General features: G+C 45.0%; 1 protein-coding gene across 4 annotated transcripts; it reads right to left on the bottom strand.

The window, feature by feature from the left end:
* Positions 1 to 13,801: 13,801 nt before the first annotated feature.
* Positions 13,802 to 64,109, bottom strand: LOC128841130 (monocarboxylate transporter 2-like). 4 transcript variants are annotated; one of them, XM_054035866.1, is made up of 5 exons: positions 63,915 to 64,109; positions 61,152 to 61,411; positions 30,840 to 30,983; positions 20,626 to 21,501; positions 13,802 to 16,153 (listed from the first exon to the last, which is right to left on the bottom strand). In XM_054035866.1, the coding sequence occupies exons 2-5, from the start codon at positions 61,366 to 61,368 to the stop codon at positions 15,852 to 15,854; spliced, it is 1,539 nt and encodes a 512-aa protein (XP_053891841.1). In that variant the 5' UTR covers positions 61,369 to 61,411; positions 63,915 to 64,109; the 3' UTR covers positions 13,802 to 15,851. The 4 variants fall into 4 exon arrangements, with proteins under 4 accessions (XP_053891841.1, XP_053891840.1, XP_053891844.1 ...); XM_054035865.1 differs by lacking the exon at positions 63,915 to 64,109 and adding an exon at positions 63,585 to 63,671; XM_054035869.1 differs by lacking the exon at positions 61,152 to 61,411 and having other exon boundaries at positions 63,915 to 63,998.
* Positions 64,110 to 72,089: the final 7,980 nt, after the last annotated feature.

The raw sequence follows: 72,089 nt of genomic DNA, 5'->3' as shown, positions 1-72,089 counted from the left end.
TTCTGCACTCACACTGAACTTCTGCTCACACTCTGCCACACTGAATTGTCAGAGCAAATCCAATAACTTATGCCCCCTGCTACCCGATCTGGGCTTGCAAATTGTGCCTGCAAAGAGGGAGGTTCTGGCCCAGTTTATAGTCACTGGCATTTCTGAGAGGCAGGTTCTTTTGCTGAATGAACCCTCACCCATTTCTTCAAATGGTGCTTATAATGCCTACATGCTTGGGAGTAAAGCAAAACAGTTGGCTTTAACTTTTCTGTCTTTATAAGATCAATTTCACAAACTTTTCTAGGTAGGCTGATTGCCAGCAGCGGGAAGAGTGTAGTAAATTAATTATAGATGTATGTTAAATTACTTTCATTACCACCTTCCATTCTGGGATGGGCTCCCGCAAGCAGGAAGACTGATGAAACAGCATTTTTATAGAGCCCCCTGGTACTGGATATTTTTACTCGACTGGCACTGTCGTTTCTGAATTCACAAAAGCTGGAATTGTGTTTCAGGAAGCCCCTGGCCAATCTAACATAAATCCCAACCATTGTAAGCGGATTGTGGCTAAAACATACACACTAGAATTTGAGCTAGCCATCTTGATTCTAATATGGCACCACTTAATGGAGTATATGGCTACAAACCCCTAAACTTATACATCAGATACAAAATATTAGACTGTAAATAGTGTTTACAAGTTGACTAGAATATTTAGACATCATTCAACAGGGCCGCCCGGGTGGGGGAGGGCAAGTGGAGCAATTTGCCCCGGACCCCACAGGGGTCCCCATGAGAATATAGTATTCTATAGTATTGCAACTTTTTTTATGGAAGGGGCCCCCAAAATTGCTTTGCCCCAGGCACCCTGAATCCTCTGGGCGGCCATGTCATTGAAGAAACCTGGTTAGCTAACTGGGCATTATATCTATAGACATGCGCAAGACATAGCAGCTGAAACTGAATCAGCTATGAAGGAAATCCATGTACATTTTTCCTTTGTTCCCCTTTATATCAAACTTGGCAAAGGGTATTTTCTAGGGAGCCATGACCAGATGGAGTTAAGAACCCTCAGCTGAACTTCAGGCTATCAGCTCTTCACGGCAGTCATTAATCCCCAGGAACTATCCTCTTCCATGATTTGTTATTAAAATCAGTACATTACATTATCACCAACCCTAATTACTAGCTTTAGCTACACTTCACAAGGCAAGTAAATTAACTACAGTGTAGTTAGGTTGCAATTACAATCCAGTTACAGTACTGTCCTAATCCTTGTTACATGTGATTACCACTGACTCCTATAACTGGAAGCGGTATTTAATGGCTGAATTACTTAGTATTATCTCTCCAGTCGCATACCCTAATGTAGCTATACTGTACTCAATGTACCTGCATTTAGTTTATCCAAACTTGTAAATGACTGAGCTAATTTTACATTGAGCAAATTACTTAAATAGTCAAGTATTATAATTGATTATTTATAAATGTTTTAAAATAAACCGAATAGAAATATTTTACTTGCAGAAAAGTTAATATGTTATGAAGAATTTAGGACAAGAGTGGAGGACATCATAGAAAAATGTGAGAGATGGGGCTACCTAGCAGTGTCGACATTGAGCACTGCATGGTGTCTTCCTCAGAAGACGTAGATGTTTAAACGAAGATTAAATGGTAAGTCAGCTGCGTAATGAACACCTAACAAAGATTAGGCAAATCAGTCTTGCCACATTCAGTGCATATTTCAAGATCCTCCTCTTCAGTAATCCATCCTTATGTGTATATACATCTCTACCTTGATATTACGTTGTCCTCAGGCGCCAAAAAATCTTACCGCGTTATAGGTGAAACCGCATTATATCGAACTTGCTTTGATCCACCGGAGTGCGCAGCCCCGCCCCCCCGAAGCGCTGCTTTACCGTGTTATATCCGAATTCGTGTTATATCGGGTCGCATTATATCGGAGTAGAGGTGTACTACTAATCTAAGTCATGATACATTAATAGTAAATATTGGCTAAGAGTCTAGCAAAGAGCTAGTGAGTTATAACACTGCACACCTCTTGTATGGCTAAACACTAGTGGCCAGATTGACCCAGATAGATGTGATGTAGACCCAGAAATAAGGGTACCCAGAATTAGAGGCCACTTTAGCAAAAGTGTGGCTCAGTGAACAAGAGCATGCACCCTGTGAAAAAAAGGCTCCTAAAGATAGTCCATGTTGGGTACCATAAATGGAGGTACCCCAAATCACGCTAGGTAAGTGGCATTATAACTCACTAGGTCGTGGAATACGCCACTGTTTGACGATGGTAAAATGGATAACTTGTTTGCACGTCATTCAGAAGCCCCACAAAGCTTTATCCCACTCACAACACAACAGGGAGGTCTCGCTCCTGGTCTTCATTTATCACCACAAGTAATTAAGAGAAAATGTATCTTCTTTATTAGCTTCTTGAATGAAACGCAAAGACTCATTCATCTTAAACGTATCAACTTGCTAACACTATTGCCAGATAGAATAATGACACACATTGTGGAGAACACAATCTGTCAGGAAGGAATATATTTTCTCCTAAGTCATTCTGCATCAATATACACCCCCCTTTACTCTTACCAGACTGGCTTGTGAGAATAATGCTGGGGGAGCTACAAAAACTCAGTCACAGAGCAGAAGAAGACTGTGCCATCCTAAATCTCATCCCTCAGAAACGAGGGATTGATATTAAAAAGCTCAGCTCATGATCTGGAAACAAACCCTACATTTTTGAGGGGGGCCACAGCCATAGGGCAGTCCCTTCAGTCCCCTACTGCTCTATGCTCGTGAGAATAAATACTCAGAGGTGTTCCCCACTCTCCTTGGAGTGCAGTCATTGTTTGGATTTCTCTGTACCCCAAGATGCTGTCAGAATCCACATCAGTGGGATGTAGCTATCCACCTGAAGGACATGTATGGGCCTCTGACCATAGTATCTGAGCACCTCACAGTTTTTCATACATTTATCCTGACATTCCTGTGAGGTAGGGTTGCCAACTTAAGAACCGGACACTCCAGCAGGAGAGCCAGAAGCACCCTGCCTCACCTCTTCCCAGTGAGGCCCCACCCTGCCCCGCCTCTTTCCCCAAGACCCCACCTCTTGCCCCATGGCCCCATTCACTCCTCTTCGTCCTACCTCCCTGTCACTTGCTGCTTTTTCCCTCCTCTCCCCACTCCCCTACTAGGGTCAGAAACCGGGCTGGGAGATGCAGCTGCCTGTTGCAGGTAGGAGGTGGCCCTGGCTGACTAGGAGCTGGCACAGGTCGTGACCCAGCACGTGACCCAGCACCTCCCCACCTCCTCCACCTGCAGTAACCGGACTTTGGGTGTCCGGTTTATATACTGACCGGACACTGTCAGGTCCCCTTTTTGACCGAAATTTCCATTCAAAAACTGGCCACCTGGCCACCCTCCTGTTGGCAGGGCAGTGCTGTTGTCCCCATTTTATAGATGGGGAGCTGAGGCACAGAGAGGCTTAAGGTCACGCAGGACGTCTGAGGTACAACTCTGGTCTCTCAAGTCCCAGGCTAGCTTTCTAGCTTCTGGACCATCTTTCAGGAGACAAGGACAAGGGGTTCCTTCAGGGATGGCCATCAGCTGCGAAAGCTCTGTCAGCATGGCTCCTTCAGAGATGCATTCCTGTAGGAAGGGGTGCCAGTGGAAACCAAGAGTTGGCTCAGAGATGGGGCTTCGGCACGTGTGGATCTAACCACCTGCTGTTCCTCCATGATCCACTGGGGATTGGGTGAGGGGGAGGAGTCAGCCAACCACCCCTGATGAAATAATGGGGAGAATTTTGCAAATTTCTTCCTCCGTCACTCCTCTTCCGTGATTGGGCCTTCAATAGTTCCCTCCAGAGCTGTAGAACGTGCAGAAAAGTTTTCCAAGCGCTGATTACACATGCTGGGTTGTAAGGAGGATGTGGGGAAGGCCATCGTGGACAGTCTGAGAACCTTTGGAGTTGTGTTGATACAAAGGATGGTCGGCATTGATTATCAGCCTTGATACTGAGTTACACACAGATTAAAAATGTGAGAGGGTCATCTGTTCGGAAAGAGAATGCAAGCCCTGCCACGACTAGTAGGAAAATTCCCCCCCCTCACTTTTTCATTTCAGCTGTTGCAGCACATCCACCCCCTGATAGCAGCTACTAGCTATCATTTCGCATTGCATGAGAAAGAGAAGGCAATATATAATACAGCTTTAATATGTGCCAGTTTTAATCAGAATTAGATCCAGAAGATAAAGCTCACTGATGCGTGCATGATTGTCTTTTCTCATAAATATACGGAATGTGATGATAAAAGAATGAAAAGTATGTTAATTGTGGGTGAATAGCCTATCAAAAAGAGCGATACTCCCCTATCTTCTGGTAGAGAGACAAACGTTTCCGTAGCAGAATGTTTTGGCTTGAAGTCTTTGTGCTGACCACCTGCAAGTGCAAAAAGTAGGGCTGTCGATTAATCGCAGTTAGCTCACACAATTAACTCAAAAAAATTAATAAAACTAATCGTTCAGGCGTTCACATGGCACTATTGTAGCCGGCATTGCTAGGTATTTATGTGCCAGATATGCTAACCATTTGTATGCGCCTTCATGCTTTGGCCACCATTCCAGAAGACATGCTTCCATGCTGATGACACTCGTTAAAAAACTAATGTGTTAATTACATTTGGGACTGAACTCCTTGGGGGAGAATTGTATGTGTCCTGCTCTGTTTTATCTGCATTCTCCCTATATTTCGTGTTACGGCAGTCTCGAATGACGACCTAGCACATGTTGTTTAAGAACACTTTCACTGCGGATTTGACAAAATGCAAAAAAGATAGATATCAATGTGAGATTTCTAAAGATATCTACAGCACTTGACCCAAGGTTTAGAATCTGCAGTGCCTTCCAAAATCTGAAAGACAAGGTGTGGAGCATGTTTTCAGAAGTCTTAAAAGAGCAAGACTCCAATACGGAAACTACAGAACCTGAGCCACCAAAAAAGAAAATCAACCTTTTGTTGGTGGCATCTGACTCAGATGATGAAAATGAACATGCATTGGTCTGCACTGTTTTGGATTGTTATTTTGCAGAACCCTTCATCAGCATGGAAGCATGTATTCTGGCATGGTGGGTGAAGCATGAATCTTTACTCAATCTGCATGTAAATATCTTGCGACGCAGTGCCATGCAAATGCCTGTACTCTCTTTCAGATAACATTGTAAATAAGAAGTGGGCAGCATTATCTCCAGCAAATGTAAACAAACTTGTTTGTCTGAGCGATTGGCTGAACAAGAAGTAGGCCTGAATGGACTTGTAGGCTCTAAAGTTTTACATTGTTTTATTTTTGAATGCAGGGTTTTTTTTACATAATTCTACATTTTTAAGTTCAACTTTCATGATAAAGAGAGTGCACTACAGGGTTAGCGCCATCAGTACTAATAGCAACTTTGTGAGGTTTTTTAACCAGTGAAATTACACTGAGGCATATAACAAAGGCCATATATACTCTACAGGGACTATAGTAGCATACCTAGGGCATCTTAGCAATGCCAGCACAGTCTCATAGTGTAGATGCAGCCTTCAGTGACAGGAGGGGTTTATCCGTTGCTGTAGGAAACCGCCTCCCTGAGAGATGGTAGCTAGGTCTTCTTCCATCAACAAGGTCCGATAGTTACAGTGCTCAAAGCGGTTGGTTTTTCACACACTGAGCACCATAGCTATGCCAACCTAAATTTTAAGGGTAGGCCAGGCCAAAACCAAATTCCCAGGGTAGAAAAGGGCCTTAGTCTTGGCACAGGGGCCTGATTCTCCATTGCACAATGGGAGTGCAAAGGGGGAGTGGATCTGCCACTATCTATCCTCTCTGACTTACAAGGGGATTCTGTCCTGTTCTAGCAAATGATGCCCGTGCCTCAATCATTCACACCTGCATCACCTCGTGGCTGGACTACAGCAAAGCGATGTATCTGGGCATGAAGCCTTCACGTGGAGGAAACTCCAACTGGTACAGAACACTGCAGTGTGTCTCCTCAGCATATAGGCTACTGCAAATGCATCAGACCCGTACTCTCTATACTGGCTTCCTATAGAATATCAAATCACATTCAAGGCCTCACTCCTTATCTTCAAAGTGCTCAAAGACCAGGATATCTCATAGAGCCCAAAGCTCCAGGCTGGGGACCGTGGTCACCAGCTTCACTACTTTGGCACAAAAGGAATTGCTACAATTAGGATAAAGGTAGTAGACTACGTTTTCTCAGGGGGCCAATTTGACATTGTGGAATGAACTCCCACAGGAACGAGGGACCATCACAAACCTCACCACTTTCCACTTCAAGTGCAAGGTGCATTTCTTTGACCTGCCTTCACTAACAAGGGTGTGTGTGTGTTTAAAAAAAACTTACCAAAACACAACACTCCACACTTCCTCCCCCCTGGGAGATGATGAAAAAACAAACTATGTGACAGTCATAGCACTTAATGCATGACTGAAACACCCTTAGGTCAGGGGTGGGCAAACTTTTTGGCCTGAGGACCACATCTGGGTATGGAAATTGTATGGCAGACCATGACTGCTCATGAAATTGGGGACTGGGGTGTGGGAGGGGGTGAGGGCTCCGGCTGGGGGTGACGGGTTTGGGGTGCAGGAGGGTGCTCCGGGCTGGGACAAAGGGGTTTGGAGCGCGGGAGGGGGATCGGGGCTGGGGCAGGGGGTTGGGGCACAGGAGGCGGTCAGGGGTGCAGGCTCCAGATGGCGCTTACCTCAAGCAGCTCCCAGAAGCAGCGGCACGTCCCCCTCTGGCTCCTACATGGAGCCACAGCCAGGCGGCTCTGCCCACTGCCGTCTGGAGGTGCCGTCCCTGCAGCTCCCATTGTCTGTGGTTCCCGGCCAATGGGAGCTGCAGAGCTGGCGCTTGGGGTGGGGGCAGCATGCGGCATCCCCTGGCTGCCCCTATATGTAGGAGCCGGAGGGGGGACATACTGCTGCTTCCGGGAGACACGCAGAGCCATGGCACACATGGAGCAGCCCAAGCCCCCAACCCCACTCCCCGGTGGGAGCTCGAGGGCCGGATTAAAAGGTCTGATGGGCCATACGTGGTCCGAATTTTCCCACCCCCGTCTTAGATCTATGGTGATGAGCATGGTATATGAAGCTATATAGAATAGAATATGTAAAGGCAAGACAGCAGGGCATCAGGAACAGGGCTGGCTTGGAAAAGCATTAATCTGAACTTCACTTAAAACGGCATGTGGAAAAATGTGTCATCATCCCATTGCTCATAAATGTAACATAAAATGTTGACACCTGCCAATAATGTGATATCACACGACATGCCAAGTATGATTTTGGTGTCATTTGTATCCACTTTGATGCCATAAAATATAAATAGTAATTAAATTATACCCATTATAAATGCCAAGGCAGATAGATAGGTAGCAGTATATGGCAAATATGGCCTTTATTCCTGAGATATACTGCCATTACGGAAGGCTATGTTGACATTGATGTATACTATACATTTAAACACTCACACTGGTTTCTGTGTGTCTAACTCTGCCTGCTCATATTTTATAATCAATGTTAATGTCACTGCTGCGTGGCATGACAGTCCTATCTTAGCTAATTCTTGTAAACCTGCATTTTCTGAATGCAGCCAAAGAAATCGGTGTCAACTGCCAAAAAATGGCCTTGTTGGACAGTTTCTCGTACAACGGCTACATAGTACTATGCAAAATGACTGTATATTGCAACTAAACATTTGGTTAGGCTATGGAGGTACATAGAAGAAGCTGTTTAACATAACTAATATCTCTTCCATTCAGCTTTGTTATGGAACTTTTGGATTTGAGTCACCCAACGGTTGCCTACATTAAAAGGAGCGCAAACAGATTTATTTTTGTTTGTGCGTGGGCTGCTAAAAAGCCTCTTCCCCTTCCTCGTCTTTAATTTAGCTCTGTCACATTCACAGGTGTGCATAGCCAGTGGTAAACATACACTCTTTTTATTTACAAAACCAGAAGCTAGCTGAATGGACACTGCTACCAAAGTTCTCCGATCAGCAGCTCAGGAAAAGCACGTGCACCTACAGCGAAGCACCCAGAGGGACGGTACTCGAAGAAGAATCAGAAACTGCAGCCGCCTGTGCTTTCTTAACAAGTCTTGCTTAACCATTTTCTTAACTATCGACCATTGACTCCATCTTGGCTGGCATTTTGCTTAGGACAGGTTTCCCTAGCAACAGAAAACATAAAAAAACTAGGAAGTAAAATACTTATAAACACTGGCTTCCTTTGTGGAAGATATGGTTTAGCTCCGTTAACGGGCTCAATACACGTGTCACTGGATGAAATTTGAGGCCCTGTGACATGCAGGAGGTAAGACTAGTTGATCTAACACTCCTTCTTGCCGTTAAGTCTGTGGGTCCAATCCTGCATCTCTGGCTACTCATGTGAGGGTTAGGCCCTGTCCCTCTGGTGCTCACCAAACCACATTAGCAGATATAGGCCTGGGCTACACTTCAATGTTAGGTTGACATAGCTGTGGCACTCAGGGGTGTGAAAGATTCAGCTGCCACATCATCACTGCTATTTTAAACAAGTTAGCTAGATGGCAGCTCGCCTGGATACGGTCTACATGAGTTTCAGTCACAGTTTTGATTACAGTGTAAACAAAGCCTGAGCGAAGCAGGGCCAAATTCAGAGGTGGTGTGTCCATTTGAGTAAATTAGGCTCCATCACACTAATTTACACTCTCACTCCGTCAAACATACACTTCCTTAGACTTTCTCAATCCCCCCATATACTGCTGGGAAAATGAAGAACCCAAGTCAGTGCAGCTCATAGATTAAGGAACAGGAAGAAAGTATAATCAAGTGTAAACATAGAATTTAGCCTACTCTCACTAAGGCAATTTTATACTCTGCTGTTAGTTGCTTATCCTGTTACGTTCCTTCATTTTGGCCCATCAGTGTAGAATTCAGCCAGCTGGGGTCCCTTCCATTGCATTAGATTCAGTAGGTCAAATTCAGAGGCAATGTGTAAGGACATGGGGAGGGGAACTGTAAATTACAAAGTAATACGTGGAATGAGTCTAAGTCGAAGAGCATCTCTAAAGTGTTATAAATTACACTAAATTAGCCCGCATTACTTGTGCTGTGGTTCTCTCTTAGGCTGCGATAAAGAATAGAATTGTTAATGGAGAAAAGGGATCGATCAGGCATCCTCTTGCATCTACCGAGGTGTAGTTGATTGGAGAGGAAATTCTGAGATATTGAACTTTTGTACATCTCCGTTTGTGTGAGGAGCTCTCTTTGACGCAGTTGGAGTGACAAGGTGGGTGAGGTAATATCTTGTGTTGACCAACTTCTGTTGGTGAGAGAGCAAAGCTTTTGAGCGTACACAGAGCTCTTCTTCGGCTCTGGGCCAACTGAAGCAAATCTGAAAGTAATTGCACAGCTTCATCCAGCTCTGTCTCAAACCCATAGCTGGTGCAGGTCGGGCCTCCCTGTGAAACAGCTGCCATTTTTAAAAAAAGACCGAGCAGGTTGCAGAGTAGAGCTAGTGACACCTCATGGTCTCAGCTTGCATGGCTTCTGTGACCTAAAACAAACGGGAGTGAACCCCATGAGAGTCACCTGGGAGTCCTTGACAGGGCCATTGCAGTAGCAGAGGGAGAGGAAAAATCTTTCACAGTCCTTCCTTTGCTTCTGTTTCTTCAAGAACTGTTTAGTTTCATGGATATGGTTTTGCCACCTGGCCTGGATTTTTGCTACATAAAAGGGACTTTTTGGCTAAACAACAAAATAAAGATTCTTTTCAAACCCCAAGCTAGCCGTGAGTGTCTGAGCGACACACTTTCCATACAGTTACAAGTTAATTTAATGCAAAATGTATGTCTAGTACTTGAACTCAATTGAAATGGGTTGAAAGCTGTCCCTGCACATCTAAAATATCAATCATGCTCCCATGTGCCTGTTATGTATGTTTATTAACCAACATTCGTTCCTCTTGACTTGCATTCACAGATGTTTTCCAGACTTGAGCACGCATGTAAATATGATTTGTGTGTCCGAGTTGCCATGCAAATCACCAAATTAGATGCACACTCAAAGTGCATTGCTTCTCAAGAGCACACTCCAAAGGATGGTTCTCATTACCTCACTTTCATTTTCAACAAATGCAAAATGAGCCGATGGAAGTTTACTTGCGGCGATTGTCTTTGGAAGCCCAATTTAAGGATTGAGCCTGCCAGGTGCTGAACACTCTAGCCCCAATTCAGCAAAGCACTTATGCATGGTTAACTTTAAACACATGAGTAGATATCACTGGGGCTACTCATATGCTTGAAAGCTTTGCTGGGTTAAAGTCAGCATGTTCCGCACTTTGTAGCATCAAATCCTTATAGAGCCGGGGACCAGTCATTCAGAAAGTGACTTTAGAGCTGATGACTATATTAAAACATGCTGGCCTCTCGGATGATAGAAATGGTGTCATAATCTTACAGAAACAACATAAATATGGACTAAGGAGCAGCCCAAGTAATAAAGAAAGAATATAGCTTGAAGGAAATTATGAGAGAACTGGTGGTTTAACCTAAGGAGCGTTATTAAGACATAAGGAACTTGTTATTAAACATACTGACAGCCTGTTCTGCACGTGTGCTGTGCTAACATTAAGATTTATACGTTTATTTATGCTTTCCACGTATGGATACGTTTATTTATCTGCATTAGAAATGTTACTGTCTGGGGTAGTGTTCTTTTTATTTACAACACATTTATTAAGCTTCTTTTGGAGTCCCGTTAAATCATGGCGCCGATCCTCAGCTGGGGTAAATCAGTATTACGTCCATTGACTTCAGTGGAGCTATGCTGCATTATGCCAGCTGAGGAGCTAACCAATCGTTTCTAGAGTGAACAGACTGATGGGTAAGAGTCTGAGATATGAAAGCACCCCTGTTGTAGTGGAGCCCTCGTTATCAGACTCCCGGAGATCGTTCTCAGCTGCTTTCAACGACATCAAGGAGACAGCATGCAATTGGGAGTGCGAGGCTAGCGCGGTAAATGGAACGACTCATGCTGGCACCGGCAGACTTTGAATTCTGTCCCAGAAGAACTAGATTAATGAGAAGGAGGATGGATCCTCATCTTTCCCCAGTTCTTCATCAAGGAAAATTTGGATGCTGTATCTGCTGGAGCTGATATTTGGTGTGGTAGAGGGAGTAGGTATCCTAGGGTTGGTGTTGGTTCAGGCTGACAAGTGAGAGATAAGCAGGAGGCATCCGTGAGTTGCTGGCCTACGAGGAACTTTTATTTAACTGCAGAAGCTTTTAGAGGAAGAGAAGGCACAACTGGTGAGATCCTGCCACTATTGAAGTCAATGAGAATTTTGCCCCTGACTTCACTGGGACTAAGATTCCACCTAATATCTTGCAAAGAATTGTATTCCAGAAGCTCTGCTCTTCAACACAACTACTGCGTCAGCTTAAATTTAGACCATGCCACTTCAGATACCCAGACTGTCTGTCTTGAGGATGGAGACATGTCCGTTCTTTCCCCTACCTCCAGCTGCATGTACAAAAGGGGGTGGGGGAGGAATCAGCAGGGCAAAACTGAAAATTATGCCAATAAAATGTGCTTGAATTAGAATCTCCTTATGTCATAGGCTTGCAGGGTCATGTGCACTGACCCAGCTAAGGAGGAGAGAGAGCAGATGGCTCTCTTGGTAACTGATGTGTATTTGGTATGTTAGCTTAACATACCGCAGAATATTTGTTACTGAATTGTGCTGGGTCATCTAACATTTAAAATAGTTACAGCAGCATAATATAATGTAAAAACACCTTACAAGCGACAGAAAATTATTAGAAGAATGGGCTGACCTTGTTCAAGACAAGCAGTATCAAAAGAAAAATACAGCGACTATTATGCTTTGGATATTTCTGTGAAGGCCAATAGAGTGTTCCAGGCCTTGGTAGGAGAGATGATGGTTCTACTTTTTTTTCATACTTAAGTATTAATCTGATTGTATTAAGCCATTCTGTAAATGACCTTTCCAATATGTCATAATGTTTCGCTGGGCAGCTTTTTATGAAGCGGTTGAGACATTATTTAACCTGTTGGGTTGTAGCTATTAATGGAAGATAAAACATGTGATGGTCCAGAAGGATGACAGTGAATGCTTGATTTCGATTCGGAAATCCTGGCCCACATGATATATATATAGCAGAGAACACGTGCAAAAATATGGAGTTGTGGGTTTTTTTTTGACATGTCCACTGCATGTGTTTTGATAACTATCTTGGTTTAGTCTGTCTGGCATATGAGTGACATCAGAGTTGAAAAGCAGGAGCAAAGGACAGCTGTAATATTCCAGATTAGGTATATTTTTTAAGGCACAACCAAAACCATACAATCCCCTGTGCTCTGAGTGGAGTTCTGCAGGGCCAAACTGTTACTAATAAATACTTAGTCCTTATACAGTAAATTAAGGTTTATTTCCTGCCCATTATTAAATCATGATATAGATGCTGGGCAACTGACGTAGATTGCTGGCCTACCTGCGTCAGTTGCACAGCGCCCATATTGTGATTGGCAGGTACATGGCAAGCACGTTCATAATAATCTTGTTAGGACATTACCTGAATTGCATATGGGTTTGGTTTAATTAACATTCCACCAAGAGCTGAGCAACAGGCATGGTGACAAGAAAGTCTTTTGTCCTGTTTGTTTAGCTGCCATTAACACTAACAAGAGTTATGCACCTGCATCAAAAGGAGATTAAAGACCCCAAGGTTTCTAAATACATCAGGGATCACAGCTAGCAAGAAGCAAGCCAGTGTTAGACCCAGTGAGGCTTGCAGAAACAAATGGAAAAGGTTGCCTAGTCTGGAGAAGCTGTATCCCTTAAACCAGGAGTAAAATATTTCCTCTTCAAAAAAGCTACAGTAAAAGAGCCTTGTGGCTGCTATAAAGCCCGTTGAAGTCCAGGGAAATCTTTTCATTCGATTCAGTGGGCTAGGAACAGGTTCACAATCCTGTTCCCATTGAGGGCAAAGGCAAATCTATCAGGTGTTCGTGCAATATCAAATGGAACTCACCCCCACCCCACCCAGCTACATTAAAAAAAAAACCATTCATTTTAAAAACTAGGGGTGCACTTAGGAACAGCCAGACTGCATCAGACCAAGGGTCTCTCTAGAGCACTAGCTTCTCCCTGATAATGTCCCATACCAGCTGTTTCAGAAGGTGGCCCATTAAACCCAGCTGTATAAAAGTATGGAATAACCTGCTGACCCTCAGTAATTAGTGAGGCAAGAAGGTTTATATCCCTGCTCAAACTCTTGTTTAATCTTAATATTTACTGCTATAACGCTCTATATTCTGGTTATCCATATAAACATCCAATCCTCTATGAATCCTGCTTTGCTCTTCGCCTCGGTGTTACCCTGAGTTCCACTGGCTTTTGGAGTGGAGAGGGATGAGGCTTATTCTCCCCCTCTGTTTGCGGCAATCTATACTCCCATTTATATGTAGCTGGAATGGATACCACTGTATGTGATGCTATCACCAGACTCTTCACAAAGCGAAAGCACAACATTATCCTCACAAACAGACATTGAATCAATTGCAATTGTTTTTTTTTTTTTAAAGAGCTTTATTGAATAGCTTAAAGCTTCCAAATGACATGTGCTGTCAGGAAATGTTCTGGCATCTCCATCAACACCATTAGTTTGGAATAGTTTTGTTCATATTTACATGACTGTGATAAAGAATATTTAAAAAAAAAATCCAGTGTTACTGGGATGTGCTGTCCACAACAAACACAAGATGGTGTCTAAGGATGAAATCTTAGCCTCACTGACTTCAATGGAAACAGCATTTCAACCCCACTGCACATCCCCAAGTCCTGTGGAGGAAACTACACGTCTGACCTACGTTTAAAGGGCAGCAGAATACACAGAAAAGATTCATTTTTAAAAAGCCATCGTTCACAGCTAAGGTGTACTCAGTCTGTACATTGGGTTTAATTAAATACTGTGCTCAGATGACAGAGCTACGGAATATGATTTTTCTCCAATATTTGCAGTGAGCTGGGAAGTCATTAATAATACTTAGGCCCAGGTTCTCAACGGTGTTTAGGTCCCTAATGCCACGTGAAAGGAATAGGAGTTAGGTGCCTAAATACCGCTCAGGACCTGGGTGCTGGTGTTTATACAAACCTTAACAGGTTTAACTAATGAGCCCTCACAACTCCCTGTTGTTATTATCTGCAGTTTATTGATAGGGAAACAGATACATAGGACCGTTGATGGTGAGTGAAACTCTATGGAAGCCAGTGGCCTTGATCCTGCAAACCCACGGGCTTATCTTTATTCACGTGAATCGTCTCATTGAAGTCAACGGGACTAGCCAGGAGTAAAGCGAAGCATATGTGTAAGCATAGGTGCTGCCACACCCTGTGGCTTGAAGTGGTTTCCACTATACACAGGGTTTTCAGTTTGGTTCCATGGCTCCCAACGCCCCTGCATGTAAGTCGTTGCAGGACTCCCGTTGGTCCCACTTAGTTTTCCCTGCTGATTGATGTCGATGGAATTAACTTTCGCCCTTTTCTTGAAGGCTTAAGTGGTGCACAGGCGCACCCTGGTCCTCTACACAGGGTGAATTTCACTTTTGTTAAGTTACTCTGCTCATGGCACCCGGGGATGTGGCTCAGAGCCGTTTCCCCACGGCCCTACAGCAAGTCGTTGGTCAAGCTGGCACTAGAGCTGGTGACTGCCTGGCTCCAGATGCTGTGCTCAGTCCACAAGACCACGTGGCCTATCACACACAACCACGTACCGGTGCATACTGTCGTTAGAAGCCAAGGCTTTAATTCAAGCTGAATCTTTAAACCGAGCATGGCTTCAAAATGAAGGTGATTGGTATTAAGCCTAGTTACTTTTCCCTGTGATGAAGGTGCATTAGTAAAAGTGCAGCGGCTAAATGAGGGTGGCATTTAAGCCTTCCCGATAGGTCCTTGAGCCCTGATCCAATACACACTGATGTCAACGGGAGCCTTGCTGTTGGTTTCCCTGGACACTGATCAGGCCCATAATGACAGTACTTAAATGGTTCCATAGCAGTGGAAGATTCCTCTCTAATATCAGCTAATTCAAAGCTCACTGCAGCCAGTGGAAGGTTTTGCATTGACTTTGGCTACATCTACACTACGAGCGAGTGGTGTGATTCCCTCGCTCGTGTACATATCCTTCCGCTAGCTGTCATTGGGTTAGCACGAGCATTAATAGCTGTGTAGCCGCGTCAGCCTGGGTGGGGGCAGTGGAGTTATGGCTGAGCCATGTTGATTACAAACCTGTCTGAAACGGTGGGTGCGTACTCCGTTCAGCTTACCCCGGCCTCTGCTGCTGCTCCCCGTGCTACCACAGCTACACGGCTACTTAGACTCTTGCTAGCTCAATGAGAGCCAGCCCAAGTCTGCGTACGCAAGCAGGGAAATCACACTTCTAGCTCCTAGCCTTTCATAGACATTGGAGCAGGCCTAAGAGCAGAATAGGGGTTAGATGCTTTTAAGATCCCTATTGGCAACAGGAAATAGCTAAAGAAAAATGATGCAGCCCTCCAACAATATAGGAACAGGTATTGCACTGTATGTGCCAGCACTTCGTAAGACGCTAGACTTTTTTTTCTTTCCTTTAGGCTTTTCCTAGACAAAGCAAAGTGTAGAAATAGAGCAGTATCAATGCAGAAGTAGACATCTAAAGTCATGTCATTGTTACAGTCAATTTAAGAAACACAAAAAGCAATTTCCCAATCAACCTGTTAAAACAAGCTTAGACTTCACTTTTGCCATTCACTTCTTTTTTTAGTCCCTCTTTTTCGTCTGTCAAAGGTTCCACCTCCGGACCATCCTGCATCTTTTCTTTGGCCCAGATATTTCCGTCCTCTGTTTCTGTCCTTATATGTTTGTTGTCCTTCGTTGTCTCTTCTGTCGCTTTTCTTTCCCTCTCCTCTTTCGCCAGCATACGATAATTGTAGTAATTCATGATGAACAGGAATGTTCCTGCTAAGACCATCACAGCTCCACATTTAATGAACATGTATTTGTAATCTCCAAAAGTATCTATAAGCGTTCCTGTGAATTGCAAAACAGAAACGTAGTTTAGACGTGAAAGCAAAAATCAAAATATCTATGGCGGCTTCCGTTTCTGAACACCACAGCTGCTATTGTGATTGTAGCGCAGAATAGGATATTTTCTGTACTTTCTAATAACTTAGGCTCTGATCCTGCAAAGGCTTAGTATATGCTTAACTTCTCGTCCTGTGAGTATCATATTGAAGTCAATGAAACTATTCATACTGCGTAACGTTAACCAGGTGCTTAAGTCTTTGAGTGATGGAGGCCTTGTACTGTAGTTTCCAGATTTCTTATGCACATGAAAAATAGAACTATAGAATAAAATATTAGAATTCTTTATTAAGGGATGTTTTTGTGCTATTGAGTGAATTTAGGGCTTGTGCAAAGTACCAAATTGGCAGCACCAGCTTCTCTCCATCGCCTTGCCGTCATATGCCTCTGCCTTCAACTGCAAGAATCACCTGATCCAAAAGCCACTGAAGTCAACGGGAGTCTTTCCATTGATTTCAATGGGCTCTGGATCAAGCACGGGGTGAATAAGAGCCACCTCGCTGAGTCAGTCCCCAGCCTCGCTGTTGGGGCTGTAGATAAGTGTAAAAGTGGCCTGTCTGATGGGACACCTGGCCATTAAGAAATGGGACAGATTCACTAAACAGCAATCAAGTGGCAATGACATTCAGTCATTACCAGCCTTGCCTGGGCTTGAACTGGTGAACTAGAGATGAAAGGGCTTTCCATAGAACTTGAAACATTAGTTGCAGGGAAAGCAAAGAGGGTGCTGTCAATGTTAACCATGTTCAATTAGAGAGGCAAAGTGTGTGAGGTAATATCTTTTATTGGTGAGAGAGACAAGCTTTCAAGCTTACACAGTGCTCTTCTTCGGGTCACCTGTATAAGTTCGAAAACTTGTCTCTTTCACCAACAGAAGCTGGTTCAATAAAAGCTATTACCTCACCCACTTTGCGTCTCTAGTATCCTGGGATCAACACAGCTACAACAACGCTGCCTACAGCTATTTTCAGTGGCAGGAAAAATGTGACAGTTTCATCTCAAAGGTTAATGCCTTGGCAATGGAGTTATGGAAACATTGAAAAGATTTGGTTTAATTGACCTGTCAATGTTCTCCATTATGTCAAATGTAACATAATGCAAACCTTGTTGAGACTGTGATGCTGAGTATTAATGCCCGTGTATTGGAGCAATATGGACTGAATTTAACATCCCAAATCCTAATTAAAATAAGATTGACCTCAAGCATAGCCTTTTTAGTTCTTTTTTGCAATTAACAGGCTGTATATAAGCTCTGACTTTTTGAAACCATTTTTTCCTCTTTGAGAAGGGGAACCTTTAATTACTTCCTGAGTGACAACTAATCTGTTGAAAGTCTGATGATTAATTATCCCAAAGTATGCTTACACTAGCTAGGTATTTTTTGGCCACTAAACGTATTTACTGATTGCAGAAATTATTATTTCAACTGGTTTTGGTCACCAATCTGCTTTCTTCTACAGGTAGCCTGGTACACAGCTTTCAATATATTGTCTTATGGATGTTACTCATGAAACATCAACCAAAGACTAATTACAGCAATTCTTCCTTCTTGGTAATCAGGATGATCTGGAAGTCTGTTAAATAGGTTTCAATGAGGGTTTTAATGAGTAGAGTATTGGAAAATTCAACAGTAGGATAGTCTTGCCTCTTTTCCTTTGAGAATAAGAAAAGCCATAAAACACACAGGGAACAATTTGCTTAGTTCATTAAAGCAGAACCCTGCAGTGGGTTATTAAATGCCAAAGAACCAATAAATTTGTTGCTTATTAAAATGATGAAAAAAATACTCCAAAACTAATATCACTAACTATTACACAGCACTGTTTTGGCCTCATTAGCAGTCTTTGGCAATTAGCTTAATCTCTTGCGTAAAAATTACAGAATTTAGAAAACAGTCACCTTAAAACCTTCAATTTGCTATGAACTATATAATGACTGTGTGAAAAGAAGAGGCTGCATCTGCTTCTGCCACACAGTGAAAGGAAGAATTAAATTGCTCTGTAAAATGTGAGAGAACGAAGCTTAGGCAGCTCTTAGTTTTTTATCTTATGAAATTCAAAACCATATTAACTCTACCTTTCCCTAGTGAGTTCCGGGGCTTTACTATTACATAAAGTTGTGTTGTGAGCTGCTATCCCAGTTTAACAGGGTTATATACAAATACCTGCAGAACACCAAGCCTAGTTAAAAGTTGACGGCCATTCAGCGCACGTAAAGGTGACAAATTAACAGTCCTAGCAGCAGACAGTTACCCTACCCAGCATGCGGGTGCGGGGCAAGCCGCTCCTCCGCGCCTGCACCACCCTCTGCGATTCCACCGATATGTGCAGAATAAATGGCAGCTGGGTGTCACATACAAACTCGTTTAACTCATGGCCACATGAGGTTTGATGAAAGGCCCAGAGAGGTGAAAAGTGTGTTAAATAATTATATTATGTAGATATTGTTTGCTCCTTGATGGGAAAGGACTTTACAGTATATGCTACATAATGACCCAATATAAGGTAATTTTATTCACGGGAGAATCCTTCTACTGCCTGCCAAATGACTCTGGGCATTGCTGCAGGTTTGAACACGTATTGTTAGTAGGGAGCCTTGAGAATGAACTTAAAGCTAGAGGTTATAAAGTAGGCTGTGGTCAGTAGTACCGCTCCCGTGTTTCGTTACAGGTGTGTTCAAGTACTGGGCTGGGGCCGGTGAGAGCTGATAAAGGGGAGTGCCGCTCTGTTTCCTTTACCAGATGGAGCACACACAGTGACTGCAACCAACTTGCAAGCTGTGCAGAAGTGGGACTTTTTGGTTCTTTCAAAGCCAAAAGGTACTGAAGGTGCAATGAGAGGACAGACTATTGGAGACTGGGTTCTCAGGGTGTAGGTGAAAGGGAGGGTGATAATCATAAAAGAGGTCCCCAGATGCCCTTCTACTGACAGCAAATGGCCTCGTTTTTGTTTGATGTCATATTAAATTATCAATCCTTTATCAGAGTAACACTTTAGGGTGACCAGATGTCCCGATATTACCCCCCATCCTGTGTCCCGATTTTTCACATTTGCTGTCTGGTCACCCTAGAGTGGCACTTAGAGCTGTGAACGATTTAGGACTCTTACTCTGAATACTAGCTAACATCTAGGGCCCTCATCCTCAATGATATTTAGGTGCTTAATTCCCATTATTTCACTGGGAGGTAGACCCACAGCTTAGCTCCCTTTCCAAGAGTGCTATCACATTCACAGAGATGCTGCATAACTTTCCTGCAGTATTGATCCCGGGTTGTTACAGGTTGTTTTTGTATCATCATCTTGTAGTGCAATAAATTGTAATATGGCGCTTGATAACAGAGGGAAAGCGGAATCTGAGGAAACCCTGTGACAAAGCTGGTCAGTGCTGACAATTTTGCCCCATATATCTAGCTCTTAGCAGTATGCTAGGCACTTTACAATAACATAGGTCCCTGCTCTGAACTGCTTGCAGTCTAAGCTAAGACACAAACTGAAGTTTTTCATGTGACAGATGAGAAAAGAATAAAGGCACCCAGATCGCGTTCATATTTATTTTCTATTTTGTCAAATATTTTAGGAATATATTATATATTTTTAAAAAACTGTAAGAAGGGGAAGCAAAAATTCTCAAATCTATTCAAAATAAATGATTTTTCCTTTAAAAAAACAGCCCGTTTTCTTCATTACAGTCTTTACAGCTGGAATGCTATTGGCCAAGCTGAGAGAATGAAAATCTATAAATGGAAGCGTGCCGAGTTTAAGGCCAGAATGCACAGCTGCATAGAAATTAAAAGCATACACATCTGTGGCTATTTGGATCTATTGTGTCCTTACAGACAAATAAAAAACATCAGCTAAGATCCAGGGGGCTCAATTCAGCAAAGGGATTTCAATGGAATTATTATCATGTTTAAAATTAACCATGTGCTGGATGATGGCCTTAATGCCACCTCAATGCTCTGCAAGATAGAGACCCTAGCCTGTTAACGCTTATGCATGTGAATAAGTTTACATATATGGGTAGTCGCATTGCGTAAAGCCACTTACACACCTACATGTTTGACGGATGAGGCCTAAAAACCTCCAGCATCCATGTCACACACACAACTGTTGGTTTCAATGGGAATTTTTACATATGGGACATATGCAGGTTCAGGTCCAAGGAACAAATACATGAGAGATGATCTTTTGTTTTTAATGTTGCTAAATCCTCACTAAGAGAAATCATGGAGGACAAATCTATTACCTTTATTACTCTACACATAATTACTTGCAAAAAACCCCAAACCAAGTGGGATTGAAATGGAGAAGATGAAGTTAGACGCACCCCTCTGCAACCTGTATTTATCTCAGTATCAATCTAGGAATTAGATCAAAAGCTGACATGTCACTAGAGTTATAGTATAGAAACATGCTCACCTCCAATAGGTGGTCCAAGAAGTATCGTGCAACACTCCACTATGGTGACAAGGCCAACAGCACTTGTGAATCGCGCAGCTCCCACGAGGTCCATGAGGGTTTCAAAGAGCATGGCACAAACCATACCAAAGGCCAAGCCAAAAAAGACGGAGTATATGACTAGACCCGTGTAGCCTGTGGCTAAGGGGCACAGGAGATGGCAGGCACCATTAAAAGCAATTGAAAAGCTGAAAAAATACTGGATCTTTGGCCTCACCCATTTACTGTTGGCAATAATTCCAGTGGTGGGTCTGGCGATCATATCAACTATTGCAAGGATAGAAAGGAGGAAGGCTGATGAGTATTCATCAATGCCAAGGTGCTTTGCGTAAGGGGCCAAAAAAACAATAGGGGCAAAAAATCCCAGAAACATGAGCACGTTTCCAATCAGGTAAATCAGGAAACCTCTGTGCTTAAAAAGGGAAAAATCAAGGTACTTATTAAACTTCTCACAGCAGTCTTTGTCCTCCTCGTCTTCGGTTCCGCTCAACGAACTGACAGTTTTGGGAGAGAGCATTTCAACTGAGCTTTTATTGGTCTGCTCTTTTACAGTCTTTTCAGCTTGCTTGATGGTTGGTTTCCGAACAGGGTCAGCTGCCATTCCAATGGGCCTGAAGAGAGCACCAGCCACACAGCAGTTCAGTAAAATTGCCCCAAGAATAAAGAAACTGCCCCTCCAGCCAAAATTGTCAAAAAGGAACTGGTTCAAAGGAGCAAGGGTAGAAAGCATGACGGGGCTGCCAGCCATGGCAAGGCCATTGGCGATTGGTCTCCTTTTCAGAAAGTATTTCCCGATGATTATCACCGAAGGCTGAAGGTTAAGAGCAAGGCCAAATCCTGTAATGGAGAGAGAAAAACAATGACAAAAGGTGTAAATGATACTGCCAATTCCTCCATTCGGAATATGGCTCTGTCTAAATCAAGGGTGAGATCCTCACTGCCACTCTGGCCCCCTTTATACCCGGTGCAAGGGCTGGACTGGCATGAAGTGGCCCTAAAATCCCCAGCTCTGACCAGGGGAAGGCTTCACCCAACGCAGGACCTGAGGAAGACAGCCCTAAAGCTGCTTCCAAGGACCCCTTTGCAAGCCTTGACAAAGAGGGCATGCTGGGGGCAGAAGGCTCAAGTGAGGCAGAGACCTTGTTTTTGTTCTGTGTTTGAACAGCACCTAGCACAGTGGAGCCATGACTAGGCTCCTAGGTGCTTATGATAATATAACTAATAAGAAGTCAGGGCAGCGGGCAGTGCTGAGGAGATTCCAGACGGCGCTGTGGCCCATAGAGTAACCTGGAGACGCTGCTGTAACTTTGCAAGGCCCCTGGCGCTGTCCAATTTATACCTGGTGCCTCTTCAGCTCTCTTCATTCTGGCAATGAGCAACAGAGAATGGTATTTAGTAACCACAGTAGCTCCATCAGAAGTCCTGGAGACCACTGACCATCAAGTGTTGGGGAAGATGGTGTGGTCTCTGCCTCAGAGCTGTAGAGCAGCTTTCAAGTGGCCGTGATCATTCCTGAATAGAAGAACTACTGGGGGTGCTTATGGGGACTTGCCTTTTTCACTGAGAGGCCAAATGGGTTTGATTAGTCTGGAAAAGAGAAGACTGAGAAGGGACATGATAACAGTTTTCAAGAATGTAAAAGGTTGTTACAAGGAGGAAGGAAAACTGTTTTTCTTAACCTTTGAGGCTAAGACAAGAAGCAATGGGCTTAAATTGCAGCAAGGGAGGTTTAGGTTGGACATAAGAAAAACTTCCTAACTGTCATGGTGGTTAAGCACTGGAATAAATTGCCTAGGGAGATTGTGGAATCTCCATCATTGAAGATTTTTAAGAGTAGGGTTAGACAAACACCTGTCAGGAATGGTCTAGATAATTAGTTCTGCCACGAGTGCAGGGGACTGGACTAGATGACCTCTCGAAGTCCCTTCCAGTCCTATGAGTCTATGCTCAGATACCAAGGTGACAGGCAACCTTATGAAAACTTGACCAGATGAATCAACCCTTTCCACTCACATGCAGGTCTCTCCCTGGTCATCGAAGCTTTTGCTACATCCAGGCTACTTGATAATATACTCCTAGATGGGCTTAGATCAATGCCTAGACATTGCCCAATAAATAAATGAATAAATATGGTGATGTCAGCATTATGCCATACATAGCATTTGGTATTTAACCACTAGAGGGCAATGTGCTCACATGCTTGATTAGGACTCACATCCCAACCACTGGAGGGCTGCGGCGTCCCTGCCCACTGCAGAAGGGCAAGCAGACCTAGGAATCAAGTGCAGTAGCACCCATCCCTTCCACTGTTAGTTAATGTGCTGATGTGAGGAACTTAGCCAAGAGATTAAAAGGCCTGAGAGGTCCAGAGCACAAGTACATTGTAATAGCAAAAGTGACAGCCACTGCAGCTCCTACTAATGTAGACGGTCCCTAGAGCTAGAGATGTTTAAATTAAAATACCCTTTTTATTGTATTTAAACAAAATAGCAATAGTAATAGTAGTATAAATCTCCATAAGTAATTCAACCACCTAACTGACCATTAGCTCTCCTATTGCATGAGCTGGAATCCGTTTTCTACCCCAACAGATGTTAAATGTTGAGTGTTGGACGGTCAGAGCATTCTTGGGTTCTTTAGGATACCAGTAAGGAATCTGTTCTACTTAAAAGATCTTTTTAAGCATCTGTGTGCTGCTTTCTCTTACAAAATAAAATTATGTAAGTAATGTATATTGGTCTTAAAGTTATATTTAGAAATATAACACACATTTTCCACCCTAGCCCTTAGCCTAAGAATGATCCCCTGTAAAACAAAATTGAAATTTCATCCTTGAATTGGAAAATGTGAATCTTGAAAACAGCGCCATGCTGATTTTTTCCAGTTCGTTAATTTATATAATTAGTTTGTTTAATTGTGCAGTACCTGATTAAGCATATCACTTTACAGAACAAAATGCAGGAATGTCAAGGTCCTTCAAATTAATGAAGGAAAACTATCGTTAATAAGTAATATTAGCTACACAGAATTCCAACGGTGTTGTGCGACTCAAATTCCACATATGCTATGATAACCCAATGGTGTTAAACAACTGCTTTCCAACTGTCAAGCTTCCATTTTAAATTTTAAATTTTAAAATTAACCTAATGTTTTGAAAATTCAAAAGAAATTACAAAACAAATACATGTTAAAATAACCTCAGGGCTATATCCTTGGTAGGAAATTCAGACATAAGGACTGTGATTCATACCTAACTTGACCTGATGGATCTAGGTACTCCATAAATGTGGTGGGACAGATCCTGAGTTGGTATAGATTGCACACTATACACAATCGGTGAAATTCCCCACTATGCAGAAGGATAGCTGAAGGCCTCTAGCACTAAAGGCCAGATTTTTCAAAGTATTTAGGAATCCATCTTGCACGGAGTTAGGCACCTCGATACCTTTAAAAATCTGGCCTAAGTTCTCCAAAAAAAAAGCATAAGTGAGACTTACAGGGTATATAGTTCTTCTGCTGGCTCTCAGCAATAGCTGAGATAACCCAGTGATCATAGAGACCTGCACAAATGTTGGGTTAAGGAAGTAATTGCAGTTTAAACTTTTCCAGCCTCTCTCAGATGAGTCAGATAATTTTAATGGACTGTCTTTCATAGGAATCTACAATATGCATTGGCCAAAAGAGTCACTTTGAGGAGAATAAAAATTAGGTAAGAAGCCAACTATCCATTTAACCAAATCAATCACAATCCTGTATTATCTGACCATTAATTTACAAGTGATGCAAATGAATTTAATATAACCTCATTCTGTTCCTGCTCATTAGGATCCGACAGTTTCAAACTTACTGACTGGATGTTCTAATTACTTTAATCTTTTTGCTAATTTTATTCTAAAATATTTATATCCGTTTTCTTCTCATTTGCTATCACAGCAAGAGGGATCCCAGACCTTAAATTGATCCCAGCAGATGGCATTTTGTTCCAAATAAATTAGAGAGGCTGTATCCTCATGACCTAAAAGAGGAGGTTCGAGATGAAGAGAAGTAATTTGAGCAAGATGGAAACCATCCTTTCACCCCATTAAATATCTTCCAATTATTATGAGAATTAGTGCATAAAATGGTTTTATAAGGTGCCTTGCTCAATAACTACTGTTCTCTGTTACATATCAGTAAGGCTATGTATGTCTGTGCTGTAATCACACCCTGTGAGTGCAGCTCAAGACAATATACCCAACCAAGCTCTAATCTCATTAGCACAGGTCCTGGCAGCATGTGTTTCAGCACAGGCTAGCCTACGACTAATACTCAGGGCTCTGGGTGGGTTTGTACAGCCAGGGCTGCAGCTCATACTGCCGCGGCTTCGTTGTTCCAGGACCCGAGCTAGCAAGATTAGAGCTAGCTGGAGTAGTAGGTTGGTTCAAGCTGCAATCACACCCTGTGATTACAGCATAGACATAACCTAATGGACTCAATTTCAATGGCCTCAGAGGAGGTGTGATTTTCCAAAGAGCACAGGGCCAGATTTTCAAGCGCCCAGCACCCACATCCAGAGCCAGATTTCCAAAAAAAGCTCAATACGCAGCATGCTGCGATCTTCTGACCTCTCCTCAGTGTCTGATTCAACGGTCATTAAAATCAAGGTCTTTCCACTGATTTCCATGGGCTTTGGATCAGTCCCTTAGGCCCAAATCCTCAAACCCTCTTGTTGAAATCAATAGGAGTTAGGCACTTAAGTACCCCAGGCCCTTAGTCTTTACTCAAGCAAAACTCCCATTGACATCAACAAGAACAAGGGTTGGCTCCTGAGAGGGGAAGAGCTCTCTCAATGCCAGGAATAATAATAATTAATAAACCAATATTTGCATTTCTATGGGGGTCTTGCCTCAGAGGATCTCAAAGTGCTGTGTAAATAAGGGTTGGCCATAAAATTTCCACAAAAACAGTATTTTGACAAAAAACAGAAATAAACAGTTTTGACAATGTTTGTGAATTGTTTCCGTTTCCTGCCAGCTTTCTCTGACCGCGTTAACCAACGATCAAAACTACCCCATGAGTTTGTAGCAGAGATACTGGGATGACATCACACCACCTGAAAAGCTGCAGCCTCTGGGGCGGAACACAGCACAATTGCAAAACTGTTTTGGAAAAGAAGAGAAGATTACAACCTTGCCCTACTGAAACTGCAAAGGCAATTAGAGTTAGGCAGAATGTATGTATCTGAATTGGCATTGGCCAGAAAAACAGGGCAGCCACCACTCACCTTATTATAAGTGCTAGGGAATATTTAATGACCACGGATGGTCAGGTATTTGGTTTTATGTCTCATTCAAAAGATAAGGTGGACGAGGTAATATGGCTTCTCTAATATCCTGGGACAGACACGGCTACAACAACACTGCATACATCATCCAAAAGATGGCAGCTCCCACAGTGTAGTGCTCCCTTGCAGCAGGCAGGGTACTACTTCCCTGACTCAATGACTACATGAATTTGCATCTGACCTACATATAAATGAGGTGTGGCCAAACTGTGACTCATGAACTGCATGCGGTTCTTTTACAGTTAAACTGTGGCTCTCGGAGCCCCCCCACACCCATCATTCTCTGCCTACCAGATTGTTTGGGGCAGGTCAGGGCTTCTGCCCTGTGAGGAAGTGGTGGGACTAGGAGCTTCTGCTAGCAGGGAGGGGAGTCTCAGGGCTTCAGCCCCGCAGGAGGCACCTTCCAGGGCTCGGGGCTTCAGCAGGAGCAGAGCTCACGTCTTGAGACTCCCTGACCCTGCAGGGCAGAAGCCCCTAGCCCATCACTTTGCCACACGGTGGAAGCCCCGAGCCCCGGCAGGTGCTCTCCGTCTCTCAAACTTCTGAAGATTGTGGTATGCGGCTTGGAGGGTCAGTAAGTTTAGCCACCCCTGATATGAATAGAAAAAAGACATACCTCAATAGAGAGAGCCATTGAGAACGGTGTGTCTATCTAGACAGTGTGAACTGATACATTCATGTTTCTAACTTCTACCTCTGAAGAGATGCTATTAGCATGCCAAAGGCAAGGGAGGCGAGCAGAGATCTCTTGCTGGTGGGGTTCTCGTTTTAACTCTGTGCCTTGGAAGTACACAGGGATGCTCTTCCCAGTCAACGTGTGTCTCCTTGTCAGACTAAGCAGGAGCCTTGTAGAAGTGTAGTTCACTGTAAATTGCTGTATATGTATCTCTCAGGTAGTTACTTTCCCACAGTCATGTGATCAGGAGGCTGGCTTTATAATTACCCTTAAATGCTCCCACGTCAGATCTGACCAAACTAGGTGAAAAAACATTTCAAATATAACTAGGAGCATCAAGCTAATTAGGAGCATTGAAAGCATTTTCTTCAATCCTGAGAGGATTCTCATTCACTCCTGAGCACACCAGCAGCAGACCCAGGAAATTATAGGTGTGTCTAAGGCCTTGTGCACTTGGGGGAGTTTTACCAGTTATACCAGCACAGTTATACAACAAATAAGGAGGAGGGGGGGTGAGTTCTGCGCTTGCACTATCAGATAACACCACGCCCTTATTTTCTTTGGATAGATGGATCTTGTGAGGCAACTTGCAACTGCGTCATTTTGCCTTTCCAATACAGTAATGTAAACCTCTTCCAAGAGACTCAATTCCGGTGGTAAATTCTTTGGGGCAGGACCTAGTGGGATTTTTAAAAGCATGTAGGCCCATTGGGAGTTAGGCCCTTTGCACACTAGTTACTTAGCAACATCTTTGGGTGCAAAAATTTGGACCTGCAGCTTCTTGGGTGTTTGTACAGCACCTAGACCAACAGGGACATGATTCTGATTGGGGCCTTTGTGTGTTAGCCCAATACAAATAATAAATAATTATAGTTTGAAGGAGACGCTTCCCCGAGGGGCAGCTTATTCCATAATTGTCCATTATGGGGAGGAGTCTAGTACCTTCCTGTGGTCTGATCCATTGTGGCAATTTACTGCAGCTCAGTATTTACTCCAAGGCATGCACTGATCCATACTGGTGCACTTCTATTCACGGTTGATAGTGTGAAGTGCTTATATAGTCTATAACAAAGGATTTGTGTTTTACATTAACTATTATGTTAATGGGGGGAGAGATAGCTCAGTGGTTTGAGCACTGGCCTGCTAAACCCAGGGTTGTGAGTTCAATCCTTGAGGGGGCCATTTAGGGATCTGGGGCAAAAATCTGTCTGGGGATTGGTCCTGCTTTGAGCAGGGGGATTGACTAGATGACCTCCTGGGGTCTCTTCCAACTGTGCAATTCTGTGATCTCTCTTAGAGGGCATTTGTTTGTAAGGGAATGTTGCAATCAAGTGTTCAGCAATGGTATATAGCTGGATCCATTGCTCCTTTGACTAGCACACAAGGTTAAGAATTGCAGGTTATTTTTGTTTCTGGAATCTCCTTCCAAGAAGCTGTGTGAATTGCTGCTCAGTCCGTGACAACAGGGTGTCACCTAAATGTGGTGGCACAATCAGAGCAGCGTAAGAAATAAAAAAAAAAAACAAGCTACTTAGGTGCATGAAGTAACATTTCACAACCAGATTTAATGAGACGGTCTGGGCGCAGGGGAACATGGTCACAAGTTTTCTGTCCCAATTAATGTTTTTCCCCTTGCCAGTAAACTGTGTTATTAATCTTACAAGTTTAGTCCCTGGAGTTCATTATCAGACGTCAGGCTATCTGGTGCAGCCACAGTGACACGGAGTATATTAATTCCACATCTCAGATGCTGTAAAGTCAGTATTTTAGCGTAACGTGTCATGCTTTCAAACAGATGTCCTAGTTGCACTGGAGGCAGCATTATAAACATCTATTCTAAAACGATCAAATGGATGCTGAAAATTAGGCACCTAGAGAAGTGGCCTGATTTTCAACGCCCCCACCCCTGGTGCCTAGTTATGAATTTCAGAGTCTAATTTTAGGCATTCAAGCTAGAAAATGCCATTGGCTCTAGTGCAGAGCCAGCCTTAACCTAACTATGAACTGCTGGGTTTGGCTCACTCTGAGGGTTTAACAGAAAGAAGCTGTATAAACTGGAGAGGGAACAGATTTCACCAGCAATCGGTGGATTATTTTTCTGAGGGGGGGAGAGGGGGAGGATGAGAGGAGGAGGATTCAGAAAACACAGAGGATGCCTGTAGCTGGACTTGGTTGCTTCCTCCCTGCCACACTTACTTCTCCCCAGAGGCAGTTGGAGAACCCAGGCAGGGCTGTTTCTCTGTAGCTCTTCGAAGTGGCTAAAGTGAAATGTAACAGGAACACAGAGGAGCACTCATGGTACCAACCAAGGAGAAGGGGGAATTGTAGGGAAGCAATTCATCCGAGCCAGGGAAATAAGTAGGAGCGTGTAGGGGTTCGGCCGGGGCTCGTCCCCCTCCGGGGTGGCTGGGAACCAGGCCGTCTCACTACTTAGGTCCGCTGAGTCGGGGAATTAGCCTGGCTGGGTGGCAAACAGTCAGTAGCTCAGGCCCTCAGGCAGGGGCTGAGCGAACAGTTCAATAACAGGTCCAGGTCCTGGGTCAGGGCAGGGCAGCAAACAGTCAGGAGCTCAGGCCCTCAGGCAGGGGCTGAGCGAACAGTTCAATAACAGGTCCAGGTCCTGGGTCAGGGCAGGGCAGCAAACAGTCAGGAGCTCAGGCCCTCAAGCAGGGGCTGAGCAGACAAATAAGTTTAGGAGGCCCAGGTCCTGGCTCCGAAGGACCTGGGAGAGGGGGAGATGGCCACCCGCACGTTGGGTGGCAGGGGGGACGCAGGCCCTCCCACTCCACTGCGTCCCAGCCCGGGGCCCTAGTAGCGGCAGGCAGCCTGCTGCTGCATCAGTGGGGATCCTGACCGCAACACACTGACATGGGCTTTGGGTGTGCTGCAGCTGGATTAGGGTCGGCTGCCCCCGGGCTACTTCCTACCTCCCCCTCTAGAGGTACCTGCGTCTGGACAGAGTCTTCCAAGGAGTCAAGCACAATGGGCTCCTCTGGGTACCCGGCGAGCGGTGGGCTTGGCAGCTCCTCTGGGTAACTTGCCACAGGCAGGTTTACCAGCTTCTCCGGGGTCTGGTCAGCGTCTGGCCAGTCCTCGGGTCGGCCGCAAGCTGCAGGAGTCTCCCAACCAGGAGCTAGGCCACAGGCGGCTGACTTCTCCGGCGGCCGGGCCCCTAGTGAGCTCTGGGGTTGGGCTTTTGTACTTCCTGTCCTGCGCCCTGACCTCTGGGGGGCGGGCGCAGGCTCCACTGGCTCCGCCCACTTTGGCGTCCGTAGGGGCTCATCCCCCTCCGGGGCAGCTGGGAACCAGGCCGCCTCACTACAGAGCGCCTCTCGGCAAACCTTTCCTATAATCCTGGACTCTTCCTGCCTCCCAGAATTCTTGCTCTAGCACACACAACCTGACTTCTTCCTCCTGGTGAACTCTGCCCACGGGTGCTTTGAGCTGTGATGTACCAGCCCAGCTATATGTGGATACTACTGTCCCCACACACAGACGGGCAGACGGAGGGCTGTACCCAACCCTCACTGAAGTCAACAGCAAAATCCCTGCTGACTTTAGCCATGCAGAACCGAGCCAGCCGTTGAACTCCAGGAAAGGAAAACTTCTTGGCTTAAAGGGTTATTAGAATTCCAACTTTTCAATGAAAAAAGGGAACGAAATTTTAGGAAAATTTTAAAGGAAAAATTTCTTGCTTTCCAATCAACTCTAGTTTTTATTATTTTTATATGAAGAACCCCTCTCACCAAAATGAGGATCAACAAAACCTGAACTCTCGTAGCTCCACTATTTTTGTACTAATCGCCATCTTCAGAGAGAGAAAAATTTTAACAGCTAGGGCTATCTGATCATGCAAGCTGCCGCGTAATCCATTGATTTCAGCAGGAGTTGAGGGCACTAATAACCATCTCCATTATTGTCCCGGAGCAGCACCCATCTGCAAAGAGCCTGTCGCACGTTAGATTCACACCAAGTAAGCTGAAAACACAGTTATGAAGAAGTGTAGGCCCATGCCATGCAAACATTTAAGCAACTTTACTTGGGTGAGTAGCCCTGGTTGTGGGACTACTCAGATGCGTAAAGTTATGCACATGCTTAAGTATCCGCAGGAGGACAGGGGCTTGCCTTAGAAAAGATATCACAAGAGATAGTACAAAAGGAAAGCTTGTTTGTTACCTGAAACGACTCCAACGCAGATGTAAAGCTGTAAAATGCTCGTGCAGAACGCCGCCGAAATCATCCCAATTCCACACAGCAGGCCTCCAAATATAACCACTGGTCGGCTGCCAAAACGATTCACTAAAATACTGCTAATAGGACCTGAACAAAACAGGCAGAAGAAGAATCCCAGTGTTAAATAGCTTCCGAACACCCTGCCTTTTGAAAATAAGGTGGTTAAAGCTCACTGTAGTTTCATTAATACTTAAGCTGTTGGTAACAGCTGCTTGAATTTCCTCATGCTAAGAAGTGAAGAAGACTGCAAGATGATTTGTATTATGGTGGCATGTAGAGGCCCCAACCGAGACAGCACAAGGCACTCTAAACACACATAAAATGTGCAGGGCTGGTGCAGCGAGCACGGTGATCAATTGTTCTCCATAGCCACTGAAAGTAGGACAAGAAGTAATGGGGCTTAGTCTGCAGCATGGGAGATTTAGGTTAGATATTAGGGGAAAGCTTTCTAATTATAATGTAGTGAAACTCTGAAACAGGCTTCCCAGGGAGGGTGTGGACTCCATCATTGGAGATTTTTAAGAACAGGTTGGACAAACCCCCATCAGGGATGGTCTAGGTTTACTTGGTCCTGCGTCAGTGCAGTGGGCTGCATTTGATGACCTCTCGAAGTCCCTTCTTGCCTGACATTTCTATGAGTCTATGATAATGACAGACAGTCCCTGCACCAAGGAGATTACAACAGAAACAGACAAAGAGTGGGAGGGGAACTAGAGCCACAGATTGGTTGTCCAAGGTCAGACAGCAGGTTGGGGGCAGAGTTGGGAACAGAATCCAGGTTTCCTGGGTTCCAAATCAAGCATTGCACCACACTGCCTATCTAGCATTTAGGATCTAGTGATCCCAACTGTCAGTGTCAACAGGATGAGAAAATAAAGGGCTATCAAGAACATTGGTCCATTTGGGCAAAGCAAGTCCCCCCCGCCATCCATAAGACCTTAATGTGTCTTTTACTCAGAGCCTGTCTAGACACAAAAGTGGTACCGTGTTAGTTAAACCAGTATAGTTAAACCAGTACAACTCCACTAGTGTGGCTGCAGCTATACTGGTATAAGATGCTATGGTGGCATAGTTAGTCCCACACAGGAGGGGGAATAAGCTATAGTGACATGATGGTATATTTACACCAGTATAACCGCATTCACACTAGGGGTTGCATAGGTATAACTATTTTGGCTACAAAAGCGCCCGCACACACACACACACACACACACACACACACACACACACACACACACAAAAATAAATATGATAGACTGGTACAAAACCTATGTGTAGACCAGCCCTGCCGCCTGACACAATCTGCACTAACAACAGTTGTAAAAGCAGCAAAGAGCTAGACAAAAGGTCTGTGTTTCTGTTTAATAAGGGACAAGGGAGCAACACTGTAGAGCACATCTTGGTTTTGTAGCCCCACCCCTCCCCCCCCCCATGCCCCTAGTCCTGTGACAAAGCTGGCAGCCCTCAATGGCCCTGCACACACAGGGCTGAGGCGATTATATCAAGTCTTACACCAGACCCCCAGAGCAGGAGGGGAAACAGACACAGAAAGGCTGTCCAAGGTCACACTCGGCTGTTTTCTCTGCCTGCCCAGCACAGGAATCCCCAGAGGAACAGCCAAAACCCCTCCCTTGTCTGACTGTCAGGTAGCTCCAACCACTTCAGGCAGATTATTTTGATATTTCTCCTATGTCTTCTGCTTTGCGCATCCTCACTAAGAGCAGGGCCGGCTCCAGGCACCAGCTTAATGGGGCGGCACCTGCGGCAATTCGGGGGCAGCAGGTCCCTCGCTCCCTCTAGGAGCGAAGGTCCTGCCACTGAACTGCCGCCGCCGATCGCGGCTTCTTTCTTTTTTTTTTTTTTTTCCCCCATTGCCGCCGCCGGCAGAAATGCTGGAGCCGGCCCTGGGTGGGGTGTGCGTGATTTCAATTCGTGCATCAGATTCTTCCGTTCACAGATCTTTAGCATCACACGGTGCATTCCTCTGCTGCACACAGCTCTGCTTATCGTCTATTATGGGAGAACTGCTCAGGTACATAGAATTGAAGGCACGGGCAGGAAGAATCACCATAGTGCCTGGTTATGACTCTTCTGTCAGCTCAGCATTCCTTTGCAATATTGTATCTCCTCCAGGTACAATGGTGCAATTACTGTGTCAGATGCAGGGCTATTGTCAGCAGGGCCGGCTCCAGGCACCAGCTTAACAAGCAGGTGCTTGGGGCGGCCAAGGGAGAGGGGTGGCACCTGCAGCAATTCGGGGGCGGCAGGTCCCTTGCTCCCTCTAGGAGCGAAGGACCTGCCGCTGAACTGCCACCGCCGATCACGGCTTTTTTTTTTTTTCCCCAACTGCTGCCGCCAATCGCGTCGCGGCTTTTTTTTCTTTTTTTTTTTGCTTGGAGCGGCAGAAATGCTGGAGCCGGCCCTGAGTAAGAGTCTCTAGGTACATCAAGTCCCCCCACATTCCCCCAGCTTAAGAGCCTATGGTCCAGTCCGAGTTCCAATGTCCAAGCACCATCTACACTGCTCTTCTTAGCGTGCTAGTGAGAAAGCTCCGCTAGCACGGGTCAGTGGACTCAGTTGCTTGTTCCCAGATGCAGTGTAGACACCACCGCTGAGGCTGCCCTGTGCGTGACAATGCCGGTGAGTGTTCTTGGCATGAGGTGATACTGAATTGGGCCCTCTGATTATAGCAGAGCCGTCATACTCAATAACGCTACCGTCTGCCTAAAAGGATGTGCTTAGTTTGCAAGAACTGTCCGCAAAGGGGAAAATGAAAACACAATAACAAATAAAGACTAAGGGCCTTGATCCAATGCCCATTGAAGTCATTGGAAGGACAGTCATTGACAAACTGGTTTGGATCAAGCCCTAGATGGATAACTGGGCTTGGAGATAAGAGTTGAAAGCAGGGCTACAGTTATTCCCAACACAGATACACACCTCATCTCTTCAAGCCAGGTCATCTGCATCAGAAAGAAAGAAGAGATTCATTCTGCCCTTCATACTGGACCAGAATCTGCCCCCTCCCCCATACACAGCCCCATTTGCTTCAATGCTTTGCAGAGTCTTCACAGAAACGAATCCACTGTTTTTAAGTGACTTCAAAGGAGAGAGCACTTGAAGTCTCAATATAAACCATCTCTATGGACGGTCAAGTTAAGAGTCCCAGCAAAACATAATGAATCATGTTTCTGTTGTACAAGCTGCCTTCACAATCTGAAAATTATTAACCGTATCTTCATTATAGTAAAATATGCTATGTGAGATTAGTAGGTACACATCAAAAAATATGTAATACATCCTTTAAAACAAAATATACAATGGTAAGAATTTCATTGTTAAGAGCTGCAAAGATAGGAGTCACACACTACTAACCATTGCTTCAAAACCTGAATGAAATCACAACTATAACAAAGATTAACCAAGTCTGGTTATAAGATGCAAATAGTGAAGGAGCCTATGGAATCCCTTTATACAGCCTTTGATCAGTTCCTAAATATTCCTACATTATTTCTTGCCAAAGCAGTTTTCATCCTCGTGGATCAAAGGGAAAAATAGCCCAATACATGACTGATTTCCACCCCCAAACAATTCTCAGCACCTTTGTTAAATTCACACCATAAAAAGTACCTATCTACCTTCTTTCTAGCTAGATGCATATGTCTAAGATTTCCACGGGGGCCCGCACCTCTATTTGAAAATTTTTAGGGGGTCCGCAAATGAAAAAAGGTGAAAACCACTGTCTTAGATACAAGTAACCATTTCCAATGTGTTTCTAGTGTTTATTGGATGAACACTGATTTCATTTTTTGTGTAATGAGGATGTTTTATTCATGTTTACTGATTAAAAGCTAAAATCAGTACCCTGTATACAATGTATACGTCATATAATTTTTCTTCTTCTTTTTCCTTTATTCTGCTTTTCCTGGTGAGGATCGCGGCGGCAGCATGGAGAGTAGGAAGGACCAGATCTCCTTTTCCTCCACAACAGGTTCCAGAGCTCCCAGGCCAGCCGGGAGATATATCCCTCTATTATTATTAATCTCTCTCTGTTACAGTCCCTTTAACTGAATGATGTGTTATATGGACTCCACTTCATGTATTATTCAGTTAAAGGAACCGTGTGTAGATAATTAAGGCTTCTAGCTTTATGCCCTAATCCTGCAGTAGGATCCGTGTAAGCAGCCCTTTGTGCTCCACTGAAATTAATGAGTGGACCTGGGATAAGAGAGAGACACTGGAGCTAATTCAGCCCTGATGTAAGCAGACACAACTCTTACTGAAGCACCATTGACGAGCTGTTTTGCTTACATCAGTGTTGAATTTGTCCCAAAGCGTCGTGCAATTCAGTAGAGAGAGTGAGCCACTGTCAAAGATCCTGCGAAAGGCACCAACCCTTTGAAACTGGTCTGCAGCCACAGAGGACATGAGCCTTAAATTTTTCAATTTTACAAAATGTTCATGTCTCATCATGCAAACCTAATTATGCAACTGGGAAAAACGTGGCTCCAATTACACTCTCCTGCAAGCTTACATTAGGGCTTTGTAAAAGAGTTGACTGTTCCAAAGAGTACTAGGGCTCATAAAGGCCTTTATGGCTTCTCCTATGCCTTATATCAATCTGTTAACTCTGTCTTCCGTTAGAATAATAATAGAAGTCCTGGGATGGGAAGACAGTATTATGTCATAGCAAGAATACCCTCCCATATTTTCTATTCTATTCTGATTTCTATCGTCGGTAGCAGCGATCCCTCGAGGTTGAGGAAGATCTTTCACAGGTTTTATTTTTCATGGGTCCTTTAGTGACTGAGGAGTCTGATTCTTGAGCACAGGCTTGATGGCAGACATTTCAGGTGGTGTTGGAAGACAGGGTTGGGCTGCGATTGCTGCATGACAGTTGCCTTTCCTTTCTTTTCTGGCATTTTTCTGCGATTTTCCTCAGAAGTGGACATTCCCTCTCTGATGCATCGTCACCAGTTATCCCTATCCTGGGCTGCTGTCTCCCAGTGTGTGCTGTCGATGCCACATCTGATGATGTTTATCTTGAAGGTGTCTTTAAAGCATTTCTTTTGGCCTCCCCGTTTCCTTTCTCCTTTGGTGAGTTGGGCGTACAGCAGTTGTTTTGCTAAGCGTACATCAGGCATGTGCTCACAGTGCTTGTTCTACCTCAGCTGGTGCTGGATAATCAGGGCCTCAACACTGAAGATGTTGGTCTCTGTGAGGACACTGACATTAGTGCGATGATCCTCCCACTTTATGTTGAGGACCTTCCGAAGAAAATGCTGGTGCTGGCATTCCAGGTTTTTCAGGTGTTTTCTGCAGGTCACCCAAGTCTCTCAGCCATTGAGGAGAGTTGGGATTACCACCGCTTTATATACTAAACGTCTAGTGTGTGTTCTGATGTTGTGATTCTTGAACACCCAGTGAGACAGTCTGCCAAAGGCAAGGCTGGCCCAGCAAATTCTGTGCTGAATCTCGACGTCTATGTCTGCTCTCTGTGAGAGAAGGCTGCCAAGATAGGCAAAAAATTCTACATTTTCCAGTTCTTCTTTGTCGATATAGATCTTCCTTGCTGGGTCTGACGATTGACTGGAGACTGGCAGGTGGAGAACTTTTGTTTTGATGATGTTCAGAGTTAGCCCTAGGCTTTTGTAAACTTCAGAGAAGCAATTAAGGGCTGTTCGAAGATCCTCCTTTGACCGTGCAACTACAACACTGTCATCTGTGCACTGGAGTTCAGTTATTGTTGCCAATATTACTTTAGTTCTGGCACGGAGATGAGAAAGGTTGAAGAGGTTGCCATCAGTCTGAAATTGGATGCCAATGCCCTGTGGTAGACAGTCTTGGGTTAATGTTTTCATAGCTGCTAAGAAAATGGAGAAAAGGGTGGGTGCCTGTACACAGCCTTGTTTTACACCAGTTCGGATGACAAAGGGCTCAGAGATAGAGCCACTGCACAGGATGGAGGCAGTCATCTGGTCATGGAGAAGTCTTACAATGGTGATGAATCTGCTTGGGCAGCCAAACTTTGACATGATTTTAAACAGAGCCTCACGGTTGACAGAGTTGAGGGCTTTGGTCAGATCGATAAAGGCCATATTCAGCTCCTGGGGTCCTCATACCTCTGAGATCCGAAGATGGTAGTATCCTTCCTAAAGATAACAAATCCATCAAAGAGCGCTGGAAGGAACGTGACCAAAAGCTTCTAAATCGAGAAACTGTGACTGACGATACCATCGACTCCATCCCTCAGCACCCAATCTGGGAAACTCTTGCCAACCCACCAACACCTGAAGAGGTCTGCAAGGCAATTAAACAAATGAAGAACAATAAAGCACCAGGTCCTGATGGCATACCAGCTGAGGTACTGAAAGTGGGGGGAGAAACACTAACGAGTATCAGAGAGGTAGCCGTGTTAGTCTGGATCTGTAAAAAGCGACAAAGGCTAGGTCCACACTACCCGCCTGATTCGGCGGGTAGAGATCGATCTTCTGCGATCGATTTATCGCGTCTCATCTGGACGCAATAAATCGATCCCAGAAGCGCTTCCCCTTCGACTGCGGAACTCCTGCTCACCGAGAGGAGGAAGCGCTGTCGACGGGGGAGCTTGCCTGCGCCGTGTGGACCCACAGTAAGTAAACTTAGTTCGATCTAGGAAACGTCGACTTCAGTTATGCTATTCTCGTAGCTGAAGTTGCGTTTCCTACATCAATCCCCCGCCCCAGTGTGGACCAAGCCAAAGAGTCCTGTGGCACCTTAGAGACTAACAGACGTATTGGAGCATAAGCTTTCTAATGAGTTTCACTTGCTGCTCCTCAAAATCTGCCGCACTGAAGAAATTCCTGCTGACTTACGTAATGCTAACATCGTCACCATTTTCAAAAAGGGAGACAGGCCGACTGTGGCAACTATCGAGGCATTGTCCTTCTCTCCATCGCTGGGAAGATTCTTGCTAGAATTTTACTGAATCGTCTGCTCCCTCTTGCAGAGGAAGTACTGCCAGAGTCCCAGTGTGGCTTCAGACCATCACGAGGCACCACCGACATGATCTTCACAGCCAGGCATATTTTGTCTGGTTTCTATACTACCAATGTACCTAAGTGCCTTCTGTTAAGTGACATGATTAGCATCTTTAATTCTGGTTTTTCCTTCTGTCTCTCTTCCACTTCCCAAGGGGAAAATTGTGTGTAGATTTTTTGAAAATAGCTGATTTCTGTGTGCTGTGCTGTGAGTTTTTCTTAGGCTGGGTCTACACTTACCGGATGTTTGACACACTGCGATTGATTAATCAGTGGTCAATTTAGCGGGTCTTCGACCGCCGATTGCTCTCCCCTCGACGGGAGAGCATCTCCAGTCAACATCGCATAGTGTGGACTCTGTGGTAAGTAGATCTAAGTACAATAACTTCAGCTACATTCTTCGCATAGCTGAAGTTGCGTATCCTAGATCGATCTCCCCCCATAGTGTAGACCAGGCCTGAGTGAAGGCAGGTCAAAATGTACCTTCTACGGAAATACAAGGAGAGGGGTTTGTGGTGGTTCCCACATCCTTTGAGAGTTCATTCCAGCCCCCAAGAAAGCTCTGTCTCCTGTCCAAGCAAATTATGAGTTACTATCAGGAGCCTTGTTCTTAATCTTATTTCCATCTATTGATGCATGCCACAAGATTTCATCTTCAGTGAATGGCTTTATAGCAGGCCTATGTGACCTTCAACGATCTGGCTTCATCTTTATGATCAGTGTTATCATAACCAGATGAATTTGTGTATTTGTACTGCTATCTGAGCCGCAATCTCAGTGGTGACACAGGTCACGCAGAAAGCACCACTGAGATTCTGGCACGTTAGCATTAATTACCATTACTGTTTGTAGCAGCCATGGGCTGGGATTTCCAAAGGCACCTAAGCAAGTTGAAAATCCCATACAAATTATTTCTGCTTGAACAGTTAGGGCCTCGTCCTGCACCCACTGAAGCCAGTCAGAGATCTGCCATCGACTTGAATGGAGCAGGCTTGAGAAAGCTGTGAGGGAAGATGGTATTTCATACACTATCATCACGCTCCAGAAACACCCATGCGCCGTGGCTAGCACATCTCTGTCACGTGCTGCAGATTACACGTCTGTGCTCAGCGTAGCACACAAACCCAGCTGATTTTTGCAACTATGAAAAGCACAGAAAAATACACCCCCACCCACTCCAATGTCTTTTCATGAGCAATGTTGCACCCACCGGCCCGAATGCACCTCACTAGTTCCAATATACCTACATTTCCCCCCGCTACCTTCCAGATGGGGTCACTTACATGCTGGCAATCCAAAAAATGTTACATACGTAAATCTTCCCCTGAAATATTCTGGGGCGCTTCAGAAAACATCACACAGCTCAAAACAGTGGAATGGAATTAGGAGCAGCTGACAAAGGAGCCAGAAAAAGGCAACACGATTATTGCTTCGCTTGAGGCTACAGCAAAAATTAAATCTGTGACAACATCTCTGGGAACTGCTGGAGTTGAAAGGCAGGACCTGTCATTTACAAGCTATTTAGAGTGCCTGGATGGAATAAAGATACGGACTATTACCACGCGGAAACCAATTACAACAGCAGTGTGCATCGTTCAGACCCCAAGCCCATATTCCTTGCGGATACCTGCGTGGCCAAATGTGCAGGAGCCGTAGGCTTCCTGTCTTGCAGTCTGTACTAAATCATCCCAATTTCTTGTAAGTAGGAAAGAATGTGGGGCTAAAATGAGCCTCTGTGATTTTTGCCTCTTAATTAATAGAACTGGGGAGGACAGGGCACGAGAAACAGCTGGCATATCTCTACAATACACTCATAAAGCTGCCACTTACTTGCCTTGACCTTGCAGAAGAAACAATGCAAGCACTGACAGATCCTCTGAAAAGTCTCAGAAATGAGGAAAAAGCCTTTGAGGTCTATTCAGCAGCTGTTGAGTGTCTCACCAATAAAGTGCATAGCTTTCAAAACCAAAACCACCTGAGATCCATCATTTTTAGCTCAGTGCCTAACAAAGAAAGGGTGATCACCTGGTATCTTCTAATGAGGAAATAGGAGATAAAGCTGAATACTGTAGCTTCTTATTAGACCAAAATATATTACGTGCTGTAGATTGCCTGACATGGGGAATAGACATCAAGATTTTTGCAATGGATATTTTGCTGATAAAAATGAATGAACATTTCTCCCCCGCCCCCAGCTTAGTGAGCGAGGCAGCCAATTGTCTGACCCAGGAAAGAGCTTCCTTCTTGATGAGCTTTCAGTCTCTGTGAATTTCATTAATCATCTGTCACCTGGGAAAAGAAATGGGCCAGTAGAGGACATTCAGAGATGGACCTGCTTCCCCTCTCTCTTCTGTTGGAATTACCCCAGTATTACTCCATTATATTCAGCGGGGCTTCTCCTGGTTTGTCCCCATGTAAGTGAGAGGGGAACTGGATCTGGACACTGCACAGTATTCCCTATGTTAAACCATTCAGAGCAATCATTATTGTAGCTCCAACATGTAGTGGTCAGAGCATTTAGTGCTGCTGGCGGATACTGGAAAGTGATCCAAGTACCACCACTTGGGTCTGTTCTTTGCTGGTTCCTTCCTGTGAAACAACGGAGAAAAGGATCCAGTTGAGGTGATTAGTTTTTCCTGTAAATCTTGCAAATCTCTTAATGTGAAGGCTCAGAAATGGAGATATGCGTTAACTGTTTTCCATTCCAGAGTCCTTCTGCCATGGGGGGGAGGGGTGTGCACTAGCAAGATGTCCTGTCCTCCAGAAAACCTTATGGACGGGGAACAGTGGTCTATACTAAGCATTCCCTAAAGGACTATGGGAATAATGTCCACCCACCACTCCTGGAAGACCGACAGAATGTAAAGCACTATACTTAGCCCATATAAATCACACCAGTTTAATGCCTTAAAAGATCTATTTTCTCATATCTGTGTCAGGCTTCCATTCATCGCTTGTTTGTACATAAAAGGCCGTGTCAAAGAATCAGATTTCAGTGGCAGAAAAATACAGTAACTTGCCTACGGGAAATAAACGCAGGCACCTTCTCATTCGTTATGCTGTCCAATTACTTTTCACCTTGAGCTTTGAGTTTTCAAAAATGAAAGTGACTCTTTAAAAGGAGTCTGTAAAAATCCACATAAAAGAACTAAAAGACCTGGAAGCCCAAAATCCAGGCTACTCCTGAGAAGGAAGAAGACCCAAATTATAGTTATACTCCTTTGGTGTTATCCACCACTGTGCAAAGGGCTTACTCAAGATCTGTCCCTTGTCAACACTGGATTAATTAGCATGTATGAATATTTATTGTTAAATAAATGAGCAGAAGAGTGACACACGTGGTGGCAGCTCTGACAATTAATAAGACACTGGTGTCAGCCACCATTCACTCTGGGTAAGAAAGGTGTTCGTGTGATAAACCTGGATTGAGACAATAAAATCATCTCTTTTAAAAGCTGGAGCAAATGTTATGGAGCTGGTAAATTTTAATGACATTAACATTATCCAGTGTTGTGATGCTAATTTGTGTGCCATACTTGTGAGATATAGAAGGGTGGAGTCTCTCACCCCTTATCAGTCTGCCACTCAATGTAAAAAAGAGGAGCCAACTTTGAAGCAACAAAGGATCCAACTCTGATCTACTGGATTTATGGTTTTACATTTTAATTTTCAGGATACACGTCCTACGTGCACAGGTTCAGATGGCATGTTGAAAAGCTTTGGGCCCAGATTTTTTTGCAAAAAATGTCTAAAGTTAGGCTCCTAAATTCATGTTTAGGCACCCCAATAAGTGCCCCTCAATACTTGCAGGGACACCGAACATGCAACAGTTTTAACTGACTTCAGTGAGAGCTGCTTAGCAATTCTGAAAAATCAGACGTCTCATTAGGATGCTCACATATTGACATGACAGCCTAGCTTTAGACTCCCAGTTTTAGAAAATCTTGGCCTGGCTTTTTTGTGAATTCCCCCCCCCCCCCCCCCCGCAATCTTTGCTGAAATTTTGACATAAATATATCCCTCTCATAATCTGTCTCCGTCCAATGTCTAAATGCAGAAAGCTAGTTTGCTAAACCACTGTGACACCCATTTCCTGACCTCAGAAGGCTTTGGTTTACATCCTGCTTGAGTCTACAAGGAAGCTAGTTTTCTTCATGCATGTTTATAAGGGTTCTTTGTCTACAGTCACAGGACTATATAATTTGGCCTGAATAAGCAGAGGCTGGTAAGTCCTGTTCAAGACACACCTAGGGCTAGAATAGTTGTAATATGGCCAGTCACCACAAATTGGGGGGGGCATGGATCAGCATTCACGTCACACTCCCCGTCAATACCCGGCCCAAGCCAGGAAAGCTAATGATCCAACCAGCGGATCAAATTTGGTGATGAATCCCGGTCATGTGCCACCTGAGGCACATTGTGCATATGCTAAGAAGACCACTAATTGTATTAGTAAAGCTTTGGGATCTTTAGCAGATCTTTCTTGTCCACATTTAGCACCACCTGTCTAATGGCAACCCATGTGCCTACAATTGCATCACCAGGATGAAATTCATACTGTACAGATTTAATGCAATAAGATTTAATACATTGGCTTTAAAATTTACTTTTTTGAACAGATTGTAATTTACCACAATACCTAATCCGTCACTCCAAAGGGTTAACAAAAAACCCTTTAATTTTTTTCTTACTAGCACATAGTATTCTCCTTTTTTGTTAAGTCTGTCACAACTCTGTTCCTCCTGTCTGGAACCTTGCTAGCTGCACTGAAGGACAAAATGATAAAGCTTTGTGACGACGGAAGACCAAAACCACCAAAATATTTCACCTGAATCCATGGTGCTATTATTTGCTGTTAACTAGAATGGGGCTATTTAAAAAAAAATAAAAAATGAAGTACACAGGTGGTGACCTTGTAGGGCTTGAGTGGTTTGTGATGTTCAATAGACGTGTATGAATTTACTCAGCTCCATCAATGACAAAGCCAAAATCATTATTTGCATGGATTCTCAGTATAAATCAGCATTATAATGAAAATCCTTTCCTGGGATCCTTTCCCACCTCGACTTGGTGGGAAGGCTTATGAAGCCCAACAATCCAGAGAGCTATGCTGCTGGGAGTTTTAGTTCCTGGTAGGGCCACCCATGCCAGACAGGGTAAAAGGCAGGGACCAAAGGAATCAGGTCCTCCACACTTCCCACGACCTAGCCTTGTCACAGCGTCATAGGGTACGTCTACACAGCAAAGTGAGTGTCAGATCCTGGGTCAACTGACTTGGGCTTGTGCTGGGAATCTAAAAATGGCAGTGTAGCTGTTCCTGCTCAGGCTGGAGTCGGGTGACCAGATGCCAAAGATGAAATATCTGGACGCCCGGGGGGGGAGCAAAAAAAAAAAAAAAGCCACCAGAGCGCACCCCCCGCCCTGCTGCAACCCTCTGCAGCCGCTGGCTGGGCCCCCGGCTCTGCAATCAGAGATGCAGCGCTCGGCTGCTCCTCTGCCCTAAAAACCAGCCTCCCTCCCGGCACGGGCTTGTCCCTCCTCCGCACACAAAGGCTGGTGCAGGAGGCAAAGTCCCGGGGGGTGGGGCCGGGAAGGCGGCAGGAGCAGCGAGAACCCACCCGGGCAGAGAGAGCCCCGCAAAGGAGACACAGACCCCCCCTTCCCCACCCTGTAGCTGCCATAAGCTCCAGTGAACAAACCGGAGCGCTCCCCCCTTGGTGTGTGTGGGACTGCCGAGCCAAGCCGCTTCCTTCTTCCCCCGCCGCCTCTGCTCCCCTCACAGGGGGAGGTTTCGGGTTACAGCGCCCGCACCCCAGACTCCCCACAGCCGCCGCGCCAAGAGAGAGGCGCGGACTCGGAACAACTGCCCGACCCTCCACACATCCCTCCACCGCTGGCCTCCCGGCGCAGTTGCTGCACCGCACCACCTTCTTAATCTTCATGGCGGCCGCACCACACACGCTGGTGTCCGGCCTCCCTCCAGCGCTTGCGCCGCCGCCATACTGCTGATCAGCGCGCAAGCGGCGTGCGTGGGGAAGAGGCGGGGCCAGGGCGGGGATTTGGGGAGCTATCCAATGGGGAAGGAGGGGGTGGAGTCGGAGCGAGGAGGGGGGCGCGAGCCGGCACTGAGGGCAAAAATTGCTTCTTTGTCCAGTGTCCCGACCAAACATCGGTCGGGACGCAGGACAAACAAGTAAATATCGGGACAGTCCCGATAAAATCGGGACGTCTGGTCACCCTAGGCTGGAGCCTGGGCTCTGAGACTCAACCCCTCCCTGAGTTTTAGAGCCCGAGCTCCAGCCTAAGCCTGAACATTTACACTGCTATTTTTCACCCTGCAGCACCAGCCCGTGAGCCCAAGTCAGTTGAGCCGGGCACTGAGACTTGCTTCCGCTGGTCTTTTTTTCCTGTGTAGACGTACCCATTGGGTTTAAGGCCAGAAGGGATACTACATCATCTAGTCTGACCTCTTGTATATCACAGGCTGCTAAATGCCACCCAGTCATCCCCATTCCAGGCTCAACAACCAGATTTAGACCAAAGTATTACAGCCCTCGGGAGACTAAACCATTGTCTGCTACAGGCAGAGAAAAAAGTGAACACAACAAGGGAGCCTTTCCAGCATACAGCACAATAGACAGGGATGACAAAGCCTTGGTCATTCCCTACAGGCCATCTGATGCCACAGGAGGGATTCAGATTATAATGAGGCTATATATTTAACAGTCAGGGTTCTTGTTCTTACAGCAAGTTAAGGACTTGGTGCTAGATTTTTAAAGTATCTACGTGTCTAATTCCCAATGAAATCAATGGGAGTTAGTTAGGTGTCTAAATGCCTTTAAAATCTGTCCCTTAGTGCCTCATCCTTACAACACTTACATACATGCTTCTCTTTATTTATGGGAGTAGAGCCATTCAACTCAATGGGTGTAAAGTGAAGTGCGTATTTAAGTGCTGGCAGGATTAGGACCTTCCCTGGGAAGTAAAACATGACCTATAAATGCTAAATGGCATCAAGGTCCAGAAAAAACTACTCAGTACGAAAAGGCAACAGAATTAAAAGTCATGAGAACAATACTGTATAATGATTATTTATAATTATTTCTATTGCTGTGGGACTTAGGAGCCCCAGTTACGGACCAGGACCCTGTTGCGATAGGTGCTGTACAAACACTGAACAAAAAGATCATCCCTGATCCGGACAGTTTACATCTCAGTAGAACTACATGCTTTTTTCCCCAGCAACTGGCATTTGAGGCTGGCCTGCAGCTACCTTCTCATCATTCCAGTCCCTCCCTAGACATCGCATCTTCAGAGATGGCCACAAGAAGCGAGGCGATAATTACCGTTATTTTTACATATACGATACCAAAAAATCTGTCATTGAACCAGCACTATGTAATTGAACACATCTCTAGTGAGTCACCAGGTGATGATATTCCTGTAAATACTGACCTTTCTTCTCTCAGCCACTCCCCACTCCGCGCTGTTGTTACCCTCAACTTGATACTAAATGTCTAAACCTAGTGCTTGATTCTCCATCACGTCCCTCTTTTGCCAGAATTTACAACTGCCCGAAGTGAGTGCAAATTATTAGTAGTATTACGGTGGCGCCAAGAGACTCCGTAACTCACTGTGCTAAACCTGTGGTGAGGCAGTCCCTGCAAACACACAGACATGGCAGACACAGGGCACCAGGGGAAACAGAGGCACAAAGTGGCAGGGCCAGGAACAGAAGCCAGGTGCAGGACCATGGAGAATCAATCCCATTGATTATAAACTGCTCAGCGCAGGGGCCATGCATTTCTTTTTGCTGATGTAGAGCACTGGGTCTGGCTTAATCGTAATTAGACTTGGCAGAATTTGATTTTTGTTTGTTTATGACAAAGAATATCAATGTTTATTGTTAAGCATTTTTTCCAATTTTTAGCAATTTCAAGTTTCATGGTTGTGCAAAATTGTGGATTTTAAGCATTTTTTTAATTATCAATTTAAAAAATTTCACACTTGTAGGAAATTATAGGCAGGGTGAAACAGTAACTATTTAATGACAGTAGGCATTCAGTTTCAAAAAGTTTTAGCCTTATAATCATTCAAACACAGATTGTCAACATCCCATGTCAAAATATATAGTAAATATTCTTAAATCAAACTCTAATAAATTCTCAAACAGCATTTTTCTTACCCTTTGCCTGTCTGTAAATTTCTATGATCATGGATGGAAATATTTTTTCCATCAATTTGTATGTGCTAGGTGAAATTGACATTTACCAACATTTACTGATTTCACAAACAACTCTAATTCACGTCTATCAGTGACAGTACTGGGGGGGGGAGGGGAAAGATTGGCACTAGGCCAGATAAGAAATAGGCATTACAAGCATGTAACAGTGAGTACCAAACAGCTGAGGGCTAATGCTGCCCAGGGATTAGAGTCATCGATATACTCTAAAGTGGTGGTTTTGGCCAAGATCCTCAAAGGTATTAACTGCCTAATTCATAGGCACTTTGTCTCTATTTAGACTAAGTTATATAGAACCCTGGGCCCCAATCCTGAACCCACTAGTATCTTTACTAAAATGAATGGTCCCATTGGTTTCCCATGAGTAGAATTTCTGGGGATTGGTCCTGCTTTGAGCAGGGGGTTGGACTAGATGACCTCCTGAGGTCCCTTCCAACCCTGATATTCTATGATCTATGATCTAATTACACGCATAAGCGTTTGCAGAATTAGCGCAGTGAACTGTTTCTGGGAAAGGCAATGCAAGAGTTGCAGCACTTACTGCTGCAGCTGTCCGACCTCAATGACACTAGACTAAACATGCTGGTAACAGACCCCCGCCTGAGCAGAATGCCTGCTAAAATAATTGCAGTTTGGAGGAACTATTTCTTGAACTGGACCACGTACCATGTGTTTCTCCCTTTGAACAGATCTGCATTTAAGTGGGGAGTTGAAAAGAGAGATGAAAATACCCATATGCAGTAGGGTCATTGTAAAATGTTACCAAGCAGCGTGATCTAATGGATAAGCTTGGGACCTTCGGAGTTGTAACCTGATGTGCTGAGTGTCCCTGAGCAAGTAACATACCCTTTCTGGTTTTCCATCGGTAATGAGGAAAATACTATTTACCTTTGGCATAGGGGTGTCCTGTGGATTGATATTTGTACAGTGATTTGAAAGGTCTACCGCCCACTGAAGCCGACGGAATGATTTCAATGACTCTTGAATCAGGCCTAAAGTTACCTTTGTGCCTGATCCCACAGCCCTCATTTCATCGGGAGTTCCGTCTGAGTTTGCAGAATCAGGCCCATTATCCATAATGCCTTATGTAGTTGCATGTCCTTTCTATACCCATCATTGTAATTTATAGTATTAGCAGCATAATACAATGGAACTATAAAATTCTGGATTAAAATGTGCAAGGTCAATTGTTGACTTTCAACTTCCCAAGTCCAATACAAGCCCAGCCTTGCTGTTGGTAGCAGATGCTGTATTAAGCGTTTACAAGCTTTGTGAGAGAAAAAAAATCAATAGAGGGGATCTCCAGAATTAGATCCTCTGGCTTTTTCATCCAATTTCAAATTGATAAATAATAAATAATGACAGTAATAAACACTGTCTGGCTCAGGGATCACAGTTTTATTCAAAAACAAATCACAATTTCTTTGGAGTTTTCAGATGCTGGCTTGTATGTTCCTGTACATCAAAACATTCAGACAGTGATTCTCAAAACAGTAGCATAAATATTAGTATGTGGACATTGCCTTGATTGTCCTTCAGTTTATTTATTAATTGTAGTACACTAGCAGCAAAAGGCTCTAACAGAGACCAAGATCTCATTGTGCAAGATGCTGTACAAACACACAGTAAAGCCCTATTGTGTTTTTGCTCTCTACTCACCATTAAGAGTATGAGGAAACCACACAGACACAGCTAGGGTCCAAATAATTGTAATTAAAAACGTACAAGGCCTACCTACGTATACCCCCTGCTGCTCTCTTAGGTTCTGGTGGCTTCTGCAATAGAAGACAGAGAGGAATCCCTAACTATTTAAAGGGATACCACCTAATTCCTATAAACTACAGAGACACAGTGTACAATCCAAACAGACAAAGGAATGAGTAGTATTCCCATTTTACAGATGGGGAGACTAGGGCACACAGAGATTAAACAGCCTCCCAAGGATTTTGCAGCAGAGCTAGGAATCAAATCCAAGTCTCTTAAGTGGCCCCTCTGTGTCTTAACCCCACAACCAACCTTCCTGTCATGGCATCCCTGAAGACACTGGTTCCATTAAGAGCCATATCCTATCACTTTGCTCATATGTTTCATCACATTCGTATCTGTGCTTCGCAGGTGCAAACACCTGCACAAATTCTAATGTATTCTAACAGTGAGCCCCAACAGGTGTGGCAGATGCAAATAGTTATACTTTGCATACATATAATACCTAGATGTTATATATTGCTTTTCATCTATAGATCTCATAGTGACACTGACCTACCTTGTGAAATAAATTCATGGATCCATTAATGGCTATTAGCCAGGATGGGTAAGGAATGGTGTCCCTAGCCTCTGTTTGTCAGAGGGTTGGGATGGATGGCAGGAGAGAGATCACTTTATCATTACCTGTTAGGTTCACTCCCTCTGGGGCACCTGGCATTGGCCACTGTCAATAGACAGGATACTGGGCTAGATGGACCACTGGTCTGATCCAGTACGGCTGTTCTTATGTTATGTTCTTATGAAGTGCTTGCTCCATTTCGAAGATGAGGAAACTGAGACATAGCGAGGGGAAGTGACTTGCCCAAGATCACTCAGCAGGCCTGTGACAGAGCCAGGAACTGAACCCAGGTCTAGTGACTCCCAATCCAGTGCTCTCAATTGGTTTAAAAGACAAGTGGAAGTGCTAGTGGGCATGCCGTACAAGCCTTCAAGTTTCAGCGGAGAGTGCATTTTGTCCCTTCTGCACGCTTTGCCTACGGGCACGATGAGCATATTTAGTGGGAAACTTCACCAACTGCCTCAACAGGTATTTTTAACAGACTGTTTGGCCAGTGGGACCCAGACTCCTCATGTGATTTTGGCTGAGAATGGCTACTCTGATAGACCCCCGCGTTGCAGAGCAATGGCCTCTCTCAAATGTAACAGCGAGGATCGTCAGGTTTGTTAGAAACCACATTGCTTGACGTAAGGCTTCCAAAACAGCTTTAATCCTCAAGAGGGAGGATGGTCCAGTGATAGGCAGGCCATTTGTCTGGTTTGAAGCTGGACAGTCCTGTTTTGGAGTGGTTTGTTCCTTGTGTGGCACCGAGAGAAAACCAGGTATGGTTTTGTCCAGTATTCTGCATGGAGGACACACTGTATCATGCACAGAGGTCACGCAGACAGGGGCAATGCAGCACACTCTTCAAAATGGCATCCTCCATGTGGCTTGACTTTGCCCCTTCCCACATGGACCAGAATGTCCGGTATTCTGGGGATGCGTCAGTGGCCACCCTACCCAGTGGTTAGGCTGCTAGCCTGGGACTCTGGAGACCCCCATTCAGTTCCTTCTTCTTCTGCAGACCTCTGTGTGACTTTGGACAAGTAACCAAGGCCCAGATCCTCAAAGGCATTTAGGCACCTCAGTTTTCCATCTGTAAAACAGGGCTAAGACTTGGCCTGTGCTATGCAGGAGGTCAGACCAGATGTTCATAATGGTCTCTTCTGGCCTTAAAAATCTATGAAAAAATACCAGCAGTTGGTTAACGAGTAGTGTTAGAAAGGTGCCATGGGAGGAACAGGTATGGAGACTGAACTACCTACTCTCTGGATCAGGCCAGTGGAGGGACAACTCCCTGTTTGGTGCCTGTTCTTGTGGCTAGAAAAGAGGTCTGCGAAGGACAGACCAAATTCTACACTCTCTAGGCCTGTCAATCCAGAACCAGCAGTACAATGGGCACAATTATGCAGTATATTGAGTGCCCTCAACTCCAACTGACCGCAGGGTGTTCAGAACCTGCTCGGCACTTTGCAGCCTTCAACCCCGGACTCAGGACTAAAAGGCCCCTCCTAGTCTTTGAGTCCAGGCCCTGCTATTGCAGGCAATCCCTTCACAGAATCCCATTCATAAGCATATCGAGTTCCATCTTAAAACAAGGTAGGTTGTTTGCCTCCCTGAATACACGTTAAGGAAAATGTAAATTGTTTATAGTGATTAAACACAGGTATTCCATTGCTTCAATCTTATTTCCCAAAACCAGAGCTGCTTTGATATTGTGGGCCAGCCCGTCAGCTGCTATAAATCAGCAATGCTCCACCGAAGTCAACAGATCTACACCGATTTCCACCAGCTGCAGGTCTGGCTTGGTGTATGAAAGAAGTACCAGAAAACAAGTTCTTTCTGACTCATTTGTGAAATGCAGACGGAGGGCATGGCACAATGTTAGCAGTGAAAGAACATCCTTATAATGAGGATCATGTCAAGGCAATGAGGGACAGCAGGCTGACGATGTCTGAAAATAAAGGCTATTATTAATCAGAACATCGGAGTCTCCATATTTTGTGGAAACATACAGGGTTAGTTCCTCAACTGGTGGAGAACTGATTTCAATGGAGCTATGCTGGTTTCCAGCATCCTACCCCAATGCCTTTCAATCTGCTGTACAGTTATTTTGCGCTCTCAGACTTAGAAATCCCATTTAAAGAAGTCTTTCTCAAGCAGTGCTGCCACTTCCTTCTTCATCAGCCCCCGAGCAGGCAGTTAGTCAAGCCAGTAATCAAGGATATTCTTCTGTTATCTACCAGCCCTGCAGGATAAAGAGTAATCCCATGAAGGAAAGTTGCCCAGAAAAGGTGCCAGAGGAGGACAGTGACCTGTCAATGAACTGAGATGAACAAACAGCACCAACTGTTGACTTTGAACAAAGCTTTTGACCTACATGGCTGGATCCCAAATAACTGCATTTGGCCCTTTTGCTGCTGTACAACAGAGCCAACTTGGCTGCACTGGTGCGGGGGTTGGAATAGAGCCCTACAGCTCCAGGTGAGGTTGGGCAAGTCTTGTGCCTTGATTTCATTGCTAAATGGCTGGTTGTTGAGGTGTGAAACCAGTCACTTGTCTCACTTCCCTCAAGGCACAGGATGGACATACACTCTTTTTCATGCTAACGCCAGCTGGATAATCTAGTTTAATTCAGTTTCACACTGGTCAGTTACAACGTATTTACACTGGCATCCAGGCAAGGTTACTCCCTATCTATTTGAGACTGTTTTGTTTTACAACGCCACATCCAGACACCCCACATTCTCTCCATGTTTCAAGCAGGATGAATATATGACCACGGCTTGCAAAAGGGACCAATGATTTTGGGTTCCCAACTTGAGACACTGTGAAGGGGCCTGATTTTCAGAAAGTGCTAAGCACCCGCCCTCTGAAAACCAGGCCTCTTAAAAAGGATCTCAAGTTGGGTGCCCAAATATACAGGTTTGATTTTGTTGGTGGTGGTTTTTTTGTGGGGGAGGGGTCTTCTTTCAGCATATTGAAGATATAAGAGGGGGCAAATGAAGATCAGATGTTGAACCGTCAGCCAGCTGAGCAGTCCCTGTCAGGAGGTTGAAGCCACTGGTAGATCTTTGGGTCAGACGGGCCAGGGCCACTGTGCTGGAAAGGCCGTGGCAAGGAATGCCCTTGAACCTTGGCGTTCTGTCAAAGGAGCGTTATTGGCTTTCACTTCTGTTTCTTGGTCTGAGTCAACCACACCGACTCGATGAGGTGAAAGGAGCAGGTCATAAAAAGATATTAAAGTTTCATGAATCTTCATTTAGGCTAAATGAATATTTGGAGACCAGTTACTTCTTCCTACAGTGCATATTAGTATGGCACAGGCTCGATTATAGAAATTACAGCAAGATAGATTTGATTATCTATAGTATAACGTGACCCAATGGCTGGAAGCTAAAAATAGACAAATTCAGACTGGAAATAAGGCATAAATTTTTAACACAAAAGTAATTAAACAACTGAAAAACTGACTAAGGGTTGTGGTGGATTCTCCATCACTAACAATTTTTAAATTGAGATTGACTGTTTTTCTAAAAAATCTGCTCTAGGAATTATTTCTGGGAAGTTCTCTGGCCTGTGTTATACAGGGGTGGGACTAGATGATCACAATGGGCTTGGAATCTGGGCTTGGAATCTATGAATTTATTATTCCATTTGAGTTCGTTTTTCATGCCCATCAGTGCAATATCTAGTCACCTGTGATGGCTTGGTTTTCTCCTGGTTTGGAAATAGCATTACTTAAAGTTCTCCAGTGAGGACTGGATACCGTTATTGGTCAGAAAAATAATAAGCACTGATGCCATCATTTGGTATTATTTAGAGAAGACCCTGAACCACAGAGCACTGATCGAAATCCAGACACAAACTTCTCCAAAGCTCAGGGCAGTTGCAGTCTGGAGCTCTGCTTTTTGAGGCGTTGCTAGCCACGCCAGCTTGAGAATCTAGCTCTGGGTTCCATCTCTTGCATCAGTAACTACAGCACAGGTTACAAGATTTTTGTTCTGTTTGCTGGTTGAAACATATTGAAATTAGAAATTCTGATGACATTTTCATCAACATTTTAACAAGACCAAAAAACAATAGGTTTCATTTTTGTGAAAATTATATTTTTTAAACCAGCTCTAGTAAACAGCATATATAAAAAAGCTTATGTTCTTACTTTATTATTTCAATTAAAAAAACAAAGTTACAAAACCTGATGTCAAACTATTAACTACCTTGCATAGTAAAACAGGTTTTATTATATTGGCTTGCAGACAATTGCAATAGCTGCTTTAGCAGAACAAAACTCTGAAAACTTATATAAACTGGTGCCCTGTTCCTTTAATGACATCTTCTAAATCACTCAAGCTGTTTATGTCAGCCCGCTCTAATGTTAAATGCCCAGTCAATCACATTAGATGTGTTAAATACACTCTGGGGCAAGTGTGTTTCCAGTGTTTAATGTTCTGTAAACTCCCACGGCTACCTTGTCTGCAGTCACTAAGCAATTTGGCATCACCAACTTGAGGAAAACTGAAGCAAAATAAACCCAATGCAGGAATGGAGAAGGGGAGCAGAGGACAAATAAATGTACATAATTCTAAAGGATTGCAGGGCAAAGGTGATGGCCTTGATCATACAGCTGCTCCAAAGATGGATCTCTATGCATTCACTGACCCGCTGTTACAATTGTGGTAGCAATTCATATGTGGTAACATTTAAGATCCTTTCAAAGGGACAGTTAGCTAATTAGGATAAAATGCCTTCCATTCCAATGTCCTATTTAAAAGCATGCACCATACACTGTATTTTAGCCCTATTGTTTTGAACAATGTAAAAGCCAGAAGAAATGAATTGCAACGTAGGAACATGGGAATTGCCAGACTGTATCTAACCCAGCATCTTTTCTGCAACAGTTGCCAATACCATGGGTCAGAGGAAGGTGCAAGAAATCGTGAATTAAGCAGTTATGGAATAATCTACCCTGAAGGAAAGTTCCTTTCTGATACCCAATTGTTAGAGGTTAGATTGACCCCTGAAGCATGAGGGTTTATATCCCTCCCAGAACTTGTTTCTGGTTTAATACTTATGATTCTAACTGGGTATTTTCATTACCCAAATACATATACATGCCCTTTTTAATCCTGCTAAACTCTTGCCCTCATTGATATCTTGTGGCAGTGAGTTCCACAGCTAACCACATACCTAACATTCCCCAACCACCTAATCTAGCCTCCATCTCCACAGTGTGGAGGTCCCCACAGTAGCACTTCCACTGGATGTATGGTGATGTCAGGGCCTGAAACATGGGCTGCCTAACCTAGTGGTTGGAATCAGGAGCAACATCAGAATAGTGGTCACACCAAGGGTGAAGGCTGGAATCAGCAACTGGGCTCATGGCGTGGTGACAGGAACAGAGACAAGGTATGGTGGGAGGAACAAAGAACAGGGCGAGACAGCAAGAACAAGGAGCAGAAACCAGGCGAGGAACTTGGTCTCAGAGGTCCAGGCAGCAACAGGCCTAGTGACTAGTTGCTCAGACAGGGAATGGGACAGGAACAGGAAGCTTTGCACCCGGTGATGCCCAATCAGCAGTCTGCTGTTAGTCATCTGACCCGGCTGAGTCAGCCTGTGCGCTTCTGGTAGTGGGATATCAGCAGCAGTTTGTTCAGTGGCAGAGAGGATAAGGGTCCCATTCGGCGGGTTCCAGATGTGTGCTACCTGACAGAAGATTTTTGTGCAGGAGGCCAGCTTCCCACTAAAGCCAATGGAAAGGCTCTCACTGAATTCAGTGAGCCGTGGATTTCCCTCCACTTTCCCTAAGGGGTGGTGTACACTCCGCCTGAATTCCCCCTTCATAGCCCTAGTGGTCAAACCAACCAAAATGAAGAACATTCCAAGAACCAAGAATATACCAACATGACATCTGAAGTTTCAAGTGGAGAATCTATATTTGAACAGCCCGAAGCACAAATACAGCTACCCACTGAAGAAACAGTGTCTCCACAACCTAAAGGCAATTCTCGATGTTTGTCAGTCAAATTTTTCCCATTTATTGGAGTTAGAAAACAGGGCTACGTCCGCACCTCTTGCAAAAAAGTTTAAGAAGAAGGAAAGCTTCCCACTGCTACAGCTGGTAAAACTGGAGGAGCCTGGTTTGCCAGACTGATCAGCAAAACCAGTGCTGACAAACTATGTGAAAAAGCTGCAAAACACCAAGCCTCTGGACTGCATTGAGATGCACAAAGCCTTATAAGCCAGTCACTTTCCAAGCCAATTTTAGAAGTACTTAATGAGGCTGTTAAGAATGCTGGAGACACAAGACAGTTTATGTGAATAAACGGCTGTCGCATCACACTTTCTATTTAAGCAAGAGATACTACACACTACAAATTGGAGGCCAACATTAAGTGCATTGTCACTTGTTAACCCAGTGCGTTCATCTTTGGTGGCTTCTCATGTGTTCTTGTTAAACTCGGAGGATAGGACAAGAAGCAATGGGCTTAAATTGCGAGCGGGAAGCGGCGCAGGGCTGAAGTACTGAGCCCCGGCACCCCTCTCTGCGGGGCTGAAGCAGGGAGCGGCAAGGTGCTGATGCCCTGAGCTTTCCCCCTGCCCCTCGTCCCACCGCCCCCCGCCTCGCTACAGTGGGAAGTAGCACAAAGTTGGAACTCCAAGCCCTCCTGCCTCTTTTCCCCCTCTCCCCCAGCCAGAGAAGCATGGGGCTGAAACCTGGAGCTTCTTCTCTCCCCGCCCACTGCAGCCAAGAGCAGCACAGTGTTGAAACCCCAAGCTCTCCCCCATCCACCACTGAAACCAGGAGCAGTGCAGGACTGAAACCCCGAGCTTCCCCCCTGTCCCTGGCCCCTGGAATTTTTCTAGTATGTTTAGGGGGCATCAGAAAGAAAAAGGTTGAGAGCCCCTTGTCTAGATAATACTTAGTCCTGCCTTGAGTGCAGGGGACTGGACTAGATGACCTCTCAAGGTCCCTTCCAGTTCTATGATTCTATGATCTACTCATCTAGCACTAGTATGAACTGCAGAATCTTCAAAAGACATTTAAAGAGTCATAAATGTAAGGTCTTTGTTATATTCTTTTTTCAAGAAGAGTCCAAAAAGATTGAACATCTTGGAAAAAATAGAAGATTCTCTGAGATTGAAGTTCAAATTAATCCAAACCGGGAAAACCTGCTGGCTTTCTCATACACAATCCTTGGCTGTTTTCTTAAAATTACTGCAACAATTATTACTGGCTTTGGAAAGTATCTACCAAGATGGGACAGATCTAAGAATTGAGGCTGGTGGACTATTGCTACTACTTTCAGAGAATACAATCATCTTTCTCTCTTATAAGGCTACTGTTGAAACCACTTGGGTCATTAAACAATGTCATTAGGCATCTGGTACAACAGTAATAGATCTTTCTCCAGCACTAAAAGCTACACTTGGATCAATCAGAAAGATATCTACTGAAAACATACTGGAAGAAGCAAAGACTTCAGTCCAGAAGCTGACTAATGAAGGCCCTTATATTGACTCCTTAAGTGACGAGGACAAGAAGTGTTTGCTAAGCCATCTGAAAAAGTACACAGACTTGATTCTTATAAATCTACAACAGCGACTTCTGGATTCTACTCAACCTCTATGTAGCTTTTACAGATACCTGTCTTATAAAACACCAACAGTTGCGTCAGGGGTGCTGGAACAATACTGAGAGTGCTGAGAGCCATTGAACCAAACTGAACCCTGTATATAATGGAATCCACTTCAAGACAGCACCTCTAGTTCCACCTCTAATTCCAGCACCTATGAGTTGAGTGGAATAAGGCACAATCAGCAATGGGGCTGCCAAGTGATCAGGATAACACAGAGAATCTGATCATAGAGTGGAATATCATATGATGAATGAATGAAGATTTGACTTCAACTTCTTTTTTACCATCGCTAGTGGCTCGAACTGATCTTTGTGCTGTGTTTCCTGGGATGAAAGAAATAGGAACTCATCTCTGGCTACTCTCAGTCACAACAGCTACAGTTTCATGTTCTTTTTCGACACTGAATAGAATTTTGTGTTCTGAAAGAAGTCGCCTTCTGCCTGATCATGTGAATGAACTAATGAGCATATCAATTGAAGGACTGGAAGTACCAGACACATGAGAAGCCACCAAAGATGAACGCACTGCATCCGAGTAGTTCGTTAACAGAGTTGTGCAAAAGTACAAGAAACCAAGAAGAATGTAGATGTAGTGCTTCATAGAAGGCTTGAGTAGCAAACTTTAATTTGTGTGATTTTAAAACATGAGTTAAATCTAATAAAATGGTCATGAAATATTTTTCAGTTACTATGCTGCCATACAGCTTCACATTCGCCCTCACGATCTCACTCCTTGGCCCTCACCCCACATAACACATTGTGGGCCACATATGCATCCCACAATGGTAAATAGGTTAAGAACCACTGAGTTAGAGAGCTTGTTTTTAGCCTCTAAGATGCCTGATTATGATTACACTGTCTGATAGTCAAGCTGGAAGGGCATATCAAGTGGGGTCCAACAGAGATTTGTCCAGGGTGCGGTTCTATTCAACATCTTCATAAATGGTTTGGATAATGGCATAAAGAGTACACTTTTAAAGTTTGCGGTGATGATACCAAGCTGGGAGGGGTTGCAAGTGCTTTGGAGACAGGATTAGAATTCATAATGATCTTGACAAAGTAGAGAAATGGTCTAAAATACATAGGATGAAATTCAACAAGAACAAATGCAAAGTACTACATTTAAGAAGGAATAATCAATTGCACAAATACAAAATTGGAAATGACTGCCTAGGAAGGAGTACTGCAGAAAAGGATCTGGGGGTTATAAAGGGTTACAAACTAAATATGAGTCAACAATTTAATACCATTGCAAAAATAAGCAGACATCATTCTGGGATGTGTTAGTAGGAGTGTTGTAAGCACGATATGAGAAGTAATTCTTTCGCTCTACTCTGTGCTGATAACTGGAGTATTGTGTCCAGTTCTGGGCACCAAACCTTAGGAAAGATGTGGACAAACTGGACAAAGTCCAGAGGAGAACCATAAAAATGATTAAAGGTCTAGAAAACGTGATCCATGAGGAAAGAATGAATGAAAAAAATTGGGTTTGTTTAATCTGGAGAAGAGATGACTGAGGAGGGACTTGATAACAGTCTTCAAGTACGTAAAAGGTTGTTATAAAGAGAAGAGTGAGAAATTGTGCTCCTTATCTACTGACAATGGGACAAGAAGCAATGGGCTTAAATTGCAGCAAGGACGATTTAGGTTACACATTAGAAAAAACTTCCAAACTGTCAGGGTAGTCAAGCAATGGAATAAATTACCTAGGGAAGTTGTGGAATCTCCATCACCAAAGGTTTTTTAAAAATAGGTTAGACAAACACCTGTCAGGAATGGTCTGGATAATACCTTGTCCTGCCTCAGTGCAGGGGACTGGACCAGATAACCTAGCGACATCTCTTCCAGTCGTACATTTCTATGATTATTTATCAATATCAATGCAAAAGGATTAAATGCACAGCAAATAATGAGCTTCAAGGGGAGCAAAGGAACCTCTCACAGCACTCCCCAGTCCCTGCCAAGCCATGCATTTCATGTATGGGGAGACTACTGTGATGTGGGAGAAGGGGGTTGGGTAGGGTAGCTATGCCTGGGGTTGGTGGGACAGAGCTTGTGTTGCCAAACTACTGCATGAACATCACCCCGAGCACTGACCTTTCAAAAATTATACATCCTTCCTGTGGGTTGGCGCTAAAGGGCCTGTGTGTTTCTGAGCACTCCTCTGAGGTGAGAAGAGCCCTACATGCCCATGGAAGGATGAGCTCAGGTCCTTGCAAGGCTGGGCTCTACGGGACTGACCCACTGGAGTCCATTGAAAGACTCTCATTGATTTCAATGGGTTTTTGAATCAAGCACTAGGTCAACAAATACAAACCCCAGAGCATTCAGCATGTGTATGCCTTTAACCTTTCCAGAGTGCATTACTCCACGAGGTAGGAAAACTGTATTCATTTTATTTTAAAAGCATGCAAAAAAAAAAGGGAGTAACCTCTTGTAACACCGATTCAGGATTCAGTATTGACATGCCATTACATTAGTTTAATCAAAGACTTCCCAGGTTGTTCACGGCCTGTTACAATGGAAGTAGCAAAAAGTAAGAGCTACCCAATATGCTCTGTTTTGTGAGCTGACGAGGGTGACTAGCTATTGCTATTGTATTACAGAACTTACAACCTGTCACAACAAACGATAAGCTACAATTCAGAGGACTGCTTCATTTATTGCTCTGTTCGGCTTTGCCTGAACACCATAGCCAGTTATCTGGTACTCAGCCAGCTACTCCGGTTGACTTCCCATGGGCATTAGATCAAGGCCTTAGACATTTGGCAAAGCTACTCCCAAAGACATTAATGCCCTTGCTGTACAGGCCAAATTGCTTCACAGCTGCCATCTTGATTGGGAGAAGTTACCTGCCGAGGCCAAAACAAGGAAAAACATTTCCAGCACGCTGTCAAAGCAGGCATCCTGTGTCTCCTTCACGCTTGGGAAATAAAGTGGGCCAGGCTTTCATTGGCTCCTATTGAGGGAACTCAGCAGGTGCGTCAAGTCCAAGTTCCTGCCAATAAAGGGCCAGAAGTGATGTAAAATTTGCTCTGGGTCTCTGAAGCTAGACAAAACATGAGGTCAAACAGGTTGTTCCCATAGCATGTAGCAAGCAGAAAACGACCTCGGTATCATGTACACCGCAAATCGGGGCAAAGGTGAACAACCGGGTAATGATAAAGGATGACATCCAAAACATCACCCGCGCCAGGAAAACCCTGCACGTTCCATCAGACTGAGCAGAAAACGGGCCAGACTGCACTGCCATAGAACAGAAGAGCGCAGTTTCAAGGGTGCATTGAGCAATGCTGCTAAACCCAACACATCCTGCGCCCGCTAACAGCAGTACGGTCACTCAGACCAGTCACCTGCAGACACCCGAGGCTGCTGGGCATGGCAGGAACTTGGTGCCTGGAGCTAATATTTTTTAGGGCCAGGTTTGAGTCCCACATCCCATGTCCCTCGACTCAGTTTGATATTTTCCAGCATTGACATACTTGGTTTTTGCCCATTTCTTTCAGCCCTTCTGCACTTCTAGCATTATAGCCCCACTTTTTCCCATCCCTGCCCACGCAGCCCAAATCCCCTTACAGCCGCACTCCCCTCTCACTATCCCACTCCACCTATGTTCTCACACACACACACACACAACCATGCTACACGCATGGTCTCTCCTGCCTCGGCCGCCCTGAGCCCCCAAATACTGCACCTGTTCACACAGGCAATAGGATGTTGAGGATGAGAGCTCTGAATGGAGGCCATGGGGGACAATGGGAAGATAATGGACATTAATGTTGCTAAGTGGCCATGTGACTTACCTATCCATACTGATATCTACTTATTTAACAAAACAGGGAATTTCCCTCAAACAAACACTTGGCTGGGTCAGAGTTACGGTTGCTCAACTGCAAATTCTACAAAGACAATCACTAAAGGTCAAGCAGATCTATAATCACCATAGCTAAGCTCCTAAACATACTGCAACATTTCAAAGTCTTAGAACAAGACATAAAATAAATACCACAACGCTTTATAAAAGGGTAACATTTTCAAAAGCACCTACCTGACTTCAAAGGCGAAGGCCTATTTTCAAGAGGGACTGAATCACTTCTGAGCATAGGTGCTGACTCCGTGGGTACTCCAGAGCTGGAGCACCCACGGAAAAAAACTGGTGGGTGCTCAGCACCCACCGGCAGCGCCCCACTTCTCCACCCCCCGCTCCAGCTTACCTCCGCTTCCTCCTCCGCGAGCGCGCCGCTGCATCCTGCTTCTCCCCCCTCCCTCCCAGCGCATGTGCCGCGAAACAGCTGATTCGCGGGGCAGGGAGGGAGGGGGAATGTGGCGCGCTGGGGGAAGAAGCAGAGCTGGGGCAGGGATTTGGGGAAGCGATCCAATAGGGGCAGGGAAGGGGCGGAGTTACGGTGGGGACTTTGGGGATGGGGATGGAATGGGGGCAGGGCCAAGGGCGGGGAAAGGGTGGAGTCGGGGCGGGCCCAGTGGCGGGGGCGCGCAGGCATCCACCGGCACCGGAGAAAGTTGGCGCCTATGCTTCCGAGCCCATTTGAAAGTGAATGGGATTCAGGCTCCGAAGTACCCAATGGCCAGAATTTCAAAGGTTACTTAGGCACCTAAAGATGCAGAAAGGCACCTAGCAAGATTTTCAAAGCTGCCCAATTAGATTAGGTGCCTGACTTCCACTGAAATCAGAGTTAGGTGCCTAATATTAGTGCGTATAAACCCCATTAAGCACTTATCTGCATCTTTAGGCACCTAAATACCTTTGAAAATTTGTCCCTAAATCACTTTTGATACTGGCGTTTAGGCTCCCAAGTCACATTTTGAAATTTTTACTCGAAGCAACATCTTAAACATGATCTGTGCAACACAAGATTTTTGATTTTATTATCCAAGCACAGCTTTCTAAAAGATGCATGATACTCCAATACACACATGAATAGAGTGCAATCAGTTGAATGCAATCAGAATCTACAGTTTCTTTAATCTGTAGATACCTGTCCTCCCTCATTAGAAGAAAACAAAAACAACTGGGTATTTCTGATGTACTCACCTCCACCATAGGTAGTGGCCAACATAATTGAAGACACCCATGCAATCTCACTGTAGGATGTGCCAAAGAAATCCTGGATTTCTTTGAAGAAGATTGCTATGGCTTTAGGAAAAGCATATGAAAATCCAATGGAAATGAACGCTCCAAATACTACTGCCCAGCCCCAGCCCCCATCAGGAGGGGTGTAGGCTAGGTGTGTGTTAGCTGGAGGCGACATGGCCAGGCTAAATTAAAGCCCAGAAAGCACTCCTCTGGAAGCCCTGAAAAACAAAGTATACACACGCAAAGTTAGTCCTTGGGCAAGTTCTCCACGCCCAGTTCTCTCTCGCTCGCTCACTATCTCTCAGTGGTAAGGGTTTGGAAAATTTGCAGCTGCTGGAGCAGAGTCAACAGAAATTTCAAACACTATTTTAGAAAAACACAGTTCCTAGGTAAATCTCATGGTAGGTTATGGTGCGTCAGTGCAATGGATAGAAGCTAATTCTAAATCTACTTACACCCTGGCCTAGTGACTCTGCCTGCCCTACTCGCTTTTATCGACCAACGATGAGATACCAGGGATCTCCATAATTATTCTTTTGAGGTGGCTATTACTCAAGAATAAGGCCAAGATTTTGTCACGGAGGTTATAGAAGTCATGGAATCCATGACTTCCAGAGACTCTGTGACATTTTCCAAGGCAGCTGCCCTGTTGCCACAGGCAGATTCCAGAGCTCCCAGCCGAGGGCCCGCATCTCTGAGCTGCCACAGGCAGCGCGGGAGCAGGGGGAGGGAGGAAGAAATCCTTGTGCTCTCAGCCACTGTGGGTAGCCCCTGGACCCTCCTCCCTCCCCATTTTGTCAGTTATTTTTAGTAAAAGTCAGGGACAGGTCACGGGCTTCCATGAATTTTTGTTTATTGCCCGTGAACTGTCCGTGACTTTTACTAAAAATGTCTATGACAAAATCTTAGCTTTACTTAAGAATAACAGCCCAAATTTTGGCCATTTCCACACCCCTTTGCAACTCCAGTGGCTTCAATTGTCTCACTCTGGGATACAAATCCAGGAAAAATGTGTTCCGTGTGTAACGCTCCACTCTTTTGGAGAGAACAGAATTCTATCACTGTATCTCCCTCCTACTGCTGTGTGTGTTCAAGGAAAACCTGAACCCCCCTATCACCACCACCACACACATAAGCAGGAAAAAGGCAGAAAGTGGCTGCTTGAAAATGCAGCCAGGAGCAAAAAGACAGCGTGACTGCTACCATCTGTGGGAACATGCACTCAATACATACATGCACGATCATGCACACAGACTACATGTAAGACATGTGCATACACACAGAACACACCAGGGGAAAATCAGATCAAAGGATTCTTAATCAAAGACCCTGTTATGTGCAATGCACATGCCTGAAGAACACAATATGGATCCACAGAGAATACACTTGCATATGCAAAGAATACCTCTGCATCCAAAGAATGAACATGCACCTAGAACACACAGCACATGCATATGGAATACACACAGCCCGAGTACATGGGAATCACATACACACCCAGCACACAGGCTGGCATTGTGAATGCACATGGATACACAGAAACAATACAAGAAATATGCACATATAGTATGCAGATGATACATGACATAGGCACATGGCACACAGATTACATCAGATTCACTGGCTTACGGCATACACAGGACTCATATGCATATGGCACAGCAATAACACATGAAGCACACGGGCATATGGAACACAGACGGTACACAGGCTACATAGATATGTGGCAAACACACGGGGCTCACACACACGGCACTGTACATAGAGTGTACACACACAGGAACATCCATAAGGCACCATGATAATACATGAAGCTCACATGCATGTGGCACACACATGATACACATGAAACAAGCACGTTACTGCACCTAGCACACACAAGTAGGCAGATGCATGCAGCACACAGGCTGCACATAGGGTGCGCACACTGGCACATGCATATGGCACACAGGTGGCGCAGCGCGCACACGCAGGTACATGCATGTAGCCTACAGGCTGCACACAGAGTGCACATGCATGTGGCACACAGACTGTGCAGGCAAGACACAGACAGGCACATGCCTGATACAGAGGCTGCACGTAGGGTGTGCACACTGGCACATGCCTGTGGCACACAGACAGGCACATGCCTGGGTACAGAGGCTGCACGTAGGGGGTGCACACTAGAACATGCCTGTGGCACACAGGCGGTGCAGAGGGCACACGCAGACACACATGCATGTGCCACGTGGCACACAGACTAGGCAGGCCACAGACAGGCACATGCACCTGGCACCCCGGCTACCAGCTCAGCTCCCTAGCAAGCTCCCAGCGCCCCCCGGCTGGAAATACCCCGCAAGTCCCTTCCCCGAGACGGCCGATGCCCGGGGCCCCGCGCCGGCTGCCACTCACCTGCGCGCTGAGCCTGGCACTGCGCGGGCAGCGGCGGCGGGAAAGCGCCAGAGTTGGCGGAAAATCTCACTGCCACCAGCGCGAGGGGGGCGGGGAGCAGGTCCGCTCCTCCAGCCTGCCCGGCCCAGACCCGGGGCGAGCCCAGGCAGGAGGGGGGTTAATAGTCCCTCCCAGTCCCACCCCAGCCCCCACGGGCCCGCCCTGCCTGTGCATGGGGCTGCCAGTCGCACCCCCAGCCAGAGAGCGCCTCTTGCAGCCACGCAGGGGGGCAGGCCGGGGGGGGGGGGGGGGGGGTAGCTGGCTTTGGAGAGGCGGTGCAAAGTAACCTACCAGCTGTTGCATCAGGTTTGTTGCACGAGCTAAAAGTGACCCTGGCTGCTCCTTTGCTCCCGGGCAGGACGGGCACTGAAGGGAAAGACGCTCAAGAAAACCCCCCGAGCCTTCAAAGGGCTTTGCAGAACCGCCAACAAACTTCGTTTGAAACTTCCACCCAACAGCCGGATGCGCCCCCGCGCAGGTCTCTGCAGGGCGAACCAGGCAGATGCTGTTTGTGCGTGGGGGCTGGTGCATTGTAAAAATAAAACACTGATCTGCTCTGAAAAGCACTGCCCAGTTCCATTCACACGAAATCGCCTTATCCGGGTTACCAAATACCGCCCCCCCCCCCCCCCCAGTATTAGAATTGTGACGGGGGCGGGGAACAGCAGATGCTTTTTGTTATTGTGATGCTTGTTTCCTTTCGGTGTGTTTCCAGGATTGGGTTCATGCAATTGGGTCGGGGTCAGTTGCACTCGTGTGCGTCCTATCCGAGCCCAAGGCTGCAGTGTACCGACTGCAGAAACTGCAAGGCCACTTCCAAATTCAAACTAAAAGCTGTTTATTCCATTTTTTTTGTTAAAGTAATGGCATTTATATTACTAGTGGAGTGGGGGCCACACAACTTTAAAAAAAAAGTCTACAAACGTTTTGAAAATGTTGCCAAAGAAAAGATTTGAAGCACAAAATAGTAGGCCTTTGAATATGAGCTATTTTCCACTTATTTTTAATATATTCTATATAGCAATTTAAGTTCTTTTATGTATAAAAGCAAACCTAAATGCCTAAACGGTGGGCCAAAACCTGGCTGATCATGTTCTTTTAAGGTTCAGTCCCATTTTCCCCCCACCCCATAGGTGCTGGAACTAGGGGGGCTGCCGCACCCCCTGGCTCAAAGTAGTTTCCATTATATACAGGGTTTACAATTTGGTTTAATGGCCTCCCCACTATAAAAATTGTTCCAGCAGCCTTGCTCCACCCCAGTTTCTAGGACACCCAAGCCATATCTCCACTCACCTCACACACCCTAAATTGCCCTAATAAACATTGTAACATGCAAAACAGTCATGAACCAAAGAGCATTTGGGTCTTTTGTGTTGTTTGTTTAATATTCTTTTATGCCCTCTGCTCTGCATAATCTTTAAAGCATACAAATAAATGTTATTTCTGAATGATTATGAAATCTGAGATTAAACTGAAAACCGTGGAAGCTATGAGAATTTATAGAAAGTTTAAAATATTTATCACAAAATCCTGGATATTATTTTCTATGCACAAAAAAGTGTTTGTAGATTTGAAAAATACCACATAAGGGAGAATTGCCTAATATTAAGTACAAACAATGTATCTTAACGTTTAACAGTTTGGTTAAAATAGATCTGATAAGGTGAACGTAGAAATGGTTTTGTAGGTTTTGTTAAATAGTATCTCTTCACTTGTGTAGCCTATAGGACTAACCTGCTTGCTTGTGTGTGTGTATATATATATATACTTAAACTATAAGAAAAGTTATAGTTTAAGTATTTGGTTTATCATAATAGGTTTATAGATTTATATTAAAGTAAGTTTGGCTGTAATGCAAGAGACCTACAGGCCATATCCTGCATGTTAAGCTAAAGCAAAGTTAGCATATCTAGCTCCAGTGCCCTTTTACCAAGAAAAGCAAAGTTGACCTTTTATCTTGTTTTTCCTATACCCAAATAAAGTGCTTATGCCTAGGTCTAAGCCCTTTACCTAGCCCGATAGAAGAACGGCATAGGGGGGTTTTCAATGTTGTACCCACAGACTTAATAAGTACACCACAAAAGATTGATGTGCGTACATACCTGCCATCAATACGAACATACATATTCGCCTATGGGGTAAGTGACCCTAACATTTCTGTGAGTGAGGAATGAAATTTGGGCATAAGAGGAAGGATTTCTGGCATTTGCCCTATAAAAGAGGTGACCCACCTCAATAGAGCTCTCTCCATTCTTACTGACTTCAGTTCTATTCTTACTTACTCTATTTCTACTCCATTTCTCTCTATCTATCTACGATGGCTACTACTATTAGTAGGCTGTACTTGTTCTTCTTAAACTTTAAGTTTCAAGGGAACTAGGTTTCCCTAAGTTTTATTCTTAGCCCTAAATCAGGCTACACTTTTTTGCATAAAAAAATAAAATTTTCTGTTAAGCAGGTAACATCTCCTTTAACACTAATTTCCTTCTCATAAAACTGCATATGTATTGCTTTTAATCTAGAAATCTCGTATTACAAATGCATGTATGTGTAATATAACAGCATATCATTTATATTTTGTTGTATCTCACCATGTTTATGCCTAGCCGTTTGCTGTGCAATACATAATTATATTTAAATTCCTACATATCAAAATTCTCTTTATGAAACTTATTGTTAACAATTTAATTCTTCAGCAGCACAAGTTGCCAGTAAATTACAGTTGCCTTCTCACACCTGTATTTAGTCCAACTTTACCTCTTCAGTTCTGGTTTATATAAGGGCCTGATTCAAAGCCCTTTGGGATCAATAAAAAGCCCTTAAGGCCCCATCTACCACTTTTGGGATAAGGCAGCTATTTCTGAACCACTCCAAACTTTATGGACATTCACATCCAGATCTGAGTTTTGCAACTAGTCCCTCTTTGTATAACACACTGAACCAAAACCCATCTCCAAACCAGACATTTTAATCGGGATTTGGAGACATGCAGATACAGTTATTAATCTGAACTTGGTGACACAAGCCAATCTCTACTCTCAGGAATTCTGAGACCATACACTGTTTATCAGGGTAAACAGAACCCAAAATCATCTTCAGGGCTTGTGGAATAGCATCCTGTTGTGATTATTTTTTGACATAATGTGATGATGTTGTTATGCACTATCATGTTGTGCGGTGACATGCTAACATATCACAACATTGTGGTCTGTTAGATGATACAGACAGGGCAGGTCTCCTTTCTAAGGGTCAGAAGAACCACACAGCCTGGTTGCCATACATGTTTTCATAGCCATAATGCAATATTTTCACTCCATGCATCTCACGAAGGGTTTTTTAGCTTATGCCCAAATAAATCTGTTAGTCTTTAAGGTGCCACCGGACTCCTCATTGTTTTTATAAAGCAATAGGTACGCTGTATTTATGGAACATTTAGTATTATGGAGAATATTTTTCCAGCATGAAAAAAATTCACGTACATAATTTCTTGCATCTAGATTGTGCATGTACCACATCCTGATGGTAACCTGGATAGGCCTAACTTCTTTAGGCACCCCCACTGGGATCTTAATCTGGTTCCCCCGAATGACTAGCACCTCTCATTTGAGAGAAGGTTCCTTTCATACCCTGCTATACGCCTTTCGTTCTTCTGTGTTCTGAGGCTTTGGCCCTTCCATGCAAAAATCAGCCCTGTAGGCTCAGCAGGAAATCAAGCCAGAGTCCTCAGAGCCAATGGTCAGGCATTGTCCCTTAACAACTCTTGTGTTTGCTGCGGGGTGGCTTTATCTTTTCATTCCTGGTTGTTTTTCCAGACAGCCTTATATTGAGGTAACCTAATATCTTCATATAGTAAACATCCTGATAACCAGGCCAACATACCACATCGATAAATGATCACAGGGCAGCTCCAAATCCATCACAGTTATAACTTGCCTTTTCAAGAGAACCTGGTGATTTTGATTTTAAAAAGGTATCTCATTTAAAGGGGCCTGATTGTCAAAAAAGGCTAAGAACCCACGCTCTGGAAATCTGAACTCTTTAGGTGTCTCAAGCTGAGCACCCAAAACCACTACTTTTGAAACTGTAGCTCTATACTTGCATTAATATCTTATAATTCATCCACATAATGTGCATTGTTTTGTTGCATTCAAGCAGATTTACAGCTGTTTAAAACAGTAAAAAATTCCATTTAAAAAGATTTCTTTTGGCCTGAGTATGTACATCTTTAAAATGCCGCTAATCAATCAAAGAAAGCTTTTATTTTCTTTTAGTTACATTAGTAAAGTTATGGGGAGGAATGCTGTCCATGCATTTCACAGGAAGCATGGTCATTAGAGTCCAAAGGGAAAACCCAACCATACAAGAGTACAAGAACTAATGTGAATCAATAGAGTCAATGTTTCCTTAGACCAGTATTTAAGCCAGAGCTTTAATGTGCCACTGAATTCTCATGAGGGTCGAAGGTTATCTGACAATTAGAAAATTACCATAGATAAACCTTAAATCCCTGAACAGTCCAAGTTCTTTACCCACCGATCTCCACAGAAACCATTTATTATCCTTACGTAACAAATCAGGTTTTTTTTATTGGTTTTACTCTATAGAGCCAATATGCAAGATGGCAAGATAGATTAGACTATGCTGAGTAATCACTTACATCTGAGATATCAACTTCAGTTCAAAGCAAATGTTTGGTAGTTCAACCTGGCCAATAGTGTGAAATTCCCCATAAACTAACATCAGTGGAATCCAGATCCTTTTTCGCATACAACAATTCCATTAATGTCCTCAGTGTGACCTCATTTTGGGAAAGAGATTACCTGGTATATTTGAAAATGGTCATGTGTGTTTAGAGTTCTTACAATATTCTTAATTTCGCTCAAGGGATCAGTACGTATCCTCTTTTGACCAGGACTTTGGATTTCCTCATCACTGAGCATGACTAAACAAAGTTAACACAAAATGCCTTCCAAGAGCCTCCAGCCCCTAGGGATTTATTAGCACTAATCATTGCAAGTTAGGAGTTTTAATTAAATGAAAACTTACTTATTCAGTTCCCAGTGCTGTGATCTAGTGAGAAGCCAGCAATAAAGAGGACTGCAAATGAATGAGCCGCCACTTGTTATAGCCATGCTCTGAATATGAGAGGCAGTTGTACCACAACATCTGCCTCACCCATCTAAATCAAGCTGAGATTCTTGGTGGGGCAAAAACTTCGAGTGTCATCAGCTTTATCAGATATCAGGGTCAACCACTCATTTTGGGTGTTCACCTCATGCACTGAATTTCAGTTTCGGGTGTTATCCCACCAGTTAGATACTAGCCCTCACAGGGTGAAGTTCTGTAATCTGTACAATTGCTCAGATTCCCCATTAACTAGAACTGGGTGGACATTTCACAGGGAAATCTGAAAGCAAACAAAGCTCTCTCAGTCCAAAATTCTGGCTCAGTTCCCCAGAAGACTCACATTTTCAGATGAAATTGGGCTGGAGACCCCAGGTTCCATTAACCTGCTTAGCATTTGTACATTTGGTGAGTGAGATGTGGGTGGCCTGAAGTCCTCCCAGATGTCAGAGACACTATCACTGGAGATATGTTTGGGGGCCTGGGCAGCTGGTTCACTCTCCTCACTTTCTGAGTTTCTGTTTAGCAGAGCAGTAATTAAACAATGCGAATAGAGACTATAGGTATAAACCAGGGTGAATCATAGAATATCAGGGTTGGAAGGGACCTCAGGAGGTCATCTAGTCCAAGCCCCTGCTCAAAGCAGGATCAATTCTAGGGTTACCATATGTCCGTATTTCCCTGGACATGTCCGGCTTTTTGGTGCTCAAATCCCCGTCCGGGAGGAATTTTCAAAAAGCCCGGACATGTCCAGGGAAATAGGGAGGCATAAGCCAGGGTCCGCCCGGCCCCAGCACGATCCGCCGGGTCCGTAGCGCAGCCCAGTCGCCCGGCTACATTGTAGCGAACTCGGGCGGGGAGGGGAGCGCAGCCGCAGAAGGCAGCGGAGGGGCCGCTGCTGCTCCCGAAGGCCGGGCGGACCGCGTGCCCCAGCTGAGCCCACAGGAGCACAGGGAGGCCGGGCCCAGCCAGCGGCTCGGGCTTCCCTCGCAGGAGGGGACCCCCTGGCCACTGGGGGACCCTTCCTGCGGCCCTGGTGCTGCAGGAGCTGTTCCAGTGGGGACAGGCAGGGGAACGTGCGAGGTGGCGGGGAGTGCGGCGTGTACCGGGGCTGCAGGGACCTGCGCCGCCCCGGTCGCCGCTGAGCCTCCGAAGCCCCCGCCAGGCAGAGGCTGCCGGGTGAGCGGGGGAGTAGGGCAGGCGGGGAGGTACAGAGGCTGCAGGGCGAGGAGGAGCAGGGCAGGCGGGGGGCGCAGAGGCTGCAGGGGTAGGGGGACGCAGGGGCAAGGCAGGTGGGGGGGCGAGTGGGGAGCAGGGGTCACAGAGGCTGCAGGGGCAGGGGGTGCAGGGGCTGCAGGGTGAGTGGGGAGCAGGGGTCACAGAGGCTGCAGGGCAAGGGGATGCAGAGGCTGCAGGGTGAGTGGGGAGCAGGGGTCACAGAGGCTGCAGGGGCGGGGCGGGTGCAGGGGCTGCAGGGGCAGCGGGCGCAGAGGCGGGAGTCACAGAGGCTGCAGGGGTGGTGGGGGGGTGAGTGGGGAGCAGGGGTCACAGAGGCTGCAGGGGCATGGGGGGTGCAGGGGCTGCAGGGCGAGTGGGGAGCAGGGAAGCACTTAGCAACCCCCAACCAAGATCAGAGCGGGAGGGAGGAAGGGGAATGCAGGGTGCTCAGAGGAGGGGGCAGGGACTTTGGGGAAGGGGTTGGAATGGGGGTGGGGAAAGGGCGGAGCCCGGGGCGGGGAAGGGGAGGAGTTGGGACGGGGACGGGGCCCCCATGGAGTGTCCTCTTTTTTCAGTGTTGAAATATGGTAACCCTAACCAATTCCCAACTAAATCATCCCAGCCAGGGCTTTGTCAAGCCTGACCTTAAAAACCAATAAGGAAGGAGATTCCACCACCTCCCTAGGTAGCCCTGGTGCTAGATATTTACAAGAGCTACGAGGAACAGACAATGATCCCAAATTTGGGATGGCATCCACAGTCACTGACATAGATGAGAAAAAGAAACCTATCCAATAAAGCAAAATATGCGGCAATATGGGACATTGCATCCCCTGAACTCTGCATTTGCCATCCACTAACTAAATTAATTCTAGGGATGGTTAGGTCCCAATTCAGAAAGAGGGATGTGGGGAGCTGCAGAGGTGGAAGAGTGTGGAGAATTTATGCAAATAAGTGTGCCAGAAGCAATCCAAAACCCACTGTGGGGATTTTATGATAAAAGCCTAAGAACAGATCTTGGGAATCCAAAGATTGGGCTCGTTGGAATTGTGAAATATACAGCTGGCTATTTTATTAAACTTTCTCACTTAGAGGGTCATGTCTGGGAAAGACTGAGACATAACATTGGGGTAGGTTTGTGGATAGGCCCATTATTAGGAAATGCTTTAGGGTCAGATCCTTCTGTCCATTCCATGGCGTGGAGAAGCGCAAAGGTGCATCACTACCAGCAAGGAGGAATAGCTACCAGCAGACCGACTTAATAAGAAACATGGGCTTGAAGCTACATGGGAATTAAGGGTGCATAGATGACCAGAGAGGGGCAACCAACCTCGACAGCACGCTCTCCTCGCAACCCAATGGGTATTTTGGCAGAAATCCTAGTCCCCCCAACACATACGCCCCTCTCGAAATCCCTTGTTCCTTCTGCAGGTGAATGGGACTAGCTGCCACAAATCAGGGATGCGTGGCAATTGGGGTGCAGAGTCCACTCTGCAATTAGACAACTGCGGCTGGCCTGTTCCAGCTGACTTGGGCTCACGGGGCTCAGGGCAAGGGGCTGTTAAATTGTGGTGCAGATCTTTGCGTTCGGGCTGCAGCCCGAGGTCTGGGACACTCCCAGCTCGCCGGATCCTAGAGCCCAGGCCCCAGCCCAAGCCTGAATGTCTACATTGTAATTAAACAGCGCTGCAAGCAGAGCCCCACGAACCCAAGTGAGTTGGCATAGGCCAGCCGTGGGTGTCTAATTTCAATGTAGACATGCCCACAGGCACCCTGCTGCCTAGGCAGTCTGCAGAGTTCAATTGCACTGATCCTGCTACATTTCCGTCCTCACATGCTTCATGCAGGATTGGCAGGGGCAGCAACCGGCCCTGGAAGAGAGTTCTAGTGTATTGGTATGAACTGAGAACCGCACAGCAAGTAGCTAGGGACATGGCAATCTTCTCCAGATCATCATGTCCCTTTCCATTTAGTAATGTTTTACAAGGGGTCAAGGAGAGGTCAAAACAGAAACTTGGTGTTTGCTAAGCTCCAGTATTAATAGCAGAGAAGAGGCCAAACTGCCGGAGGAATTCCTACAACAAGAAATAATTCATTTGTTATCCAGGGAAATGCTTAAGTAGC

This window comes from Malaclemys terrapin, chromosome 7 (genome assembly GCF_027887155.1).
Source record: "Malaclemys terrapin pileata isolate rMalTer1 chromosome 7, rMalTer1.hap1, whole genome shotgun sequence".
NCBI lineage: Eukaryota > Metazoa > Chordata > Testudines > Emydidae > Malaclemys > Malaclemys terrapin.
This window is presented reverse-complemented; position numbering and strand designations above follow the sequence as displayed.

What these genes read in the sequence shown, in the direction of transcription:
- LOC128841130 (XM_054035866.1), bottom strand. Translation starts at nt 61,368, where the DNA reads ATGTCGCCTCCAGCTAACACACACCTAGCCTACACCCCTCCTGATGGG. An exon ending in CTGCGTTGGAGTCGTTTCAG is followed by an intron (nt 21,502 to 30,839) that starts GTAACAAACAAG and finishes TCTCCATTACAG; the next exon opens with GATTTGGCCTTGCTCTTAAC. An exon ending in TCTTGGACCACCTATTGGAG is followed by an intron (nt 16,154 to 20,625) that starts GTGAGCATGTTT and finishes TGCAATTCACAG; the next exon opens with GAACGCTTATAGATACTTTT.